The sequence below is a fragment of the Triturus cristatus genome, chromosome 7 (genome assembly GCF_964204655.1).
Source record: "Triturus cristatus chromosome 7, aTriCri1.1, whole genome shotgun sequence".
Classification (NCBI taxonomy): Eukaryota; Metazoa; Chordata; class Amphibia; order Caudata; family Salamandridae; genus Triturus; species Triturus cristatus.
The window spans coordinates 861,817,803-861,889,891 of NC_140590.1; positions in this window are offsets into that span (position 1 = coordinate 861,817,803).

The following is a 72,089-nucleotide window of genomic DNA, read 5'->3' on the forward strand; positions in this document are numbered from 1 at the left end:
CATGATAGGCCTGAACCCTGCAACATCACAGTGTGCTGTCACCTCAGCGTTGGCAGCGAGCCTCGACATGTAGCTACGCACGCATCCTCCTGCATGCACAACCGGTATGTGCTGGTCCGGAGTACACAGGTCAGCGTAGGGGTGTGCCTATCTGGCAAGGGGAACAGGGTGTTTCGGACATGTCCATGTACATGTACAGGAAGTGCGGTATGCGTGTCTCTGTGTCCTGGTGTGGCCTGCCACAAAGGCCGCAGCACTCGATGTTGTAAAGTGGCATGCACCACCTCCAAACGGCACTGTGATGGTGTAGTTTGAATGTAGCAGGACATGCGCAAATAGGCATTACAATGGTGTGCCGTACAAGTGCACGAGATACAACAGCGCACCGTAGAAAAGTGTGGGTGCTCGTGGGAGGGAGGAGCAGCTGTTGGAAACGTAACACACAGTGAACTCGCCCATGTGCCACGTGCTGGGCATCTCATCCATGATAACCACGGACGCAGACATCCCACAAGCCCAACGACCGGCCTTTGTACACATCCTGTATGAATGCAGCGTGGTTTTCACTTCTGTGCTTATTCAGTGGTGTGATGTTGGCAGCTTGTGTGACTTGTGCTCCTTGTTGGTGTGTTTCATTTTGGCCATTGTTTGTCTATACTTGTGCTGTACTTACTTGTGCATGTGTGCCATTCTGGCCATCTCCCCGTCCCCCCACTCCCTGCTTCTTCCTCTTCCTGGTGCTGTTGTGTCTATAATTTTGTTGCTCCACACATAAACACATGTAAAGAACAAATTAGAATAGTTTCTTGATTCTTTAAGGTTTCAAAACTTCTCTCTATTGGTTTCTTTTTAAAAAAAATATTCAACAACACATAGAAGTCAGAAGTGCAACGTATTCTATCAACACACTTTCTAGAACATTCTAAGACACGTGCAGGTTAAAAGTTCATCAATTTTTTGTAAACTTAACGATAGTTCTTTGCAACATTTTCTCGACCATTTAACGCCACATACAGGTTAAAAGTTCACGATTGTTTTAAGTTCGAACAGTGCCTTCCAAATGCAAGTAGCAGCTGTGGTTCAGTTGAGCAAATTTTATCCTATGATATGTACTCCACGTTGAAACTGCTTTTTCTTAACCAATCACAAAGATGCTTTTCCACAAAACGAATGTGCACCCTACTTTTAACAACCATTTGCAGTGCAATAGGTCTCGCTTTTACCCGAGTTTGAGCTAATGCCATTGTAAGTGACAATGCCTGTTTATGTTTCGTTTTTTAAAACATACATAAAAGGCATTGTCATTTACAATGCCAATACCTTAAACTCTCGCAAATGCAAGACCTATTGCATTGCAAATGCTTGATGCCCATTTGCTACCAGTTAAATAAACAAGCTGGTGGTCACAACTGTGCAGGAGAGACTCTCGTCCCCTCCTGCAGTAAGAGAAACTCATTAAAGAATCAAGCCTAATAATGAATCAGAAGACATCATTTACGAAGCACAATGACACAAGCCAATGACAAATATAGCCGGGTCTTCAAGTACATACCACAATACAGCATGGCTCGCAGAACACCGCATGCGCTGCCCAGACTCAACCTAAAAATGAAACCCCTCCCCTTCCCCTCAGTACAATCCCCAGACGACTAGAAGTGCCAAGCAGCAGCAAGCTTAAAGACAGCAAACAGCTTTACAAACACAGTAGCATGTGTGATTTAAAAGGAAAAAAAAAGTTGTGCAGCGTGCAGAGCGCTTTTACTTGCTTTGCTTGTTGTTTAAGTATCCTGCTGAGTAGGAAGCGCTATTGTGCTGACTTCCAAAATAGATGTTCAACCAGAAACTGGGGCAGAATAAAGCAAAACCTCTCCCTTTCCGCTCAAACAGCTCCACTAGAGCTGCTGCAGACCGAAGGGTATGTAACCCCTTCCCTTCAACACAATCCCCAGATGGCTATAAGTGCTGAGAAATAGCAACAAGCTTACAAGAGCATATGTCATGTAACTGGTCCTTTTGTAAAGCGCTGTGACACCTTCGGGAAAAGTTTGCGCTATATAAAATCGCGTTAAAATAAATAAAATAAAATAAAATACAATCCCCAGATGGCTATAAGTGCCGAGAAGCATCAGCAAGCTTACAAGAGCTTTACAAGCAGAGCAGCATGTGTGCTTTAAAAGAATAAAAAGCCGTGCAGCGTGCGGAGCACTTTTATCTGCTTTGCTTGTTGTTTAAGTATGCAGCTTGGGAGGAAGCGCTATAGCGCGGACCTCTAAGATGGATGTTCACCCAGGAAGTGGGGCAGAGTGAAGCAAAACCTCTCCCTTTCCGCTCAAACAGCTCCACTAGAGCTGCGGCAGAAAGAACGGTAGACAAGGAGCAGTAAATATAAAAACTGCTTGTTTTCTCATAATGTCCTCCATACACCCAATTCTACAGGCAGCCAATAACCAAAAAACAGAGTAATATCATTTGTCCTTGCTCTCTAAAGATGCATTTTTCTTTTCCCATCTCGGCTCGTATCTGCACAGTGTTTGCTCCACAGCACACACTGGATTCATTACACATCATTCGCTTGTGGTTTTAAGATCAAAACTGTAGTTCTACACTTTCCTTCTAGTACAACTTTACCCCGCGGCTGCTAATATACTCATTTATCTAAACTTCTTTCATAAGAAAAATGCCACATAAATGCCATTCCATAATGACTGACGATAAAGTAGGTAAAAAAAACTCAGGAATTAATCCAAAATGTGTGTGGAAAGAGTGCTGTACAGCTGGTGTTGTGTAAGCAATGTTTTTGTTACTTTATTGCGCAAAGATGAAAATGCTTCACAGAGATATCAAAGAGCAGAGCAATTTCAGTGATGTTTTCCATCTGTCCCAGCCGGACGAACATAGTGACATCCTTCGCAACACGCAGGGCCATGGTTTTGGATGCTTTTTCTGAACATATTAGGAGCTGGCTCTGCCTTGGCCCCGAGGAAGGAGAGCAGTGCTCTACCGGTCAACGCATGTTTGGGCCGAGGACAGGGTTACCAATCCCAGTATAATATGGAAAGACACCACGCCAGGCCCTGGCGGCTCCCAGAGAGCTCTACAAATACTAGGCTTTAAACAAGCATTTGAGGCGGCTGTCCGGGAATAGCGCGAGGAGTGACAAAGCGTTGGTCCCGGGTAGAGAGCAGTTGAGCAAGGCGTCGGGTGAGGGCAGGAAGCTGGCAGATGTGCCAGCGAGCAGCAAAGAAAACAAGTAGTCCCTAAATTAATAGAATAACAGCTAGCTGCGGAACTAAACTGTAGTTGGTCGGTGCTGCTTCCTGCAAAACTGAGGCAAAACGAAAGTGACATATCGGACCAAAAGCCAACCATAAGCCAGATAAGAAGACCAATGCCAGAATCGACCAATGGCAAGGGACTGGAGAAATTACCTCCACATTTGTGTTTACTATAGGTCTTGCGACAGCGCATGCGCTGTCTACGCGAGACCTGAAAAAGAATGCTGTTCATCTCCCAATCACGTATCGTTTTGTATGGCAAAAAAAGTACTTCCCCATCTTTAAACATATCTCTTATTCTACCAAGGAACTGCATGAGCTACAGACATCTTTTCATACCTTCCAGCCATACCTTCAAAATGCTAGTGTGGATCGTAGGACATAGCTATATTTTCAGGTGCAAGAGGTGTGCAGAACACAGACGTATTGACTTAGACCTAGGTTTACAAAATGTGGACATTAAATGGTTTACACAGAGAAGATTGAAGTGGCACCAATTGCTACCTTTGATTAAAACCTCTTTGCATCTTCCACACACTGACCTCATGATTGTGCATTGTGGTGGAAATGACCTAGGCACATTGACTGGGGTAGGTTTGGAAATGCCTATGAAGGACACCTTTGAACAACTCAGCTCAGCACCATGTGACTCTGGGCAATAGCTCACTTAATAGCACACATAATTTCCACGCCAGCCTTGAGGGCCTTCAGACCCATAGGGGTGATTAGTTTGCGCTTTACAAATACCGTATTGATTTGATATGCACAAATTTACAATCACACTCTCTGTATAACACCCCCTGAGCACCATACACAAGTTACAATGTTCGAAACAAAAGTTCCTCCGAGTAGGTATAACTACATGCTGACACTACTTGACAGATGTGGCACAGCGGCCAAAGCACATGACTTCACAGCATAGGACAAACAGTTTGGACTCACGCGTTCATCCCCGACTCCGGCAGCACCTCATCTTAGCACCATGAGACTCTAGACAATGTCTCACATATTTTCCATACCCAGGACTTTCAAACCAGTAGGAGTCAGTAGTTCGTCCTAGTAGGTATAAACACATGCTGACACTACTTCCACAGGTGTGCTGCAGCGGCCAGGGCACATGACTTCACATGACTGACCGATAGCTTTTTGAATTTGTACGTAGTGCGTAGTGCTTGCATCTGCGCTCCTCGAGCGTTTTGCATGCGGAACTATTGGCCTTAGGCTTTTTAAAACTTCCTTGTTCTTTATTTAATTTCAACATTATTGGTTGGATTTGCCCCTGATTTTAGATTTTAGGCCCCTTACTTGCACTATAAAACTTATTTACTCACCGCTGTTGGGCGGGTCCACCTCCCGGTCTCATTTAGACGTCAGGCCGCCATCTTGGGAGTACTACGGGTCGAGCGTGGAGCTTGGACGCTCTAACTGTCCTAAGGGGGATAGACGCTCAAAAGGGAGGTAAACTGTCCACTTCCCCTTGCTGACCGATAGCTTTTTGAATTTGTACGTAGTGCGTAGTGCTTGCATCTGCGCTCCTCGAGCGTTTTGCATGCGGAACTATTGGCCTTAGGCTTTTTAAAACTTCCTTGTTCTTTATTTAATTTCAACATTATTGGTTGGATTTGCCCCTGATTTTAGATTTTAGGCCCCTTACTTGCACTATAAAACTTATTTACTCACCGCTGTTGGGCGGGTCCACCTCCCGGTCTCATTTAGACGTCAGGCCGCCATCTTGGGAGTACTACGGGTCGAGCGTGGACCTTGGACGCTCTAGCTGTCCTAAGGGGGATAGACGCTCAAAAGGGAGGTAAACTGTCCACTTCCCCTTGCTGACCGATAGCTTTTTGAATTTGTACGTAGTGCGTAGTGCTTGCATCTGCGCTCCTCGAGCGTTTTGCATGCGGAACTATTGGCCTTAGGCTTTTTAAAACTTCCTTGTTCTTTATTTAATTTCAACATTATTGGTTGGATTTGCCCCTGATTTTAGATTTTAGGCCCCTTACTTGCACTATAAAACTTATTTACTCACCGCTGTTGGGCGGGTCCACCTCCCGGTCTCATTTAGATGTCAGGCCGCCATCTTGGGAGTACTACGGGTCGAGCGTGGAGCTTGGACGCTCTAGCTGTCCTAAGGGGGATAGACGCTCAAAAAGTCATGCCGTTGCGCAGCGGTTTCGCGCAGCGGGGTCGCCGGACTTCCGCCGGAGTTACGTCTGAGTTCAGCCCGTCTGCGCCCGTCCGCGCTGAGGACGTGCTGATGGGCGGGCTCGTTGCAGATATCCCTTATGATCCGCAGAGTACAATGATACAATACTCATTAGGTGAGCTGCTTACTTTAAGACCGCCGCCTCTTGCGTGCCACCTCGGTCTCTCTCCTGAGGACCTGAGATGTGTCTCAACATGCCGCTCGTGTGGGGAGGTACTGCTCCCATCTAAAATAGTTGGGAAGTTTCCTCCTAACTTCTCAGCTATACCGATCATTACTCAATCTAGAAGGGGCTTTCTGATTAACGCCAGGTCGCTCATTAAGAACAACATAGCGTTCCATGAGTTTGTGACCGACAGGCAACCTGACTGGGTATTTGTCACGGAAACATGGGCGTCTGACTCCTCCGGACATGACCTAATCTTGGCAATCCCCAAAGGCTTTACGATCCATAGACAGGATAGAGTAGGACGAAGAGGGGGAGGGCTGGCAATTTTGTGCAAAGCCCCACTCTCCTGTGTGACAAAATCGCTCTCAGAGCCCTCAGATTCTTTTGAGGCTATGTATTTTTGTATCTCGTCCTCTCCAACAGCCTCTTTTACTGGCATTCTTGTCTATAGACCGCCTGGTCCCAGAACTAGTTTTTGTTCCGATCTATTTAGAATTTTAGAACCATATTTTGGTAAATCGCAGATTACTATCCTCGGGGACTAAAACTTCCATTTGGACGATCTGGGAGTAAGAGATACATCTCAGCTGATTGAGTCACTAGGAGCGTGTGAGCTTAGCCAATTGGTGAAAAGCTCTACTCATCTGGCTGGCCATATATTAGATGGAGTTTTTACCAAGGATTCTAGACTCTCAGCTGGCACTCCTATTCCCCTGATTTGGTCGGACCATCTGGCAGTGCCCCTGGAATTTACAATTCTGGCGGAAGAGCATCGTAGTTCTGCCACTAGTAATAGAGGTTGGAAAAGAAGTTATAAAAACATCACCACTGAAGCCCTCGCTCCTTTTATGAGAAGCGCTGGGGATCCGCTTACGCGAGATGTCGACGAGGCAGCCCAGGAACTCATTGATTCCATTACTGGAGCGATTGATGCGCTTGCGCCCGCCTCTTTACGATATGTAGCTCGGCGGAAACCCTCTGCACCTTGGTTCACAGAATCTTTAAGACTCCTTAGACAAACTTGTAGAGCCAAGGAAAGGAAATGGCGTAAGTCATGGGATCCCTCTGATAGAGATGATCATAAACGGACGTTACGTACCTACAAAATTACTGTGATTAAAGAGAAACAGGACTATTTCTCCAATTTGACGGTTTCCCTTTCCTCGTCTAAAGAATTGTTCAAAATAGTTGATTCCTTATGCTCCCTTCAGACACCTGACCCAGTGGTGCACTCACAGGAGCTATGTAACAATATTTCTGATTTCTTCTATAAGAAAATCTCGGACATTCATGGGGACCTGGAAGCCCAAAGGAACCTGTTAGATGATGGTTCCCTCTTGGACATTAAGGCCTCAGAATTTTGGCGTAAGGACTCTAATAAGTCACTTGTCCTTTTTCCGCCGCTCTCTCTTGAAGGTCTTAATGTCCTACTTGACAGAACTAAGTCTGCTTCTCCTGTGGACCCCTGTCCCTTAAAAGTCTTAAAGGAGTGTAGCGAGATCCTTTTGCCCCCATTGCTGGAAGTAATGAACGAGGCTTTAATCCAAGGTATTTTTCCCCTGGCTTGGAAAAAGGCTATAGTGAAGCCTCTTCTTAAAAAGCCTTCCCTCGATCCCGGAGTATTGAAGAATTTTAGACCGATTTCTTTGTTACCTGCCCCTGCTAAGTTGCTTGAAGCCCATCTTAACCGTCATCTATCCACCTTCCTTGATTCCTCTGAGTTCCTAGATAGTTCTCAGCATGGATTCCGAAAATCTCATAGCACTGAATCTGCTTTGACTATGGTGATCAATAATATTCGTTGTAGGGTGGACTCTGGCCAGACGACCATTTTGGTCCTACTTGATCTCACTGCAGCGTTTGACACCCTGTCTCCCTCTATCCTAACTTCTAGGTTAAGGGAGGCAGGGGTGGCTGGCTCGGCCTTGGATCTCCTTGACTCTTTCTTACATTCTAGAGAGCAAAGAGTCATGCTGGGAGAGTTCCTCTCCCCTGCCAAATCTTTGCAATGTGGGGTGCCCCAAGGGTCTGCCTTAAGCCCTACTTTATTCAACATCTATGTGGCCCCCCTTGCTAGATTAGTAAGATCTCAGGGGATGGAGGTAGTGTCGTATGCCGACGACACTCAAATCATGGTGTCCCTAGCACACTCTGTTAGCGCTTCCGCTGCTAGTTTTAGGTCATGTATGCAGATGGTGGCAGAGTGGATGGTCCTAAACTCATTAAAGCTTAATGCCGACAAAACAGAGGTCCTAGTTTTTGGTAAGGATCAGGACATCTGGTCTAATGATTGGTGGCCTACATCTCTAGGAACCTGCCCTTCCCCCTCCAAGTCGGCTCGAAATCTTGGTGTCATCTTTGATACTTCGTTGACCATGGATTTGCAGGTCAGCAGGACGGTATCTACCTGTTGGGGAGTCATTATGACCCTAAAAAAAATTCTCCATTACCTTTCGCCATCGGCACGTAAGCAGACTGTGATTGCCCTTGTTGGTTCGAGGCTGGATTACTGTAATTCATTATACTCGGAGATTAATAAACATCTTATCCAGCGCCTCCAGGTTGTGCAAAATGCTGCTGCCAAATTCGTTTTGGCTCTCCCAAAAGATTCCTCCGCTACAGCTGCCAGGAAGTATCTTCACTGGCTCCCTATTCATCACAGGATTTCTTTTAAACTCCTATGCCTCACATACAGAGCCCTTCTCATCGGCCCCTCGGATGCTCTGGGGTCTTTGCTGACCGGTTACATTCCTAGTAGATATCTTCGCTCCTCGGATGCTAATCAACTGGTAGTCCCCCGAACCAAGAAGGTTAGATGGGGTAGCAGAGCTTTTTCTGCCGTTGCCCCGTTCCTTTGGAATTCACTTCCTATGGAGATTAAATCTCAACCCTCTTTGGTTCTTTTTAGGAAATCTCTTAAGACCTGGTACTTTGAGAAGGCCTACCAGTAAGTTCCTTTTATCCTATAGTCAGTATTTTTTGGTAGGCGCCTTGACGCCCATTGGGCTTAGTAGCGCTATATAAGATTTGTTTCATTCATTCATTCATTCATAAGACACACAGTTTAGGCTCACGCTTTCATCCCTGACTCCCGCAGCAGCTCACCTTAGCAGCATCAGACTACGCAATACCTCACTTAATTTCCGTACCCAGCACTTTCAGACCGGTAGGTATGAGTAGTTCGCATTGCACCCCCTCTATAGCACACCCTAAACACCCCACAGAGGTTACAGTGCTCCTACCCTCCTCTTTCCTACTTTTTTCCCCTTACTCGCTTCAACAGAATCACAAAATGGCGGCCAACACGTCCTAGTTGCAACTGCTCGCAGCCAATAAGCAGCAAGCTTGTGCTCGTAACGCCTCAGCCAATCAGATGGCAGAATTCCCAAATATTTATATCTGTAAATTTCGATATTTCTCAAAAACTACTGAACGGATTTACACCAAATAAACAAAAGCGTGCTTTCTAGACCAAGACCCTTCTCCCTGCCAAATGTGGGGTAATTCCGTTCACCCGTTCGACCTGTAGCCTTGTCTAAAGTTTCCTATGGAAATTAACATGGAGAAAACATGTTTTGGGCCCCCCCTTTTTTCTCGGCCCCCCCTTGACGAATCACCCCCAAACTTTCAACATAGGAGCTGATATGAACAAAGAATTTGTTTGGAAGATTTCATGAAGATTCATCAAACAACGCCAAAGTTATAAGCAAAACAAAAAATGCTCTTCCTATGGAAACTTGGTCCTAACTATAACTACCTACTGGTGACCGCCATATAATCTATAATATAATCTATTTCATACCAAAATTGCACAAAAACCAAACAAACCACCAGGGCGCCCCATTATTTCGGCGAGGAATAGTCTAACTGAAAATACGTCTCAATATATTGACTATTTCCTTCAGGAATATGTACAGGCACTTCCCTCATATCTTAGAGACACTGGTGATTTTCTAACCAAAATCTACAATTTTAAGTGGAAAAAAGGATACCTATTAATAACTATGGATATCACAGCTTTGTATACGAGCATCAATCACTTGGACGGTCTCAAAGCAGTCCAATACTACCTTGACAAAAGAGCAACTATCCACCAAGCCCACAGCAAGATGCTTATCGACATGATTGACTTTTGTCTACACAATAACTTATTTCTATTTCAGAACTGTGTCTATCAGCAACTATGAGGTGTGGCGATGGGCGCAAGCTTTTCACCAAGTTACGCCTGCCTCCACATGGGGTGGTGGGAAGAACTGGTCCTACACAGAAATTTTTCAGACATTCTTGACAATAACGTAAAATGTTGGTGGCGCTACATTGATGATTTGTTTTTAATATGGGATGGAACTGAGTTGGAGGCACAAACATTTGTTGATAAGCTCAATACAAATAACATCAATTTGAATTTCACATACGAAATCAGTGCTTCTAAAGTTACTTTTTTAGATGTTGAAATTTATATACATAATGGTAGTATTGAAACCAAAATTCACCGTAAACCCACGGCAGTCAACTCAGTCCTCCACGCAACCAGCTTACATCCCAAACATTTGGTTCAGAGCATTCCTTATGGCGAAATGATTCGGCTAAAGAGAATCTGTAGCACTGAGGAGGAACTACTAAAAGCCCAACACAATAGCCGAATAAGGTTCCTCCAACGAGGCTACTCCAAAAAATGCATTGAAGCAGCCATCTCCAAATGTGCCATGTTCGATAGAGAATCTCTTCTTAAAATACATACTAACGAATCACCAAAGCATACACCGAACACCACATCTAGTCCCAAGAAAGATGAATTCTGGATGATATTTGGTTTCAGTAAACAAAGCCTAGAAATAAACAGAATTGTACAGAGAAGTTGGCCATTAATAAGAAATGACCCCATCTTTGGCCCTACTGTACCTGCAAAATTGTCCATAACCAACAGAAGGGCACCCAACATGCGCGACAAACTAGTGCAGAACAATCCAACTGCAAAACCTAAGGGCAATTGGCTTAGTCTGCATAAGGGCTTTTTTTAAATGCAGCAGTTGCAAAGCCTGCCAATGTGGGATTAACACACTCACATATAAGACTGCATTTAGTGACCGAGATCAAATTATCAATAAAGCCCTTTCCTGTAAAACTGAATATGTAGTTTACATCCTGGAGTGCCCTTGCAAGCTGAGATACGTGGGAAGCACCAAGCTGCAGGGGCACAAAAGGATACTACAACACATTCGAGCAATATCTAACAATGACCCTTCATATTAGGGCTGGGCGGTAAATTCCGTTCCGCTCGTGGAATTTGCGGAATTTGCGTAATTTCGCGTCCCGCGGAGAACGCGAAATTGCCCAAAAGTCTGCTTTCCGCGATTTCGCGAAAGTTTTTGCTTGTTCGCGTTCTCAAAATGCGTGTTCGCGAGATATTTCTCCCCGAGCACGCAAACATTGATTGTGAACAGGAAAAAAGCATCGCGAACAAGCAATTCCGCGTGTTCGCGGAATTTCTGCGTGTTCGCGGAGATTTTTTACCGTTTCGCGGAGATTTGCGTAACGCGATTACGCAAATTCCGCCCACCCCTACTTCATATCCGGTGGCTCGCCACTTTGCTGAACATCACCACTCAAATCCCAAACTTCTCAAATACTATATAATTGACTGTGTGCCATTTAACAAACGAGGTGGCAACAGAGAGAAGATTCTTAGACAAATGGAGACTCGTTTTATTTTAGAACTAGACTCCAAAAGCCCTAATGGCATTAACGCAACGGAAGACATGTACACCTATCTGTAAAAGAGTTACAAATAATTAAAACTATATGTTAGCACCCCAATACCACATGACTTTACCGCCTTTTATGAACCTTTCTAATACAATACATCATTGGCTCACAACAGACACTTCCTGTTGAATTTCAGTCTATCTTAGTCTTGTCATACACAAATTCCATATAGGACGCACTCAATCAAGACAAGGTAGCAATGAGCGGCCTCACTACCCAAAGAAGTCCCCTTCCAATAAGGATACCATACACACATATCCTGTTTTTATCATAAACACACTATTTTTATGGTCTGTTTTTTAAGTGTATTTTAAAATCATCAATTTCTGTAAAAGGCTTTTTTCAATAATTAGGATGATTTACACCTATTTGCACATATCCTTTGCACCACTCTTTATCACTTTTATTGTGCACTAGGGGTTAGATAACATGTCACAAAGTTAAAACACAGAAGCATTACTCGTTATTATGAAATTCACACATACGGGGATAAAAAGACACAGACATGGTATTTAAATCAGAATTGTGTATCCAGCAATATTTGGATTTTAAAACAAACTTGCAAACAATATTAACAAGGTTTTATCCATTCTTTATCCTTTTAATTGTCTCTTTTTTTAAAACCTAAATTATCGGTTTTAAAAATATTTATATGTGTGATAAATGTCATCTATACATATCTATTTATTTATTTATGTATTTGTTATATTTATTAATGAGATGCTTGATAATATATGTAATCAACTGCTGCTTGTACATATACACTGTTGTGTACTCATGATCTCCACTTGTGGACGCGGTATTTTACCGAGATGTCTGACAACCAACCCCTAATGAAATTTGTAAATAGGCACTGAGAGCACTGTCACTTTAACACAGACCAGAAGTAGAAATTATGCAAAAAAAGAAAAAAATTTATTTAAACGATCAGGCATGACGTGCCGTGACATGGCGTGTCATATGATCAAGGCTCCACGGAGTCGAAACGCGTCATGGCTGGCATACCTTGAGTGAATAAAAAACTATTGTATGCACCGAATTGTGGTCCGTGCTCCTTTCTGTGGATTTACAGGTGCTTTCCAAGGCGTAGGCGAAGGAGTGCTTTGGATATATATATATGTATATATATATATATATTATCTACTGGCGGTCGCCAGTAGATAGTTATAGTTAGGACCGTGTTTCCATAGGAAATCTCAAAATTGTATTTTGAATAACTTTGGCGCTGTTTGACGAATCTTCGCGAAATTTTCAAAACTAATGGGGCGCTCCGCTCAGCTCCTACCCTGAAAGTCTCGGGGGGATTTGTCAAGCGGGGGCCGAGAAAAAAGGGGGGTCCCAAAACGCGTTTTCCCCATGCATTTTCCCATAGGACCTTTAGTCGAAGGTACAGCCCGAATGGCTGAACAGAATTACTTGAAATTTGGCAGAGAGGTAGTCCTCAGGTCAGGGATGTGCCTTTTGCATATATGGAGTCAATCTGTTCAGTAGTTCCTGAGAAAATTGCAGTTAAAAGCACATACATATCTATAGCCGCGCACCGTGCGCGCACCCTAACGTGCGCAAGCGTAATTCTGATTGGTTGTTACATGTCAGTCAACGTTCGAATCGGTCGAAATCAGGAAGTGTCGCCGCCATTTTGTTTGTTTTCAGTGTGAGAGTGGAAAAGGAAGGTGGCGAACGTGAAAAGGGGGCAGGGTAGAGAGTTCCTGACCCCCTAGCCTTTGTCAGGGGGTCCCTGAAGGACCCCGAAGGCAGAAAAAAACATTTACATTTTTTTTTTTTTTTAAATCGCGGGGGTGCACGCACCGTGCGCGCACGGTGAAAAACCATTTTAAAAAAAAACTAAATTTTTAATACGTAGTTTATTGAAAAATAAATATATAAAAAAAAATAATACATACATAACTTAGCATTTAAAAAAACGTACAAATTCACTGAAAAAACCATAGGTTTCACACACGTTATAGTTAGGAATTAGCATTTAAAAAACCTTGCAAATTCACTTAAAAAACCATAGGTTTCACACATGTTATAGTTAGGTGGATATTTCACTCGTAAAAAACCAATGAAATTCAACCGTTATAGTTACTTCATATAACTATAACTCGCGTGACCGCCACTCTATCACATGGATGATGTCATCAGTGAAGTCAAGAGTGATGCCACTGACCATGTCATGAGTGATGTAATATGTGACGTGATGAGCAGAGGATTGCGGGCGCGCGAGTTATAGTTATCTGAACTAACTATAACGGTGGAATTTCATTGTTTTTTTACGAGTGAAATATCCACCTAACTATAACATGTGTGAAACCTATGGTTTTTTAAGTGAATATATATATATATATATTACCTACTGGCGGTCACCAGTAGGTAGTTATAGTTAGGATCTATTTTCCATAGGAAATCCGCAACATTCTATTCCCAATAAGTCTGGCGCCGGTTGACGAATCTTCGCAAAATTTTCAAACTTTTGGCCAGCTCCGGTCCGCTCCTATCTTGAAAGTTTCGTGGTGATTCATCAAGCGGGGGCTGAGAAAAAAGGGGGCTCCCAAAACATGTTTTCCCCATGCAATTTCCCATAGGACCTGTTGATGCAGCTACAGCCCGAACTGCTGAACGGAATTACACCAAATTTGGCAAAGAGGTAGTCCTCAGTTCAGACTCGTGCCTTTTGCATAAATAGTATAAATCTGTTCAGTAGTTCCTGAGAAAATTAGACTAAAAAAGATAGATATATCTAAGCCTCGGAGGATCCGCGCACCCTATGCGCACCCTAAGTGCACCCTCCCCGAACCGAGCGCGCACCCTCCCGATCACGCACTGAATGCTAATTGGCTGTCAAGTGTCTGTCTACATTCGAAACCAGGAACTGTTGGCAGCCATTTTGTGCCTCGGTAGAAACGAGGCTGAGGAAGTAAGGGGATTAAGTGTTTAAAACATATAAAGGTGGCAGGGTAGAAATACTCTGACACTCTAGTGTTGCTTAGGGGGTCCCAGAAGGACCCCCTGGGGCCCCCATTTTAAAAAAAAAATCGGCAAAATGCGCGCAGGGTGCGCGGATCCGGACGGAAAAAAAAAAATCCCAAAGCGCGGGCTTCCGCGCTTCGTTAATAACTAGCCCCTGGGTGGGCCAAATCCCGGGGGTAAAATGTTTGGAAATGTATTGAGGGAGGGGGGCTGCGTGGCCCCCCTCCTGGAGCCTTCGAGGGCCCTGGGGACCACCACCCCCCAGGGCCGGCTCCTACAGTGTCCTGGGGTGCCCACCCCCAGGACACTGTTGTTTGCTATGAGAGGGCGGGAGTCTCCCGCCCTCCCATAGCAAACTTCGTTAGGATTTTGAAAGATCTCTCTTTCAAAATCCAAATGATATTGCTTTTCCACACGGGGAGCTGCATGTCAGCAGCTCCCCATGTGGAAAAGCAATGCCGGCTCCCGAAGGACGCGGGGAGCCGGCTGGGACCATGGGGGCGTTGGGGCTTCCCCCACGGTCTCCAACGTTTTTTTATAAGCCCTGGGGGATGGGTTTCCCGGGGATAATAAAAATTAGTGATAGGGGCTATTGTTTTTTTTACGGTAAAATTAGGAGTCGCGCATCCTAACGCGTTGGGTGCACGGTTCCTCTCCCGTTGGGTGAGCAGTTCCTAACACGTTGGGTGCACGGATCCAAGGAAAAAAAACTGAAATTTTTGGGAGATAAACATCTCTAAAAAGAGCCGTTGTGTTCATTTAGAGTTTTTGGTACTTATAAGTAAGTACCTATACAGAGTCTAAAGTTGTTGAGGAAAACTCTGTTTCCTTCATCAGTAAAGTGTACTCCATCTCTCCTATACATCTCTTGCATATGAAAGCGCAGATTGTTATTGTAAATGGACCCCATTCTATAGTCTCGGAGAAAAGCAGAAATAGATTTATTCACATGTTTCCTGGCTTTCTCAATTTGTGGACAAAAATGATTGGGCCAGTTCCATTTCTGCCTTTGGCATATGTTGGAATACACAAAGGCAGTTTTGGGAAAAAGTGAAATCAATTCTGCAAAGGTGTCCTCCATAAGCATTTCCAGACCTACCCCAGTCAAAGTGCCTAGGTCATTGCCACCACACTGCACTATTATGAGGTCAGGTTGTTGGATATGCATAAAGGATTTTACCAATGGCATCAATTGGTGCCACTTTAACCCTCTCTGTCCAATCCATTTAATGTCTACATTTGGCAAACCTAGGTCTTTGTGAATGCCTTTGTTTTCTGCATACCTTTGGCTCCAGAAAATATAGCTTTGTCCCACAATCCACACTCTAAGCATCTTGAAGGGAGGTCTGGATGCACTCAGATGGTCTCTGTAAATGAAATGGCAGTTTGAAAAGTAAGATTCTTTTTAAATGGTGGCTAAGATGCAGTTTTGAAAAAAGACAAGAAATCATTGGTTGTTTGACAACCTTCTACACTGGAAGGTAGGGTGCATGTTTCTGTTTTTTAAACGCATGACTCTTATTGGTTAACAAAAACTGAGTGAAAGGAACATTATATATGATAAGCTGATATGTTGAAAAGTCAAGCACACTTGCTGTTTTGATTAGCAACATTGTGTGCTGAACTTGTGACCTGTGTGCTCAGTTCAGTGTTCCATGACCTGTTTCTATGGTAACAGGCAGAAGGCAAATTGGGGTTAGGGTTCAAATTTATGTCATTTGGAAAGGGTTGAAATGTTTAACCAATAGAAATGTGCGTTTGGTTTTGAATTTATGTGGGAAGGAATGTGATTTGATGTTTACATGTATCTGTGTGGAAAATGAGAGGGAAACTTTGCCATTCTTTGGTTTTGCTGACAGGTGCACAGTGCAGAGATTCTGTATAAGAAAATCTTGTGTGTGACTGATATACTTCTTAATCTACAAAACAACTTGAAAGGTGAGTTATTTAATTGTGAGGGGATGTATGTGCTGTTTTTTTATTTTAATCAGACTAATGTATTTTTCCTGGTAAAGTGAAGGGAGTACTTTTTTGTCTACAATCTTATTGACAGTGTGTGTGCATGTAGAAATCATTCTGTGATAAGCATTTGTGTTTTTCATGTCTTTGCAGAAAGATAACTGTGTTGTTTTGTATATTTTGGCACAATTAGAAATAAGTCATTGTTTATAAATTTGCAAAATGAGTCATGTTTCTACACTAAAATGTAGTATTTGTAGATTAAGAAATGTGTTTTGGTATAGTGCAAGGGATAGTGTTGTATGTCTAGGATCACACAGTGAGTCTGTGTGCATTTAGGAATCATTTTGAGAGAAACATTTTGGTAGTAATCTGTAGTAGTAGATTTTCTGCAATGCGTGCAGTCACCTTAGATCTTGTAGACTAGTAAATGTGTTTTGTACAAGGGATCGTTGTCTGTTTACAATCATACTGTGAGTCTGTGTGTATTTGGGTAAGCATTGTGAGAGAAGCATTTGGTAAAATTATGTATTTGCTGACAGACAATTGTTTTAAAACCTGTCATGTTGTCAAGTTTTAGTAGCATTAGAAGCCAGTCTTTGCTTGTGCATTGATAAAATGAGTCAGGCTTTGACACTAAAGTGCAGTACTAAAATATGTAGATTGTGTGCAGTCCCCTTAACCTTCCAGACTAGTGAATGAGTTTTGGTTAACTCCTAGGATAGTTTTGCTTGTCTAAAATCACACTGTGAGTCTGTGTGCATTTGGGTAAGGATTGTGCGAGAAGCAATTGGTAACATTGTGCATTTGCTGACAGATAACTGTTTTAAAACCTGTCTTGTTGTCAAGTTTTAGTAGCATTAGAAGCCAGTCTTTGCTTGTGCATTGATAAAATGAGTCAGGCTTTGACACTAAAGTGCAGTACTTAAATATGTAGATGGTGTGCCGTTCCCTTATCCCTTCCATAGTAGTGAATGAGTTTTGGTAAACTCCTAGTGATAGTGTTGCTTGTCTAGAATCAGACTGTGAGTGTGTGTGCATTTGGGAACCACTGTGAGAGAAGCATTTGTTAACATCATGTATTTGCTGACAGATAACTGTTTTAAAACCTGCCATGTTGTCAAGTCTTAGTAGCATTAGAAGGCAGTCTTTGCATATGCATTGACAAAATGAGTTAGGCTTTGACACTAAAGCGCAGTACTTAAATATGTAGATTGTGTGCAGTCCCCTTACGCCTTCCATAGTAGTGAATGAGTTTTGGTAAACTCCTAGTGATAGTGTTGCTTGTCTAGAATCACACTGTGAATCTGTGTGCATTTGGGAACCACTGTGAGAGAAGCATTTGGAAACATCATGTATTTGCTGACAGATAACTGTTTTAAAAACTCTCATTTTGACAAGTTTTAGTAGCATTAGAAGCCAGTCTTTGCTTATGGATTGATAAAATGAGTCAGGCTTCACACTAAAGTGCAGCACTTTAATATGTAGATTGTGTAAAGTACCGTTACCCCTTCCAGACTAGTGAATGAGTTTTGGTAAACTCCTAGGATAGTGTTGCTTGTCTACAATCACACTGTGAGTCTGTGTTCCTTCCGGGTAAGGACTGTGAGAGAAGCATTTGGTAACATCATGCATTTGCTGACAGATAACTGTTTTAAAACCTGTCATGTTGTGAAGTTTTAGTAGCTTTAGAAGCCAGTCTTTGCTTATGATAATCACATTTGTAAATCGCGAACAATAACCCGTAAGGGTCTCTAGACGCTGGGGGCCGTCGGGAAGATTAAGCAAGCTATTGCCCAGAGTCACGTGGTGCTGGACTAATCTGCCCCTGGCACCGGGGATCGAACCGTGATCCCCAGATTCTGGAGTCAGTCGCCCTGGCCACGGCGCAACGATGTGTCATGCTTTGACACTAAAGTGCAGTACTGAAATATGTAGATTGTGTGCAGTCCCCTTACCCCTTGCACAGTAGTGAATGAGTTTTGGCAAACTCCTAGGGATAATGTTGCTTGTCTAGAACCACGCTTTGAGTCTGTGTGCATTTGGGAACCACTGTGAGAGAAGCATTTGGTAAAATTATGTATTTGCTGACAGACAATTGTTTTTAAACCTGTCATGTTGTCAAGTTTTAGTAGCATTAGAAGCCAGTCATTGCTTATGCATTGATAAAATAAGTCAGGCTTTGACACTAATGTGCAGTACTTAAATATGTAGATTGTGTGCAGTACCCTTACCCCTTGCACAGTAGTGAATGAGTTTTGGTAAACTCCTAGAGATAGTGTTGCTTGTCTAGAATCACCTGTGAGTCTATGTGCATTTGGGAACCACTGTGAGAGAAGCATTTGGTAACATCGTGTATTTGCTGACAGACAATTGTTTTAAAACCTGTCATGTTGTCAAGTTTTAGTAGCATTAGAAGCCAGTCATTGCTTATGCATTGATAAAATAAGTCAGGCTTTGACACTAACGTGCAGTACTTAAATATGTAGATTGTGTGCAGTACCCTTACCCCTTCCACAGTAGTGAATGAGTTTTGGTAAACTCCTAGGGATAGTGTTGCTTGTCTAGAATCACACTGTGAGTCTGTGTGCATTTGGGAACCACTGTGAGAGAAGCATTTGGGTACTTCTTATGTTTGAATACGCATAACTGCTTAAAAACCTTCATGTTCTCACGTTTTGGTAGAATTAGAAGGCAGTCATTGCTTATGTTTTCACCCAGGAACTGTCCTTGCAATACTGTAAACATTCAGTTAATATTCAAGTAGTAACAGAGTGAGGCAGGCCTTAGCACATGCATTGATTCAAATGCTTATCCACTATGCATGCAGTTCTCTAACCATCTACACAGTTCTCTTTCACACCTTTAATTCCACAGTCAGTATCCATACACTTCAAGCAAACACCCTGTCACTCCCCATGTACTCCTCTAGTGACCCATTCAGCCGCATATACTAAACCATTCACTTTGCCAAAACCCAAACACTTATAAATTCACTCAGGCACTCTCTTTGCAGTGCTCTCATCATTCAGTCAGTAACCAAGTACTCATGCAGCGAGCCAGGCCTTACAACATGGACTGCTTCAAACCCCTATCCAGTATGCATACAGGCCTCTAGTCACCTACACACTTGTCTTTCACTTCTTTAATTAACTAGTCAGTATCTATATACTTCAATAAACATCCTGTCACTCATCTTGCACTCATCCAGTGACTGATCCAGTACCATGTACTAATCTTTTTACTGCGCCAAAAGTGAAAAACTTAAAAGTTTTACCCATGCACCCTCCTAGCAGTAGTCTAATGATTCAGTCAGTTTCCAGGTACTCATGTAGTAAACCATGCATTACCACATAGAGGGCTACAAATGTCTATGCAGTATGCATGCAGTCTTCTAACACACTATACACTTGTCTTTAACACCTTCAATTCCCCAGTCAGTATCCATGTTCTTTCAGTAAACATCCTGTCACTCCCCTTGCAGTGTTCCAGTGACTTATTCAGCACCATGTAGTAATGCATTCACTGCGCCAAAACTGAAACACTTGTAAATTCACCCAGGTACGCTTCTTGCAATAGTCTAATCATTCAGTCAGTACCTAAGCACTAATGGAGTGAGGCAGGTCTCAGCACATGGATTGATTCAAACGTGTTTCCAGTATGCATGGAGACCTGTAACTTCCAACACAATTGCCTTTCAGACCTTCAATTTCTCTGTCAGTATCTATAAACTCCAATAAACACTCTGTCACTTTAATTGCACACCTCCACTGACTCATTTGGCAGTAAGTACTAACCTATTCACTGCACTAGAATCCAAAATCTTAAAAAGATTCACAGAGTCACTCTTTTTGTAGTACTCAGTATGATTCAGTCAGTACTCAGGTAGTTTTGCAGTGATCCAAGTGTTACTCTATGGACTGTTTCAAACGTCTATCCATTATAGATGTAGGTCTCTAGCCACCTACATACTTGTCTTTCACACCTTCAATATCCCAGACAGTATTCATACAGTTCCCGCAAACACTCTGTCACTCTCCTTATACTTCTCCAGTGACCCATTCAGCACCATATACTAATCCATTCACTGCACCGAAAGGCAACCACTTATACATTCACCCAGACACTCTCCTTGCAGTGCTTTAATCATTCAGTCAGTACCCAAGAACTCATGCAGTGAGCCAGGCCTTAGCACATGAATTGCTTCAAACGCCTATCCAGTATGCATGCAGTCCTCTAACCACATACACATTTGTCTTTCACACCTTCAATTCCCCACTCAGTATACATACACTGCAGCAAACACCCTATCACTCCCCTTGCACTCCTCCAGTGACCCATTCAGCACCATGTACTAATCCATTCACTGCGCCGAAAGTCAACCATTTATAAATTCACCCAGGCTCTCTCCTTGCAGTACTCTAATCATTCAGTCAGCACCCAAGTACTCATGCAGTGAGCCAGGCCTTAGCACATGAATTGCTTCAAATGCCTATCCACTATGCATGCAGTCCTCTAACCACCTACACACTTGTCTTTCACACCTTCAATTCCCTAGTCAGTATTCATACACTTCTATCAAACACCCTGTCACTCCCCTTGCAGTCCTCTAATGACCCATTCAGCACCATGGACTAATCCATTCACTGTGCCAAAACCCGAACACTTATAAATTCACCCAGGCACTCTCCTCGCAGTACTCTAATCATTTAATCAGTATCCAAGTACTATTGGAGTGAGACAGGCCTTAACATATGGATGGATTCAAACGTGTCCACTATGCATGTAGGTCTCTAATCACCTACACACTTGTCTTTCACACCATCAATATCCATTTCAGTATTCATACACTTCTAGGAAACACCCTGTCACTCACCCAGTGTGTCTCCTTATAGTATTGTAATCATTCAGTCAGTTAGCATGGTCTTTTAGTGAGGTAGGCGTAAGGGCATGAACTGCTTCAAAGTAGTATGCACTATGCATGTAGTGTTTTAACCATCGTCACACTTGTGCTTCAGGGCTATAGTTTCTTAGTCAGGTTTTATATTAAATGTGTTTCTACAGTAATAGAATAGTATAAATTTGAAAGTTATTAATATACTTTTATTTGTGATTCTTTTTTACAGATACTGTTTTTCAACGTTAAAATAGAGAAATCATGCCAGAAAAAAAAAAGAAAAAGAAAAGAACAGAGACAGGAGAATTACTTGAAGAAACATCAACCACAACTATTGAATGTACAAGATAATGTGTCTAAAAAGAAAAAATCTTCTGGTAAGATCACAAAGCAATTTATTAAAAATGTTTGTAGGAGCAAACAGAATGTACAGAATGTACAGAATGCTGAAACCACTGAGAAAAAAATTCAAAATAAGAGGAAAAGCAAAAAAACAAATCTTCAGTCAAAGGAGACAAAGTATGCTAAAAGAAGGCAAAATCAGTATAAGGAATTACGCAAAAAAATATTTTACAAGAGAGTAGTACATAATTTGCTGAAAGATGTGAAGAAATATAAAAAGAGAGCTCTATTTTATAAAAAGAAGAAGCATATTGAAAACATTGTTGAAAAGGCTTTTGAAGTAAAAAGGAAACTATTCATTTTAGTATTAAACAGAATTCGATCACTAGATAAACCAATCCATTTCTTGCAGGCCAAAAGTAGGAGGGAAAGAGTAATTAATAGAAAAAAAAATGTGATGTTTTTTTGGGAGAATGGAAACACAGTTCCAGTTCAGAGCCTTTCTTTAATGAAGAGAGTTATTTACAGAGCAAAAGATTACTGTTTGCAGTTGACACCAATGGTAGAGGTTATGAAGTTAGAGATGGTTGTCCAATTGAGAAAGAGAAAATGGTTGAAAGAAATGCAGAAGAAGTGATAGCTGATGAAGTTCTAGGGAGACGTCCTAAACACCCTGTGTATACAAGGGATTGCAGTAGTGTTTGTAGTGTACGACAGGAATCTATTGATAAATTATGTCGTTTTTTACGAGCATATAGTAAAAAAAGTGTTAAACAAAAGATTAAGGTGGTGCAAGGACTAGACCCTTGCAGAGTGAGAAAAATACTGGTTTGCAAGGTCATTCTCTTTCTAGGAAAGTTTGTGAAAGTGTTTTTCACCATTTCAGGATGCTGGCAGTACATCATACTCAAATGCGGAAGTTAGTGAGAAGATTGTATTATGCGAAAAGTCCAGCACTAAAGTTAAATGAGTTGAACAGTGCTCTTTTGCGTGGCTCAGTATCAGATGTGAAGACGGTTTGTGAGGATATTGGGTTTTGTTACTTTGGGCCTCAGCAAGAGAGTGAAGAAACTGACACATTAGTAGAACAAAATGTTGAAGACAATGTAGAACCCGTAATTACAAAAAAATTTGAGGATGAAATCACAAACTTTAAGGTAATTTCAGGTGAAAGACCAAATGTTTCTTGTATTTGTTGTCGGCAAACTCACTATAAAAATCAGACTGGGGGTGTCAATCTGTATTTAAAAAGTGAAATAGAAGATAATGATAAGTGGATGGAATTTGCAACTTATTTGTTGGTAGAGGATTGTTTTGATTTGGGATCTGAGCAGCGTATTTGCAAATTTTGTTATTACAAATTAGATGAGAATAAAATGCCTGCTAGAGCTGTTCATAATAATCTAGAGTTGGTTGCTATTCCTCCAGAGCTGATAGATTTAAATACGTATGAGTCTATTCTCATTCAATGTGTTCACCTGTTTCAGGCTATTGTTCGTATGGAGCCTAAAACAGGTAAATTACCTCGATCAGAGTTGCAAAGAGGATTGAAAGGAAGAGTTGTGTATTTACCGTTAGACAATAAGGAAAAATATTGAAACTATTGGTGTAGACCATGCAGAAAATGAGCCACTAGTCATTCTAGTTAATGGTGTTCCTACTAAGAATAAGAAAATCTGGCTACAGTAAGTGGATGTTAGAAAAGTGCAAAAGGCATCATTGTATCTGTTGAAAAATAATGAGTACTATAGAAATGTGTTTGTAGGAGAAGAAGAAATAGATTTAGCAGAAGATACTGAAACATTAAGTGGACAAATTGAAAAAGTAGACATGTCCAGATGTGAATAAATCTATGAACATTACAGTGTACATCCACTTCATTCCAAAGAGGTGATGGGGAATACGATTGAGTTGTTCCAAATTAAAAAATCAACAGGAAGTCCCATGAGTGTATGGGAAGAGAGTTTGGAAGCTCGTTGTTTCCCGCAGTTGTTTCCAACATGAAAAGGTGGACGATATGATGAACGTCCTGTGCAGATTCCTGCATCTGAATATCGGACAACAAGATTATATGCAGAAGATCCAAGATTTCGACAATGTATCCCTTATATGTTTCATCTTCTGTTTGAAAGTGACTTGTCTGGACTTTCATATGCAGGAAATCACATTTTAAAAACTGGAATGCACCTGCAAAATGTAACTGCAAAGGATTTTATGGATAAAGTGCATCAGAGAGATGATCATTTAGAATCTCAGTTGATTAATCTGATAGCATGTCAGCGTGGGACTAATGAATATTGGTACCGTCGTCATGGAAAACTGAAATGTATGCTACATAACTTGGGAACTCCTACATGGTTTGTTACACTAAGCTGTGCTGAGTATGCTTGGGATGATTTACTTGAATTTCTTCGAGAGGCAAATTCCAATATAAAAAATATTGAATACAAGACACCTGGAGAATTGTGCTCATTGGATCCTGTTAATGTATGCAGATATTTAAATCATAGATTTGAAGCTATGATGTCTTTCATCTGCAATAAAAAGAATCCTCCTTTGGAAAAGTTGTGTTTTTCTTTTGGAGAAAGGAGTATCAAGCAAGAGGTGCTCCTCATATACATATGTTGTTATGGATCAAGGACGCCCCCAAATTTGGAACAGATTGAGATGAAACTGTTTTGTCTTTCATTGAAGATTATGCCAAATGTAATGTACCCAATAGCAGAGAACATAAAATCTTAAAACAACAAGTCTTACGATTCCAAAGCCATCGATGTGGAAAATACTGTCGACGAAAGTACAAGTCAAAGGATAAGTTCTATACCAAATGTCGTTTTGGATTTCCACGTCCTGTATTATCCAAAGGAAGAGTGAACAGTTTTATGTCAGCTATGCGACATACCATCACAAGAAAGTCTCTGAAAAATACCTACAACTTAAAAAGAAGTGAAGAATCAAAATACATAAATGACTGCAATCCAGTTATTTTATCCATGTGGAATGCTAACATGGATTTTCAGTATGTTGCGGATAATTCCATTGCTGTTGCACGATATGTAATGTCCTACATTACTAAATCAGAAAAGACGGAATTGAAAGAAATGTGGGAAGAGATTTCTCACGAGAAGACTCTAAGTAAAAAATTATATAGTTTCAGTTTGAAGATGTTATCGCATCGTGAAATTGGAGCATATGAATGCTCAGATCGGTTATCATCTGCAAGTCTATATTCCAAAAGTAGAAGAATCATTTGGGTGCGTCTAGGTCTTGCAGGAATGCTAAATCGGGTACTGAAATCTGTTCAAGAAATTGAATATTTAGCAGAAAAAGAACCTGAAAGTACAGATATTTTGAAAACGAATATGTTGGACACATATTAGCCAAACAGAAGTCATCATCTTGAGAACATGTGTCTCTATGAAGTGCTGCAAAACTACACTTTTAAACAGAATACTACAGAGAACATCAATGATGGAAAATATGCAGTAATTGGTTCTGAAGGATGTCTGGTGAAACAAAGGAAAGGAAATTTAATTAATCACAGGAAACTGAGTTGCGACACTGCTGATAAAAGGGAATTTTACTATTTAGCCCTTTTGCAAATGTTCAAACCATGGTGTTCACAACTGGAATTACTTGGAGATTTTCAGAGCTATGAAGATTCATTTAATGCTTGTAAAGATAGCATACAATGCAGTGCTTTTGCAAATTATGTGAAAATGTTGAATGATGAAATTAATCAAGAAGCTACAATTGCAGCTGAGATTTCTAGAGACAGTTCTCAAGAAAGTCAAAGTTCTGCTGCACTGAGTCAAGATCCACTAGGACAACCAATTGTTGAAAATGAAGCAGCGATTGCCATGAATGAGGTGGAAACAGCAATGTATCAAGCTCAAGAAGATGTAATGCAGTTAGGAAACTTGGAAGAACAACTGAATGTTGAACAGAAACAAATATATCAACAAGTGAAAGAGCAGATTGACCATGGATTACTTCATGAAAAGAAAGGGTGCTTATGTACATCATTTCAACCTATCCGAATGTATGTGAGTGGTCAAGCTGGAACAGGAAAAAGTTTCTTAATTAAAGTAATTACAAGTTATCTGCAGACAACAACTGAGTCACATTTGTCTTGTGTTGTCACTGAGAGCATGAGAACAAATTGGAATACCACAAGCTATCTGGAGAAGCTTGTTGTGAAGTTTCAAGAGTCTTGAAGAAAATGAAACTTCTCATTATTGATGAGGTGAGCATGGTCTCAAACTTGATGCTTGCCTTTGTGCATTTAAGAATGTAGCAAATTCTTAAAACAGAGTATGACGTGTTATTCGGAGGAAAATACGTCATAGTTTTTGGAGATCTATTGCAACTGACTCCGGTAAAAGGACAACCGGTATTTAAAACACTTACACATGAAGATACCAGAAAGTCTCTTGGTAGTGTTGGTAATGTGAACATTTGGACTAATTTTGAATACAAAGAACTGACAACAAATATGCGACAGGCAAATGATGCTGAATATGGAAGTATTCTTCAAGATATAAGAATTGGAATTCTTACAAAACATGGCAAACAAGCTTTGGAAAGTCGATTACTTTGCAATGTCTTTCCAAATGGAAATGTAGTTCCTGCAAAAGTGTACATGAAAATTGCTGAAAATAAATCAGTGATCTGTTTAATGCCAACACTGCGCGAGTGTTCCATATTCAACGAAGAACTATTGAAACTGGAAAATGAAGAAATTATAAAAGTGGAAGCCATCGATAAAATAGAGCATGAAGGAATCACTATTATTTTGACAGGAAAGTTGAAAACAAAACTGGATTCTTTAGAAAAAAAATATCTAAAACAGCTGGTTTAGAAAAGACACTGTATGCGTGTGTAAACTGTCGGGTAATTTTAAGGCGTAATTTGGATGTAGAAAAAGGGTTAGTTAATGGCGCAATGGGTAAAGTGGTAGATTTTGTTAATTATCAGAAGAAAGAAGGAATTGAATTTTTAAAAATTAAATTTGATCAGATTGAAGATGAAATTGGTCGTTGTTCAGTTCGTTTTTTGCTTGTTAAAGATTTATATGTCCGTAGGAAACAATTTCCATTTTCTCTGGCATATGCAGTGACTATTCACAAATCTCAAGGATTAAGTGTAGACAGTGCATTGGTGAACATTGGATCTACTGTATTTAAAGAGGGTATGGCATATGTTGCTTTGTCGCGAGTCAGAACATTATCTGGTTTGTTTTTGATTGATTTTGATGAGACAAAGGTTACTGCAGATGTAAACTGTGTAAAAGAGTATAATAGGTTAAGAAGGGTGTATGCTCCAAATTGAGGTCAATATCCTGTATTTGAAAAGCGTGTGATTGGTCAAAAAAGAAGGTTTGAGAATATCTGTTCAGAAGGTGTCGAGAAGGGAATAGAACAAGATAATGTTGTGATTGCAAGTAAAAATAAATTGGACACTGTTGAAGAGGTTGTTGGTTATCAGTTTGAAAATAGTTCAGGTGTCAACTGCTATGCTAATGTAGTGGTCAATGTTGTTTTTTATCTTGAAGGTTTGCAAGAACAAATTATGCAGAATCGGCAAGAAAGATTTTGTTCTCTGTTGCATTCTGTTTTTGAAAAATTGACAACAGATACAAGTCAAATACAATCTGTTTCAGATGTTCGTAATCTTTTGGATGTGTGTTCTGGTTGTACACAATTTACACAAAATATCCAACAAGATGCTCAGGAATTTTTAATGTATATGCTTCTCATTTTTGAAAATGAAGGTGTAGAAATAGAAAATATTTTTGGCCTTTCTTACAAATGGGAACATCATTGTGAAAATTGCATGTATACATGTTCCACTAATGTAGACACTGAAAGATTTCTGTATTTAACATTACCAGACTGTAAATCAGTGTCTTTCAATAAATTAGTTAAAGGTGCAAATCAAAACATGAAGTGTAGCCAATATAAATCTGAAATGTTATTGTTGTGGTTTTACTTATATAATTCTTTTCCTTTTATATAACTCTGTTCCTGTTTCACTACTTCTTTGCCTGTGCAGCTCGTTGCATTCTATGTTCTATTTGTGACTAGCTTGGCAACAGAATGTGGGCAAGGGAGAGTGGAGGTTGGTGTTGGAGGAGGCGGTTAGCTGTAATAAGGACTGGTGGTTTTATCCTTCTTACTGGAAATAAAGTTACTGAAATCTACTTGAAGTCTACCTGAATTTCATGGATTTTACACTGGCGACGAGTGACCTGCTTGGGGACAGGAATTGATGCCACCAGTTTCCCCATACCGAACCTACTGCCAAGGGATACTTATTTCAATTCAGCTGAATCTGGATTTTGAACGTTGGTGCACAACAAGAATTGATGTCAAGTACTACATAGAGACATCGAAGCTGTACTTGTGTATCGATTTTCGTTTGGTATTCTAAGCGCTGCTCCACAGTACAGCTGTTCACTGTGTCAAGTCAGCACGGAAATCTTTATGGGCGAGAATATTTCTATATTTAGATATTTTGTGGATGTCAACATGAAGGCTTTGCTGATGGATGCCGATGTTGAACTGCCCGTATTCAAGGACATGGAGTAAACCTTAACGGCGTTCGTGTTGCCGTACTATCGTACTGTCGTGTGGGAAGACAGATTTGTTGAACTGCTGTGCTCACGTACTGACTGAAGTGAGGGGAGACTGATCCTTTGAAAGAAAAATTCAATTTTGCGCTAAAATATTGTTTTTCTGATGGCCCCACCAATGTTGAATGATTACATTTGAATGATGACATTTGAATGATTACATTTGAACGATAACGGCTCCGCGAGCTGGACTCACCTGCACGTGCGCTGCTCCCGTTGCTGTCGAGTTGAGTAGCGAGCGGCAGCGTTGCTGCGAACCACCCGGCTCACGTTACTTAGCGTCATGATCAACGACGTTACTGGCGTTTCATCGTGTATCAGTGATACACACACTGGATATCTACGGCATTTGGCTACATTTCGTTTTCTCGAATTGGGAGGAGAGCATGTTGTGTATCAGTGATACACACACTATTCACGCAGAGGATTTATAGAGAAAGGTTTTGGAACAACGTTAACCTTACGTTTTTATGCAAATTTTGGACAAAACTAATCTTTATATTCAATGTATTGAGATTAATGACAACTAGTTTTTTTTTTGTTTTGTTTATTTATTTATTTATCTTTACATGTGCATGAGTGGTTACTCTTTTGGTGCTTATTCATAATGACTGCGTCTAGCATGTCGCAACCTCCTCAATTTTTGAGTGATGTGGGTGACCCCATGTTACTATGGAAAAGATGGAAACCTCTCTTTGATTCGTATTTACTGGCTATTGGGGGAGAAATGTTCTCAGCAGAACGAAAGCAAGCTACACTGTTACACAATTTGGGAACTGAGGGTAGACATGTGTATGATAGTCTAGATGAGATTCCCCTGGGTCGAGGTGAGGGTGAACCTGAGAATATTTATGACATGACTGTACTAATGCTGGAGAATCATTTTGGTTCCAAGATCAATGTAGTTTTAGAACGCCATAAATTTTTCTCCAGAACTCAAGGGAAGCAGGAGAAAATCACTATTTATGTGGCAACTTTGAAGACTTTGGCACGTACCTGTGAGTTTGAACAACTCACGGATTCTCTCATTAGAGATCAAATTGTCAGGTGCACGAATGATCCAAAAGTACAACAAAAGCTTCTGGACAGAAATCCAGATCTTAAGGACACGTTGTCCATTGTAGAGGGTATGGAAAACACTAATATGTGGGTACGAGAGATGAAAGTGGATAAGGGTCCTTGTGTTTCGGCTGATGAGAAGGCTGTTCGTGAAATAAAGAAGGAGGAAGTTGTGAAGGCTGACGTTAAGGGTGTGATTAAGGAGAATTGTGAGAAAGACAAGAAGTTTCAATATTCAGAACAGCCTAATTTCAGAAACAGGTCCACTGAACAATTTGGATTCAAAAGTAACAGAGGAGGTTTTAAATGTTTCAGGTGTGGCAGTGAAAATCATTCACCTAACAGTCCCAATTGTTTTGCGAAGTCTGTGGTGTGCAATAAGTGTGGTAAAAGAGGCCATTATGCACGGGTGTGTCGGAATGGTAGAAGTCAGACAGTGCAGTGTGTTGAGCAGGAGAGGAAGTTTGTTTGCAGCATCAGGCATGATGGTGTTGTTGATGGAGACACTTTAGACATGCCTGAATGTGAAGTGTTGATTGGGGGTGAGCAGTTTTCAGTGTTGGCTGACTCGGGATCACCTTCCACGATGGTTGGTGATGCGAACTGGGATGCTGCTATTGGTCTGGAGAAAACTGAATTGTTTCCCCCGGATATTAGTCCTGTTGGATATGGGGGAGTTAAGATTGATGTTTTGGGTTTTGTTGTAAGGAAGATCCAGTTTAAGGACAGGGAGACTTTTGGTAAAGTGTATGTGGCGAAAAGAGGGGACAACCTATTGGGGTGGAGACACCAAAGAGATATGGAGATCAAATTAGATCCAAATTCCCCAGAGAAAGTTTTACTTGTGTCACCTTCTTCCATGTCAACTGATATATGCTCCCAATTTCCCAGAGTTTTTTGTGATGGGTTGAGGTTGTTGAGAAATTTTGAACATAAGATTATTCTAAAGGACAATGCTCAACCTTTTGTCAGCAAGGTTAGAAGAGTTCCACACATGTTAATGGAACCTTTGGATTTGGAACTTAAAAAGTTGTTGTCGAGTGGCGTAATTGAAGAGATTGAGTGCTCTGAGTGGTTGGCTCCCATTGTTTTGGCACCTAAGGATGGTGGGAAGGGGATCAGGATGTGTGTGGACTTGCGCGGGTTGAACAAGCACATTTGGGTGGACAGACAACCTTTACCCAACATTTCCCAAACACTTGCTTTGATTAAAGACGCTAAATGGTTTAGTGTGATGGATCTTTCTTCTGCTTACCATCAAGTTATTTTGCATCCTGATTCTAGGCATTTGACTTCTTTTGTCACGCCTTTAGGAGCTTTCAGGTTTGTTCGAATGCCCTTTGGGTTGGCCTCTGCTGCGGCTTGTTTTCAGAGGGTGATGAATAAAGTGTTGGTTGGATTGCGGAAGGTTCTTGTTTTTCAGGATGACATATTGATTTATGGTAAAGATGTGCGTGACCATGATGAGGTGCTTTGGAAAGTTTTGGAAAGGTTGCAAGAAGCTGGTTTGGTTATAAAAAAGGAAAAGTGTAAATTCCGTGTGTCGTCTGTGGATTATCTGGGGCACACCATTTCTTCTGATGGTATTAGTCCTAAGCTTAATTTGGTTGAAAGCATAGTTAAGGCCCCTGTTCCAGTCAGCAAGGATCAAGTTCGCTCATTCTTGGGTTTGGCCGAGTTTTGCTCCAAGTTCATACCTAATTTTGCTGGGGTTTCATTTCCTTTAAGAGAGCTTTTGAGGAAGGGTGTACAATTTTCATGGTCGGATGAGTGTTCTTTTGCTTTTGATTCTATCAAAAAGACAATAGGTCATTTTGATACTAGGAAAAAAACGATCTTGTCTACAGATGCAAGCGCGTTTGGTTTGGGGGCGGTACTTTCACAAGTTGTTGAGGGTGAGTTGAAGATTGTTGCTTTTGCGTCTCGTTCTCTTAAGGGTGCTGAGGAACGATATTCAGTAATTGAGCGGGAAGCGTTAGCGGTGTTTTGGGCTGTACACCATTTCAAGTTTTATCTTTGGGGATTACCGGTGACAGTCAGGTCAGATCATCATCCCTTATGTCAAATTTTCGCTTGCAGAGATGTTGAAAATGTTTCTCCTAGGATCAAGCGTTGGGTTGAGGGACTTTCTGATTTTAATTTCATTGTTGAGTGTGTCCCGGGTTCTATGAATGTTGTTGCGGACTGTCTGTCATATGGACAATGCATAATTTCAATGATGCAACGTTGTACAGCTGATGTAAGAAAATTGGATACTTTAACAAAGCAGTTTGTAGCAACACAAGTATCAATATCAGGAAGGACTTTTGTAGCAATTGCAATAATTTTCCATGATGGTCCTTCCACCACATCTGGACATTACACTGCCTATCTAAAATGTGACAAAGGCTGGACAATTTGTAATGATTCCCAGTTGGTTTTCAAACAACGTTTGCCTAGGGAATTACCAAATTCCTACCTAATATTTTTAAAGTCAAAGTTTTAGGAAGATAATTCACTCTCTGAGAAATGTATTATTATAATTTAATAGGACTACCATTGGACAATTTACTTAAAAAGGAGTGCAAAAATACCATTTGGCCTCAAGAAAAGGTATAGGTTTGAATTATGGACTTTTTTGTGCTCATTGACTCGGTGAATATTTTTAAGCGACAACATTTACAGTTTTTATAAGTTAAACTTATTAAATTTTGTTAGCCATAAGCATTTCACATATGTGTGATTTGTATCTTGTGGTATTTTACTGAGAATAGCATGTTGGTTTTCTTTAAACAATCTTTTTGATTGTTTTTTTTTTGCCCGTTCTTAAGTGATGAGTACGATTGAAATCACTATTTCTAGTGAAATTCAATATATTCGGAGAACAGCAAAAAAGGCAAACAAATTACTTTGTTGAAATTATGCCGTGTTGTAAAAAATGTATTATTACATGTTATAACTACTTTTTGTTTACAGATCCTAATTCTAAAATAAGCAGTTTACATCAATTTTGTATTGCAAAAAAAATCTGAAAAAAATGAATACCATTTTTAATTTCTATTACTGTGAAGGTAAGTTTAACTAAGTATAAATATGCAGAATGGGCAGATCTGCAAGAACCTACAAAGATTGAACAACTTTTTAAAAACACTCTGTTTATACCGATGTAGTTTTGAAATCTCTCTGTTACCAGATATTATGTGACCTCCAAAAAACCAGATTTGAGTGGTTCATAATATTTCCTATTGTACCTATTGAAGGACCGCAATCATTTTAATCATTCTTCTTTAAGCATCTTTGCAGACAAAACTCTGTGCTTACCTTAAATTACTCGGAAGCAATTTTAAAACAGAAATATGTCAGTTTTTGTAACATAGTTATTGCGCAAGACACTCTTTCATATTTACAAAGAGAGGAAAAGGCGCTCTGTGTACTTTTTCTACTCCATGTAAATACAACCTCGTCATACGCACCACTTTGCGTTGAAAGGTTGGTCTATAAGTGTTGTTGTGTATGATTGCACTGAATACTCATAGAACAAGACACATCTCCAGATTTATCAGAAATCATAAATTTCGATATGTGTGTGAATGCTGCACCATTCTCTAATTGGTGTACGAAAGCAGAACAAGGAGAATTGTTTTCTTTTCTCCTCATTTTTAAATCTTCAATGCATGCTAAAATGTTCAGCATACATCGATGGAGAAAAATGTGTTTATTGATTGTTTTTGTGCAGGAAGGTGTGTCTTTCTGCACAAAAACAAACAGCACATGACACAGATATCCTTGCACTATGGTGCAAGGGTGCCTGTGTCACCACATGGCTGTAATTTAAGCAGCCGTGCAGAGAGAAGCATAGATTTGCAACATATTTATGTACATATGTTGCATCCCTGTGCTTTGGGAGTACTACAGCACACTGCAATTAAAGAGGTTACTGTGTGATGCTGCAACACTTCCTCGTAGTTCTGCACTTATTCATTCACCATACGCTATTAATGCATACATTCAGTCAATTACGTTCTACACATACATTCATCTAAACTTTCACACACCAACAAACAAGTATATAGCTCTTTTTTTAAACCAGGAAAGTTAGTTCTTAGAAGAACTTTTTTTTCTTCTTTTTTCTTTTATATTTTTGTTTTGTGTTTTTTGAACAATTTTTAATTTTGGGGGATTTTCTTTTTAAAAAAAAGGAAAAAATAGAACTGGAGGGACAAAACAATGAACTTCAGGGAAAAAAAAAAAGAAACTAGCAATGGTGACTTTCTTGCTTGCGGCAGATCAGATCGATAGACTGCTCCCCGTAGCATAAAGTAGCAATGCATTTTATGCAGAGCACTTTCAAAAATTGGAATTGCGGACGGATGTCCAAATTTTGTGCAGGAGGATGCACTCTTCAAGTGCTTGGCTGTGATGAATCCGTAGGAGCAGGAGCGACTCTCATCCTTCGGCATTCCTCCCGAGCAAGATTTACTGGATGAAGGGTCCTCAGGTGCTTCATTATGCTCGCCGTTCCGCATGAATATTTCTTGTTTGGATCCCCATGAGACAGCACTCTCTGGCAGATCTTGCAAGTGACCAAGGTGGCATTGGTCTTTGTTTGCCCCTCTGGATATGTGAAAAATTTCCACACCACAGATGAAAAACGTGGTGTGCGTGGTGGCTCTTCCAAAAATTCATCCTCAGATGAATGAGGAGATCCAGGAGATGCCTGCTGCCCTGAAGCCATTGTTTGGTTAGAAAAAAGTTTGAGCTAAGTTAAAACCTAGTCAAAAAGCTTCTTCTCTGCAAAGAGATGCTCCTCCAAAGAAGGTCAAAGAAGAATGATTGAAATGGGTGGGATCTTTCAATAGTTAGAACAGGAAGTGTAATGAACCAATCAAATCTCTTTTTTTCAGGTCACATGGGATCCGCGCACCATGTACTTACGCAGCACGTACCCAGCGCGCATCCGCGAAATTGAATTTAAAAAGAATATAGGATTAAATGTAAAAATATATTACTTTTATGAGTAGTTTAGAGTTTGTGTTCAATTAATATTCACATAAAATACATATATATGTGTTTTTTTAATGTTAAATATTTTGCGGGATTCGCGCACCCACCGCGTCTTGCACGCACATGATGCATCGCGGAATCGCGCAAGCGTCGCGTAACGTGCATCGTACGTGTCGCGTATAGGCTTGGAGTCGCGTACCAGTCGCATTGTAATCGCGCACCAAACACGTACCCAACACTTACCGTACGCGGATGCTTTCGCATACGGGTCGTGAAGGGTGCGCTTAGGGTGCGCGGATCCCCAAAAAATGGAAAAAATAAAATAAAAAATAAAGTTTTGAAAATATAGTTTGAAAAATATTTTAAAAAAATATAAAGATATATTTTAAAACATTAACATTTTTTTTAAAAAAACCAATAAAATCAAAAAATATTTTTTTAATTTTTAAAAGAATTAATTGAAAAAATACGTTAAAAAAGGGTGATAAAAATGAATTTAAAAAAAACATATTTAACTGTGTTGACAATGGACCAAAATTCCCGGTGGTTTCTAGTTGCGAGGGCAACTGTCAAATTTGTCCATTTATCATGCTCCCACTCAGTCTTTGCACACTCAAGCAGTCGTCTATATTCAACTCTCCTTTCTTTTATTAAGAGTTTGTTGTTGTTCTGCTTGAGTGCCTGTATAAGCTTTGATTTAGACTTTCTGCAGGAGGCGTTGTACCAGGAGGACGGATAAGCCCTCTTACTTACTAAGGCAACATGAAGTGCCTGGAGTTTAAGGTGGTAATCAGTTGGGCAAGGTTGAGCAATTAAAGCGCTTACCTCATCAAATACGGGAACTATCCCAAGATATAGATTGTATAGTTCTTCCGGGTGGGCTACCAAATTGGCCCACCTGACTCTGCGCCTGTTGTTAGAAATGGTCAGCCTAGTGCCTAAGTCCACAGGGCTCGTGCGAGTTTCGTTCTGAAAACCAGCCAAGCTTAACTCCAAAATCAGGGCGTTGTGGTCGCTCTCAATTCTGGGGGAAACAGCAAAGTCGAAGACCCTGGGCCACAGCCTTGTTTCAACCAGGATGTAGTCCAGGCGAGACTCGTGGCCCACTTTGTTAAATGTACACTTTGCTGGCGTGTCCGAAGACGTGCGGCCATTGCAAGCCCTGATTGAGTGATTCAGGGTTAGAGAAGTAATTTGAATGGCTACGTGAGACCATGACCCCGAATCTGGTGCCTGGGGTAACGGAATTGCCCAATGGTCGTCCTCTGCCATTGAGACACCATCCCTTAAACCGGCCAGTGGTTCAAAATGGCAGTTCAAGTCACCCCCAACCACAAGGTGTACATCACTAGGAATAGTGTGTAAAAAAGACGACAATTCCTCAATGGTTGGAGATTCCTTAGCACCACTAACCGGCCGTGCGTATGCATTAACAAAAGCGAGTTTAGATAAGTTAGGCCATTCAAGCACAACACATTGTATATCTTGAGAATGAGTGGTCATTGGTGTAGCCCTACAACCCAAATGTGAACCCATCCAGATGATGAGGCCCCCTAACGGGCGCCCCTTCCCTCCCCAACTTGCCGGCACACTAAAAGAAGCAAAGCCCCTACGTAGCTGGTTATCTCGGGCCCATGTCTCCTGGAAAAGGCATACGTCGCTCTTATCAATAAAGGATCCCCATTCCGGGCATGTTATTTTGTTAGGCAGCCCTGCTACATTCCAAGACAATATTCTGAGTAAAGAGCATGAAGTATCCCGGGGGGAGCTAAGAATCCCTGCCCCTTGCCCAGTGCTCCCTTGGGTCATAGCTTCTCCTGCCGGAACAACACTTGGGTCGGGTGTTTTGTCAACTGGGAATAAATCACTAGAGTCCAGATTAGCAAATAGTGATGGGGTTTCCAGAGGTGTAGAGTTTGTGATCTCTCTACTAGGGCCCATATAGCTACCTGCTCGATTGTATCCTAATGACCCTTTATCTGAAGTTGATAGTTTGTACCCTCCATTATTGCACCCAAGCCCCACACTGACCCCCTGGTTTGCGTACAGTCAGTCCACCAAGTCCAGGCAGCTGTACCGATTGAAATTCGAAATATGGGGAAGTGTATGTGGTTGGGTCAACCCAGCCCTGTTGTTCTTAGCCTTACCTCTATATACCTCTCCCGTCCAATCAGAATCCCACCCGTAGTTGTAACATACGGAATTAGAAGTATAGAAATAGTTCAAGGGAAATGGTTGTATGGTGGTAACAGTATCGCTATGGGCCCAACCACATATGTGGGATACTGTACGGGGGTCCCTAAAATTTTCCAAAACACAGTCACCTTTGATGGTCTTTGGACTGTGACCCACTCAGGAAACCCTGCGGACCATGATTGTCTCGCTACTAGCATAAGGTGGAAGCAGTCTGTTCTTATTTAGCCAGTCCGCAACTTTATTTTTGAGAGAATTAAAAGATTCCCCGTTTGAGTCTGTTAACTCGGGTACCCCAGTGAGAACAACTACATAGGGACTGGATTCCGGAGGAAGATCCATTCTGATCTTATGAATAAGGGCCGAACCCTGAGCAGGATGGAATGGCTCTTGTGATTTATCCTTAATATTCGCAGTCGTAACTGCACCCTTCTAATTTTGATTACGATTGGAGACACAAGTATCCCGACTACCTACCTCTATTGGGAGGGGCGGGGGTGGTGGCACTAGATGGTTTGGTGTTGGTTGCCCTGCCTGGGTATTGCTTGATGTGGCACCCTGATCTACAGGAGTGATCGTTTTTGGGCAGTTTACTTTAACTGAGGTTGCCTTCTCAATATTCCCAGCCTAAGCTCTATCTGGTGAAGTCTCAACTCGAGGGGGTGAATAATGGACCTAAGGAGATCTCCCATTTTTTGGATAAGTAAGTCCTCCCCAGCTGGTGTAGCTACGGGGGAGGTGCCTTCTCTTAGATTAGATGTAAATATGATGTCTGGTACATTGATGTCAGGGGTGGTGGGAGCCTCCATATCCTTATCCAAGACAGAATGGTCAATAGTATTGGAATGTTTAGGAAGCCTGGACAGCCGTCCACCACCCTTTTGAGGACCACGTTTTCTCTTAGAGACGCCCCCTCCCGATTCCCCCGTGCCTGTCGTATGACAGGCCTGGGTGGGATATCCGAAACCATCATGTCCCCATTAACTATAACTGGGCTGGACTCAAGAATAGTTGGTAAAAGTTTTGCACCAGTCACTAATGGTATGACCAAATTCGGCAAGGATTCCGAGCATTGGGAGGTACCCAAGGTGTCAATGATGTCAATAGCCAGCGTATTACATGTACGGTCCGGTGCAGCCCGGTCCGGTGAGAGTACATTTGCAATATGGCCCAGTGAGGTTCTTTTGGCTGCGGCAATGTCCAAAAAAAGCCGGCGCTCCATCAAAGTTATTTCGTGGCCTAGCAAAGAGTTGGCTCTAGTAATAAAATTATCCAAGGTCCCAGTCACATGACCACCTGAAGTAGTAGCCTTGTTCCTTTTTCTTGTGCTGCTGCCATTGGGAAAAAGAAGAGAAAAAAAAAAAGAGAAGGTGCCCGGTCCCGGTCCCGATCCCGGTCCCGGTCCCGGTACCCAATCCAGTCTCCTCTGGTCTAGAACAGGGCTAGAACGGAACCTTGGCAGCGCGTAAGATCAATATGTCTCAATAAGCTACAGCCGGAGAGTGCCGGAGATTGGGAAGAGAAACCAGGCTGATACTCGCAGACCCGGTCTCAATCGGCACAAAAAGAGGAAAGGAAAACAAAACACCAATCATCACCAGGGCAATCCGCAACCAGTTTGGCGCCGCTAGCGGGAGGCAGACACTAGCAGTTAGTACTCTTTAGTTCTCTTTAACAAGGTTTGATGGATTTTAAAAGTGCTTGATGACTCCAGTGATGTAGGTTGCTATTTGGGGGGAAATCGCAAATAGACAGTCACAAGGCAGTCACAAGGCAATTAGTTCTCTTTAACAGGATTTGGCGAGTTTTAGAAATACTTAGTGACTCCAATGGTGATGGTGGCGGCTCCAGTGATGTTAATAACTGTTGGTGGAAGTGACGCCTGATAAAGATGCTGGCTGGAGCGTCTAAACCCCTCTGATAGCTTCCACTGGGCTACCACTGGGCTTTTGTCACGGCCCGGTATATACTGATGAGGGTGTAGGGCAGCAGGTAAATGGCTCCCCCCGGGGGATGTGGAGATGGCAAAAAAAAAAGGGAATCCGGAGCATCGCACACTGGGGCGCCGCAGCCGCACCCAACCTGGTTGGGCCGCTTCCGTGGCGCACCCGGGCATAACACTCTGCGGCCTCCAGTAGTGGAGGTCGCGCTCCACCCCCTGCTCTCTCCCCACCCGGCTCCTAACACAGCCTGCTCGCTCCGTACCGCAGGCTGCCAGGGGCCGATGTTATGACAGAGGCAGCAGTCTGCTGTAGGGCTGTAGGGCTGTAGGGCTTTGTCCGATGGCTTATTGTACAAGCCGAATCTAAACTGGGTCTCGGACCTCGATTCACGGATTAGGGATGGTCCAGAGACCCCAGGGAGCCCCCAGGCATCCTCAGGCAGCGGCAGCGTCAGCGTCGCCCGCCCGCCAGCTCACTCGCTCGCTCCTCGCTCCTCCTCCTGATCCTGCACTGCCACCTTGCGTTTGCTCGTTGTCTGGCAATACATTCACGGTGCGGCCTTCCAATTATGTGTGACTGTACAGGTGAGTGAGTGAAGGTGTGTGTAGACCTAAGAGTCAATGAGTGGGTATGTAGTTATTGGTATTGGAGTATCTATGGTTTTGAGAATGGCCGTCTGAAATTTTAAGTCGGTGTATCAAAGGTTATATTAGGGTGTGAGAAGATGCACTAATTTATCACATGGATGACGTCATCCGTGATGTCATCAGTGATGTCATTTGAGATGTCATCAGTGATGTCATCAGTGATGTCACTGACCATGTCATGAGTGATGTAATATGTGACATCATCAGCAGTGCATTGCGGGGGCGCGAGTTATAGTTAGCTGAACTAACTATAACGGGGGGAATTTCTAGGGTTTTGTATGAGGGAAATGTCCAGCTAACTATAACGCCCCTGAAACCTATGGTTTTTTCAGTGAATTTCTAAGGTTTTTTAAATGCCAATTCCTAACTATAACGTGCATGAAACCTATGTTTTTTTCAGTGAATATATATATATATATATATATATATATATATATATATATATATATATATATATATACCAGGAAAGACCACTTGAGAAAAGTGACCCAAGGACACAGCGGGGATTATTCAAGGAGCCCTTTATTCACAAATGTTGTGTAGCAGCATAATGCATATAATATATATATATTACTGAATGGGGAGCCCTGGAGGACTTCAAGTACCAGCATCCTGTCTGCCTGGTGAGACAAACGCGATACTTTGGTGACATACCCTTGAAAGGAGGGAGGGGCAATTAAACACCTGACTGGAAGTAGTTACTTCTTAAACTCCACTTGGAAAGACCCCTGAGAAGAGTAAGGAGCCCGTGAGACCGGCACTGAAGAAAGCAAACCAAAGCTGAAACGCGTCTGCCATTATCGTTTCATGGACTGCCTGTCACCGCGTGTATGAAAACCATTAAAGTTGCCATTGCCACTCTGGAGCTGTGTCGAGCTTTCCTTCGTGTAAGAGAGAGCATTGGGTCTTATGTGTTGCCAGCAAGCTGCTGCTGGCTTTCGACGAGCCCTTTCGGTCTGGAGTAGCGCGTCAAGACAGCATCTGGACTTTTGTATTATTGCATAATGCGCTACCCCCCCTGCAGTCTGAAGAACTACACGAGGTCAAATTCTGCATTTAAAGGGGAGAGAGGAGGTAAATGTGATTACCTGATAAAGAGTTCCAAAGCAGCTTTAATCCTTACGGGGCACTCGAGCTGGTGTGGGGTTCGACATCCAATCTATGATAGGGACATCACATGTTGTCGGGTTTCCCTTATTACTGAATGGGGAGCCCTGGGGGACTTCAAGTACCAGCATCCTGTCTGCCTGGTGAGACAAACGCGATACTTTTGTGACATACCCTTGAAAGGAGGGAGGGGCAAGTAAACACCTGACTGGAAGTAGTTACTTCTTAAACTCCACTTGGAAAGACCCCTGAGAAGAGTAAGGAGCCTGTCAGACCGGCACTGAAGAAAGCAAACCAAAGCTGAAACGCGTCTGCCATTATCGTTTCATGGACTGCCTGTCACCGCATGTATGAAAACTATTAAAGTTGCCATTGCCACTCTGGAGCTGTTTCGAGCTTTCCTTCGTGTAAGAGAGAGCATTGGGTCTTATATATATATATATATATATATATATATATATATATATATATATATATATATATATATATATATATATATATATATATTCACTGAAAAAACCATAGGTTTCACACACGTTATAGTTAGGAATTACCATTTAAAAAACCTTGCAAATTCACTTAAAAAACCATAGGTTTCACACATGTTATAGTTAGCTGGGCATTTCACTCGTGAAAAACCATTGAAATTCCCCCGTTATAGTTAGTGCAGGCAACTATAACTCACGCAACCGCAATCCTCTGCTGATGACATCAGATATTACATCACTGTATTTACACACTTATTTACCCATGTCTTCTTCCATTAATTTTTAGCTATACATATATTACAAATATTTTTTTTTCAGAAAGACACATATGTCATCAGTGATGTAATATCTGACGTCATCAGCAGAGGATTGCGGTCGCGTGAGTTATAGTTGCCTGCACTAACTATAACGGGGGAATTTCAATGGTTTTTCACGAGTGAAGTGTCCAGCTAACTATAACATGTGTGAAACCTATGGTTTTTTAAGTGAATTTGCAAGGTTTTTTAAATGCTAATTCCGAACTATAACGTGTGTGAAACCTATGGTTTTTTCATTGAATTTGTACGGTTTTTTAAATGCTAACTTATGGATTTATTTAAGGTTTTTCACCGTGCGCGCGCTGTGGGCGCGCAGTGCGCTTCGCGCACCGCACGCCCACGTTACGCAGTTCGCGGAATTTTCCCGTTTCTACCGTACGCGCACGCTACGCGCACTCCGCGATTTTTCAAAACAAAATTAAAAGAAATTTTGGCCCTTGGGGGTCCTTCTGGGACCCCCTGACAAAGGCTAGGGGGTCAGGAATTGTCCACCCTGCCCCCTTTTCACGTTCTCAACCTTTGTTTTTCACCCCCTCAGACTGCGAGAGACAAAATGGCGGCTGACACTTCCTGGTTTCGACCGATTCGAATGTTTACTAAGATCCAACAACCAATCAGAATCGCGCTACCGCAAGGCAGCGTGCGCGTACGGTAAGTTTTACCGTACGCGCTCGGAGCACGCCTATAGATATATATATGCTTTTAAATGATATTTTCTCAGGAAATACTGAACAGATTTACACCAGACCTGCAAAAGGCACATCCCTGACCTGAGGACTACCTCTCTGCCAAATTTCAAGTAATTCTGTTCAGCCGTTCGGGCTGTAGCTTGGACTAAAGGTCCTATGGAAAAATGCATGGGGAAAACACGTTTTGGGACCCCCCCTTTTTCTCAGCCCCCGCTTGACGAATCCCCCCGAGACTTTCAGGGAAGGAGCGGAACGGAGCGCCCCACCTATTTTGAAAAATTTCGCGAGGATTCGTCAATCGGCGCCAAAGTTATTCCAAATAGAATGTTGCGGATTTCCTATGGAAACACGATCCTAACTATAACCATCTACTGGCGACCGCCAGTAGATAACATATATATATATATATATATATATATATATATATATATATATATATATATATATATATATATATGAGGTACGCATCGCGGATACCCCCCACCCCCCCAGCAGCGGCACTTGTGTGGGTACACTGGGGAAAGAGCAGCAGATTGTCTGCTGAAAGGACGATTGGAGGAAACCCAAATCACCGTCTTCTTGCTGCAGTGGGAGAATGTAGCCTGACAGCTGACGGAGTCAGAGCATTATCGTATGCAGGGTACGTAGTCACTGAACTGTGTCCCCGGATTCGGACTGTATTTTCCTCACTAGCATCATGATTTGGCCAACATCCTGCTGCATACAGGGATTTTAATATATCGTGAGTCAAAGGGGATAAAGTCCAACAGGCGGAGTGAGTACTATCCTGAACCCGCAGTCCTCTTTCTATGACCACGAGTATCCTCCAATGGGAGTTGATGTGTGAACTTTTAAAATCCCTGTTCGCGTTTCTCTGTCACACAAAGCTGGCATTGAGGAAGGCAACCAAGCCGAAACGCGTCTGCCAGGTGTTACAGCAGTGGCGAACTTTCAACAAAGCACGATGTGCCCAGATGGTGAAAATAAAGCTTTTCTGAATCGTACCTGAGCATGTGTCAGCCCGTTTTTCGTAGAAGCGGGATTGGTGGAGTATGTGTCAAGCGGTCGGCGCTTGAAACTGGCATGCCTCTTGGTCTGGTGCTCCGCGACTTGCCGACAAATCTTTGGTTTGAGCGTATGAGGTACGCATCGCGGCGCCCCCCCAGCAGCGGCACTTGTGTTGGTACACTGGGGAAAGAGCAGCAGATTGTCTGCTGAAAGGACGAGCATTATCGTATGCAGGGTACGTAGTCACTGAACTGTGTCCCCGGATTCGGACTGTATTTTCCTCACTAGCAGCATGATTTGGCCAACATCCTGCTGCATACAGGGATTTTAATATATCGTGAGTCAAAGGGGACAAAGTACAACAGGCGGAGTGAGTACTATCCTGAACCCGCAGTCCTCTTTCTATGACCACGAGTATCCTCCAATGGGAGTTGATGTGTGAACTTTTAAAATCCCTGTTCGCGTTTCTCTGTCACACAAAGCTGGCATTGAGGAAGGCAACCAAGCCGAAACGCGTCTGCCAGGTGTTACAGCAGTGGCGAACTTTCAACAAAGCACGATGTGCCCAGATGGTGAAAATAAAGCTTTTCTGAATCGTACCTGAGCATGTGTCAGCCCGTTTTTCGTAGAAGCGGGATTGGTGGAGTATGTGTCAAGCGGTCGGCGCTTGAAACTGGCATGCCTCTTGGTCTGGTGCTCCGCGACTTGCCGACAAATCTTTGGTTTGAGCGTATGAGGTACGCATCGCGGCGCCCCCCCAGCAGCGGCACTTGTGTTGGTACACTGGGGAAAGAGCAGCAGATTGTCTGCTGAAAGGACGAGCATTATCGTATGCAGGGTACGTAGTCACTGAACTGTGTCCCCGGATTCGGACTGTATTTTCCTCACTAGCAGCATGATTTGGCCAACATCCTGCTGCATACAGGGATTTTAATATATCGTGAGTCAAAGGGGACAAAGTACAACAGGCGGAGTGAGTACTATCCTGAACCCGCAGTCCTCTTTCTATGACCAGGAGTATCCTCCAATGGGAGTTGATGTGTGAACTTTTTAAATCCCTGTTCGCGTTTCTCTGTCACACAAAGCTGGCATTGAGGAAGGCAACCAAGCCGAAACTCGTCTTCCAGGTGTTACAGCAGTGGCGAACTTTCAACAAAGCACGATGTGCCCAGATGGTGAAAATAAAGCTTTTCTGAATCGTACCTGAGCATGTGTCAGCCCGTTTTTCGTAGAAGCGGGATTGGTGGAATATATATATATATATATATATATATATATATATATATTCACTGAAAAAACCATAGGTTTCACACATGTTATAGTTAGTGGAAATTTTACTGATAAAAAACCAATGAAATTGCCCCGTTATAGTTAGCGCAGGCAACTATAACTCACGCGACCACAATCCTCTGCTGATGCTAATACTATATTTAGACACTTATTTGCCCATGTCTTCTTCCATACATTTTTAGCTATACATATATTACAAATATTTTTTTTTCATAAAGACACATATGTCATCAGCAGAGGATTGCGGTCGCGTGAGTTATAGTTGCCTGCGCTAACTATAACGGGGCAATTTCATTGGTTTTTTATCAGTAAAATTTCCACTAACTATAACATGTGTGAAACCTATGGTTTTTTCAGTGAATTTGCAAGGTTTTTTAAATGCTAATTCCTAACTATAACGTGTGTGAAACCTATGGTTTTTTCAGTGAATTAGTACGGTTTTTTAAATGCTAAGTTTTTTTCCCTTATAATAAGCCCTGTACATTTGGTGGCCTACGGCCACCAAAAGCACAGGGGGTGGGGTAAGTGTGGATAGTGTTTTTTTCCATTGTAATAAGCCCAGCACATTTGGTGGCCTTCGGCCACCAAAAGCACAGGGGGTGGGGTAAGTGTGGATAGTGTTTTTTTTATTTTTATTTTTTTACCGTACGCTTACCGTAAGCGTACGGTAAGCGTACCCCGCGAAATTGCCGAAAAAAAAATAAAAACGTTTTTGCACTTGGGGGATGTTTGGGGACTCCCTCCACATGACTATGTGGGAGGGAGTTGTCAAAACAGCCCCTTTACATGTTTTTGGGCTTCCGATTTTAAAAATCTCTCTCAGTGCGAGAGACAAAATGGCGGCCGCCGCTTCCTGGTTTCGGCCGATTCGAATGTTTACTAAGATCTAAGAGCCAATCAGAATCGCGCTCGCGCACGCCACCGTACGCTTACCGTAAGCGTACGGTAAGCGTACCGTAAGCTGGCTCAGATATATATATTGATTTAAAGGCTATTTTCTCAGAATCTACTGAACAGATTTACACCAAACCTACAAAAGGCACTTCCTTGACCTAGGGACTACCTCTCTGCCAAATTTTGAGTAATTCTGTTCAGCCATTCGGGCTGTAGCTCGTTCTAAAGGTCCTATGGAAAAATGCATGGGAAAAACGCGTTTTGGGACCCCCCTTTTATCTCAGCCCCCGCTTGACGAATCCCCCCGAGACTTTCAGGGTAGGAGCGGAGCGTAGCGCCCCACCTATTTTGAGAAATTCGCGAGGATTCGTCGACCGGCGCCAAAGTTATTCAAAATAGAATGTTGAGGTTTTCCTATGGAAACGTGGTCCTAACTATAACTACCTACTGGCTATCGCCAGTAGGTAATATATATATATATATATATATATATATATATATATATATATATATATATATATATATATATATATATATATATATATATATTACCTAGTAGGTAGATATAGTTAGGACCTATTTTCCATAGGAAATCTGCAACATTCTATTTGGAATAACGTTAGTGCCGATTGACGAATCTTCGTGAATTTTTCCAAACTTTTGGCCAGCCTCGGTCCGCTCCTATCCTGAAAATTTCACGGTGATTCGTCAAGCGGGGGCTGAGAAAAAAGGGGGTCCCAAAATGCATTTTCCCCATGCATTTTCCCCATGCATTTTCCCATAGGTCCTGTTGACGCAGCTACAGCCCGAACTGCTGAACGACATTACACCAAATTTGGCAAAGAGGTAGTCCTCAGTTCAGACTCGTGCCTTTTGCTTAAATGATGTAAATCCGATCAGTAGTTCCTGAGAAAATTAGAGTTAAGAAGATAGATATATCTATGGCCTCGGAGGATCCGCGCACCCTCCCCGCACCCAGCACGCACCCTGCCGTGCACAAGCTGTATTCTAATTGGCTGTCAACACTCCAGATCAGGAAGTGTTGGCAGCCATCTTGTGCCTCGGTGGAACTGAGGCACAAGAAACCTAAAAAACAAACGCGAAAAACGCAAAAAGGGGGCAGGGTAGATACACCCTGACCCCCTAGGCCTGGTCAGGGGGTCCCACAACGACTCCCAGGGCCAAAAAAAGAATGTCTTTTTTAAAAAAAATCGGCGACATTCGCGCACCCAGCTCAAATTTTGGCCAAAAAAAAAAAAAATTCAGCACGGGCTCCCACGCTGAATATGCTTATTTGCCCCCGGGGGCCAAATCCCGGGGGCATAATTAAACAAAGAGTGTGGGGGGTCCCAATCCCCCCCACACTGCCCCGGGGACCGCCACCCCCCGGGGCTCGAAGATTGAATATGCAGGGGGGCTCATGCCCCCCTGCAGCCCCGGGGACTGCCACCCGCCGGGGCTTCGTTAACATGGGTTCCTCCAGTAAGCGCCACGGAGCTGCGTTGCAGACTGTTGTAAAAAGGGGCATGGCCTCTGAACACCTCTCTACAACGCAGCTAACTGGCGCATACTGGAGGTACCTGGTGGGCTAGTTGGCCGCCAGGGGACCTCAGGATTCAAGGGGACTTAATCCCCCAACTTACAACATGCCACAGGGCACGTTTGCACAGTGGTGAAGGTAGGGGGTGGGGCCTGAGGTGATATGTATGGAAACACGCCCTGTGGAGCATTTTAAGTTGGGGAATTGATTACTCTTCAATCCGGAGGTCCCCTAGGGGGCAACTAGCCCACCAGGTACCTCCAGTAAGCGCCACGGAGCTGCGTTGCAGAGTGTTGTAAAAAGGGGCATGGCCTCTGAACACCTCTCTTCAACGCAACTCCCTGGCGCATACTGGAGGAACCTGGTGGGCTAGTTGGCCGCCAGGGGACCACAGGATTGAAGAGGAATTAATTCCCCAACTTAAAACGCGCCACAGGCCGTGTTTGCACACGTCACCTCAGGGCCCGCCCCCTTCCTTCACCATTGTACAAATATTCCTCTAAAATCAGCCGAACTACGAATTCCGATTTACTCACCTGTTATCAGGAAAGAACCCAGTGCTGCATCTTTCAGCCCGGCACTGACCCTGAAAAGTCATTCTAAGCGCACTTACCAGTAACTTGTATTTCCTTCCATAGGAATCCATTGTGTGGTTTTCACCAGAAAAGTTTCTAAGTGTCCAATTTTGAAACTTACAAATATTCCTCTAAAATCAGCCGAAGTACGAATTCTGATTTATTCACCTGTTATCAGGAGAGAACCCAGTGCTGCATCTTTTAGTCCAGCACTGACCCTGAAAAGTAATTCTAAGCGTACTTACCAGTAACTTGTATTTCATTCCATAGGAATCCATTGTGTGGTTTTGAGCAGAAAAGTTTTTGTGTCTATTTTCACAAACTAAAAATATTCCTAAAAAATCGTCTGTATGACTTAAACAAATTCTTTCAACTGTTTACAGGAGATTGGCCAGTGCTGGATCCAGGATCCACCACTGAGTAAGAAAAAGTAACACTACTTACCTGCTAAGTGAATTTTCTGCCATAGGATAACATTGGTGATTCTATGTCAACTTTTAAAATACAATAATAATCCCTAAAAATCACTACTGTAACCAAAACGCTTTTACTCAACTGTTTACAGGAGATGTCCAAGGACTGAATCTAGGATCCAGTCCTGTGGTTAGAAAAGTAATCCATAAAGTAACTAATTGCATTTAACTAGAAATTCACTTTGAGCTCAATGTTGCTTTGTGTTTGAAATTGTGTTGCCCATTGCAACAACTGTAACTACTGTACTTAAAAGTCTATTGCCTATTTGCAAAGTATTTAAACTAAAGTAATTCATTCTGAGAAAGTATATTTTGTATTGTAATGTATAATGTAATTAAAAAAATAAAATATCTAAAAACAACTGTTTAAACAATGTAGTACATTAAAAATTGTCATTTACAAAACCTTTGAAATTCACTGAAAAAACCATAGGTTTCAGGCCTGATATAGTTAGGAATTAGCATTTAAAAAGCCTTTGAAATGCACTGAAAAAACGATACTTTCAGGCCTGATATAGTTAGGAATTAGCATTTAAAAAACCTTAGAAATTCACTGAAAAAACAATAGGTTTTAGGGGTGTTATAGTTAGCTGGACATTTCACTCGAACAAAACCATTGAAATTCTTCCGATATAATTAGTTGTACTAACTACATTTCGCGTGCCCGCAATCCACTATGATGTCACATATTACATCATTCATGACATGGTCAGTGACATCACTGATGACATCTCAAATGACATCACTGATTACATCATCCACATGACAATCAGATACACCTCATCATACACTAGTATAACCTTTCATCACTCACTGTAAAATACAGAGTGCCAGATTTAAAACCATTGACACACCAATACAAGTTTCTAAACACCCACTCAGTGATTCCTAGATCTATACACACATCTAACCACTTACCTATAGATTCACTCATACATGCTGTCAATGATCAATAGAACACTATCAAATATACTTATACACCTATATCGACATTACACACCAGCACACATCCTAATCACTTATGAATTCATCCTACTCACTTATGCAAACAATGGATCATACTTACTTTTACTTAGCTATACACTTATAAAAACACCACTTCATCTATTCATATAGATAATAGCTCATACTTAGTGTGTTATAAAATCACTATTACAACTATACAGTTATCCATTCAGTCACTCATACAATCACTGAGTCTTATGTATACATATTTATATACAACAACTGACACATACACTGGCTTTTATTTTCTAGTTTGTTGGACATGTATCATTGAGACATATATTTGCTCATCGCCACACCCATAAAGATATTCACTCACCCAAACAACTGTTATAACATATAGTTTTAACATCATATACCTACAGAATCAACTATTCACACATCTTTGGGCAGTCACACACTCCCCACCGAACCACAGACACATTCACTCTCCCATACAAATACTCAGTTAACTAATCAATAAATAATATAGACTTTCACGTAGCTAGTAACCAACTAGTGCAGCAGTTTACACAACAACTGGCAAAGTGATACAGATATTCACACAGTTTAGTCACTATCCAATATATTTAGTGAGACACTATAAATTAGTCAAGTAAACAGTCAATCACACTGCTACTAAATCCTCCATCCAGATATTTATATTTATATATCCACTCATTCTTCAATGCAAATTGATATATATATCATACATATTTAAATAAGGAACCAAACCACATTCACTGGATGATGTCATCAGTGATGTCATTTGAGATGTCATCAGTGATGTTACTGACCATGTCATGAATTATGTAATATGTGACATAATCAGCAGTGGATTGCGGGCGCGCGAGATGTAGTTAGTACAACTAACTATATCAGAAGAATTTCAATGGTTTTGTTCGAGTGAAATGTCCAGCTAACTATAACACCTCTAAAACCTATTGTTTTTTCAGTGAATTTCTAAGGTTTTTTAAATGCTAATTACTAACTATATCAGGCCTGAAACCTATGTTTTTTTTCAGTGAAAATATATATATATATATATTCACTGAAAAAACCATAGGTTTCAGGGGCGTTATAGTTAGCTGGACTTTTCACTCGTACAAAACCATTGAAATTCCCCCGTTATAGTTCGTTCAGCTAACTATACCTCGCGCGCCCGCAATGCACTGCTGATGACATCACATATTACATCACTCATGACATGGTCAGTGACATCACTCATGACATCACTCATGACATCTCAAATGACATCACTGATGACATCATCTTTGTGATAGAGTGGCAGACCTCCTCTCCCCCTAATATAACCTTTGATACACACATTCAAAAATAGAAACTAAAATTTTCAAAACAATGGACATACCAATATCAGTTACAACAACCTATTCAGTAATTCTAAGATCCACATACACATCCACTCATTCACCAACAGTCCTATACAGTCACTCATACATGTACTCACTCATCATATGTACTCATACACCTATACATCCTGTTACACAACGCCACTCATCCATAGAGTTACTCACACACATAGTCACTCATGCTAATAAAGAATCAAACATCCATTTACTTGCATATACAGTTATACACACACCACCACACTTACTTCTACAGAAACTTACACATACTTAGTCTTTTAAACAATCACTTATATAAACACATACTTATTCATACAGGAACTCTTTCAATCTCTCACTCTCACATATACTCACTTATATACACCAATAGTCACATATACTAGTTTAAAACATATGTAGTTACTCATAGAGACACTATTGAGACAGTCATTTACTCACTAACACACCCATGCACACACTCATCCACCAATACAGTCCTGCACACATGCTGTCTTCAACACATACAAACAGTGAGTCACTCATTCATGCACTTATGGACTACGTAATACCCCCACCGAACCATACAGACACTCAGACACTCATTCTGATACTCAAAAAACCAACTAATAACCTACATAGACACTCATGTAGCTACTCACCAACCCATGCAGCCACTTATACACAAAGTGAGAGACTGATACAGATATTTACATATTTAAACATTACTCACTAAGCCATGTATTCACTAAGATACACTTAATCAGTCAGTTATACAATCTATTTTTCAAAAACAAATCATCCATTTAGACACTTATATACCCATTTATTCTTCCATCGACCTTGAGATATACATATATAAAACATATGTAATTTTCAGAAAAACACACATTCACTGGATGATGTCATCAGTGAGGTCATCAGTGATGTCATTTGAGATGTCATCAGTGATGTCATGAGTGATGTCACTGACCATGTCATGAGTGATGTAATATGTGACGTCATCAGCAGTGTATTGCGGGCGCGCGAGTTATAGTTAGCTGAACTAACTATAACGGGGAAATTTCAATGGTTTTGTACGAGTGAAAAGTCCAGCTAACTATAACGCCCCTGAAACCTATGGTTTTTTCAGTGAATTTCTAAGGTTTTTTAAATGCTAATTCCTAACTATAACGTGCCTGAAACCTATGGTTTTTTCAGTGAATTTCAAAGGTTTTTTAAATGCAAATTTCTAACTCTGGCTACAGAGATAGGACATGTGAAGAAAGAAGAAAAAACGCACAGAAAGAAAAAAAAGTAATGCAGAAAGAAGCAACAGAAGTCCTCAAAGACGAAGAAAAGTGCAGGAAGAAGGATAACGTGCAGAAAGAACAAACAGAAGAACAGAAAGAAGCCTTGTTGCAAAATCATCCTGTACCCTCAACTTTTTCAGACGGATACTGGTGTTAACTGAGTCTGACTAACCAGTCCTAGAGCCAGTGCTATGTTAAAAGACACTCAGAATACAGTGAAAACACCTACATACACTAGGTAACACTATGCGTTGGGGTCCCCCTGTGATCAGCATGACCTCCTCTGTAAGCCCCTAATATATAATAGGGCAGGTGATTAAAACTACCTCTTAAAACGCGCCACAGGGCGTGTTTGCACACGTCATCTCAGGCCCCGTCCCCTCACTTCCCCACTGTGTAAACACGTCCTGTGGCCGTTTTAAGTTGGGAGATTAAGTCCCCTTGAATCCTGAGGGTCCCTAGGGTCCAACTAGACCACTAGGTACCTCCAGTAAGCACCACAGAGCTGCGTTGCACAGAGATGGAAAAAGGGGCACGGCCTAGACCACCTCTCTGTAACGCAGCGCAGTGGCGCTTACTGGAAGCTCCTGGTGGGCTAGTTGGCCCCCAGGGGCACTCAGGATTGAAGGGGAATTATTTCCCCAACTTAAAACGCGCCACAGGGCATATTTGCACACGTTAACTCAGGCCCCGTCCCCTCCCTTCACCACTGTGTAAACGCGCCCTGTGGCCGTTTTTAGTTGGGAGATTAAGTTCATTTGAATCCTAAGGGTCCCTAGGGTCAAACTAGCCCACTAAGTACCTCCAGTAAGCGCCACAGAGCTGCGTTGCATAGAGGTGTAAAGAGGGGCGTGGCCTCAGAACACCTGTCTGCCACGCAGCTCCCTGGCGCATACTGGAGATACCTGTTGGGCTAGTTGGCCCTCAGGGACCCTCAGTATTGAAGGGGAATTAATTCCCCAACTTACAACTGGCCAGGGGGTGCATTTGCAGAGTGCTGCTAGGAGGGGGCGTGGCCTCCGGCACGATGCCGGTCTTTTATTTATTTTTTAAGAAGGAGGGCTGTGTGGCCCCCCTTCTTTTTCTAATTTACTGGCCCTGGGGACCCCATCCCCCAGGGCCTGCACCCTAATTTTTTTGTTTAAAAAAAAAAATTTGGCCCTCCCAAGGCCTTAATCGGCCCCGGGGACCCCAACCCCCGGGTCAAGGCCTTTTTTCTTTTTTATTCTTTAGGAGGGGGCTGCGTTGCCTCCCTCCTCAGGCCACTTATGGCCCCGGGGACCCCATCCCCCAGGGCCGGCCTTTGTTTTTTATTATTTTAAAAAAATATATATTTATAGAAACACTTAGGACATGCTGGAAAAACCGTATGTACCTATCACCATGACGATTTGCGTGATAATCATTAAAAGGCAACTATGCATAGAATGAATCCACATGGAATGTATTTACACCGCTAGTGAAGCTCTGACATGTCTGACGCCCTACCGTGCCTAATCCCGGCGCCCCCGCCGGTGGGTACTCTCCAAGTAGACACCCTTGTCGTTTATTTATACAAACATGGGTAGCTATTGACGGGCACATTTAATATACACGCACACCAAGCCATTCAATCGGGGTTCCACAAAAATTTGACCAAACTATGCAAGAAACCCCCCTCACGGTTAATAAAACACACATCCACCGCCGGATGTGTAATACTTTTTATTTTACTCTCTGGAAAGGAGACGAACCTCACTTGAGAGTCACAGTGTGCTCCTGGCTGAGCCCAATGCTGTGTTACACCCACCAGTGCCCGCCGAGTGCCTCACACCTCTGTGTTGTATTCCACCAGCTAGTGCGTATGCTATGACACTCTCTAGCCCATGTGCACTGTAACACCACCCTGTGAATATGTCGTGCCACACTTGCCTTCGCACGGGTTATATTGCCCCATCTAACGTGCCTTCCTCGATGCCTATGTTATAACGCACAGCGCTATGCCATACATATTACAATCTGGGATCCATATCTTTGTCACACTGCATATGCAACGTTACACTCCCCAGCACATATTTTATATTACAACTTTAGAGACTAGTTAGGTTACACAACACTGCCCTGTGCATATTACACTCCAAGGCGCATATCGCATAGCACGAGCTAGTGCCTGTGCTATCTCGCGCTCTCCAATGAATCTGTCATTGCGCACAATGTATTGCATATTATATTTCACACCCCGGTTCATCTTATATCACACTTTTTGGTGCATAGTTTATACCATATACTATATCTAGTTTTCATTTTCAATCGTGCTCTCAGGACTATGTTCTATATACCACTGCGTCCACCTACCCTTTTCACGGACATTACATTTTGCGATGGGGGGTGGAGGGTCAGGGGGTGTTTCTGCAAAGTGAGCCCGGAGTCACAGTCACAAACGTCCTCTTCTTCCTGAATAAAAGTGAGATTATGCTGCATACTTGTTCATATTTTAAGTAGTTCGCACAGACACACATTTTAAAAACAATAAAGTTCCTAATACCCACCTTCTCTGAACAGTTAGCTTGCTGCCCCATCCACCTCCTCCCTATCCTCTGCTGTCTGAATCCATGGACTAGCCTCCTCCCTCCTGCCATGCATGGTCTGATGTGCTGCCACTGCCCTCCATTTAGCATGATGTACCAGTCCACTCCTCCTGCCCTCCATTGCCCAATTCTATGGCCCATCATTGACCTCCTGCTTAGCCTCTGTGCTTAGCTTGCTGCCCCTATTCTCCTTCCGCCTGCCATCCGATGTCTTTGTGCATGCCCCTGCTCCATCCCATGGACCTGCCACTCCTATCTACTCTGCGTGTTCTGTTGAGCTGCCACTTCCCTCCCACCTGCCTAGCATTGTCAGATGACTGTAACCTGTCCCTGCCACCTCCACCCTGCCTGTCCACATGCCATGCCCCTATCCCCTTCCTCCTGTCCTCCATGGTCCATTTTACTGCCACACCCTTCTGCCCTCCCTGGTCTGTTGTGCTGCAACTGCTCCTCCTGCCTGCCCCGTGCAGTCTGTTGTGAGGCCCCTTCCCCTGAAATCTCTTGTCTGTGCCCAGGTCCTGACCCTCCCTTCTATCCTCCATGGTCCTTTGTGCATGCCCCTGCACCCTCCTTCTTGCCCATCATAGCCATTGTGCTGCCACTAACCCTCCTGCTTGCCATGCATGATCTTCTGTGCTGCCATGGCCCCTCCCACCTTCCCTGTGTGGTCAGCTAGCTGCCCCTGCCCCCTCCCACCTTCCCTCCATGGTCTGTGTGTACGACATCATAGTCTCATTGTTGCTCTCAATGGTGTGTCTTGTTTCTAGTGCCCATACTGCCTGACCTCCATGGTCATCTTACTGCTCCTGCCCTGCCCCCTTGCCCCAGCCCTCTTTTTCCATGTGCAGACCCCTATTCCCTCCCTCCTTGCTTGCCTGTTCCATTGTAATGCCCCTGATCCGTCCCTCCTGCCCTTTATGGTCTGTTATGCTGCAGCTTTCTTTCCTGTCTGTCCATTATGGTCAGCTAGCTACCATTGCCTCTTTCCCCTCTGTTCTCTGTTGTCCATGTGCATGGTCCTGTCCCTCCCTATTGCTTTCCATGGATTGTTGTGCTGCACTCCCTGATGCCTGCCCTGTAGGGTCAGTTTGGTGCACCTCTCCATGTCCCTCCTGTCCTCTGTTATCCGAGTCCATGTCCCTACCCCAATTCCTCCTGCCTACCATGATCCAATGTACCATACTTGCAAACATTTTGAACTTGGTAAGAGGGAGATTTGGAAAAAAAATTGGGGTATTGATTTTCCCCTTTGAGTTACATTAAAAAAGAGGAGATTGTAGACAGGAGACAGATCAAGTAAAGCCCATTTGAGCTTAAAAACATTGGACGTTTCCTGGCTGAAACGGGTCTGTTGGCATGTATGGTTGTACTACCACTGCCTCTTCCTTCTGCCCACAATGGTCTATTATATTGCCACAGCCTCTCTTGCCAGTCCTGTATTGTTGGTTTGTTGCCCCTGCCCCCCTTTCCACTGCCCTCCATAGTCTGTTGTGCTGCCACTGCCCTTCCTGCCTGCCCAGTGTGGTCAAATTGTTGCCTCTGCACTCTCCTACCTGCCTTCAATTTTCAGAGTCCGTGCCCCTGGCCTCTGCCTCTCAACAGTATCCCAATGAACAACTAGATTGCTAACATTCTATATTTATTACAAAAGTGTGGAACGCCTGACGTCATCTTGATGTAATCAAAACTGTAATACCTAGAGTATTTCCTTTAGAAATTACATATATGAGAGGGTATTATTTCCATCAAAATTATGGTTAGTGCTCTAAAAAACTAAAATGAGGACATATTTTCTGAGTTTTCAAATAGCGACAAAGAACTTTTAAATTATTTGTAATCTTTATGTTTTTTTATCCAGTTGACCACTTGATTAAATGTTGCACCTAGGGGAGAGGATGTGGTGTTACTTCCAGAGCTGCAGACTTTGCAACTGGGGAACCAGGTTGGAGTTTCTGCTTCAGCTCAACATTCTGTGATTCTGGTCAAATCACTTAATCTCCCCATGTCTACAACCAGAATGAATTTGATCTTGTGTGATGTAACCAATGCTCATGTAAAGCACTCCAATACCTGACAAGTCTGCACTATATAAAACTGCAAATACACAAAAAAATAAGTGTTTTGCACACTTCTGTCATTGGGCTACATGTGGGCTACATCTGGGTGATATTTGTGCTGCATTTGGGCTCTTTTGTCTCTGGTGGCCATCTTGGGAGATTTATTTGTTATGAAGTTTCCTAATTTCCTCATTTACTGCAGTCTCCTCAGTAGGAAATGCTTTCAGTTTTTTACTTTGATTCCATCAAGAAGGTATTCAGATATGTCACACATTTGCCATAAACTCTGAATGTTAGCACTCCAGTTGCTCATTAGATCACTGTAGTAAAGCTAATGCTCACCACTGAAGTCTGCTGCTGGTATTAAAAGTGTATGTTTCAGTCTGCATGTCAGAATATTTTTATGAAATAGAAGAGAATTTGAGAAGTCAAAATGTGCCCTAATTTTTCTTTCTGCAGAACTATTCATAATTTCTATGGGAAAATGAACCCCCTCATTTTGTTCCATTGTAAATTAAATGTTTTAAGTGTTACCACTTTATTCCAATCAAGATGGCTTTAGGTGTGCCATACTTTTGTCATAAGTAAGACTGTTGGCGCTCTAGTTGTTCGTTAGAACACTCTGGGACATTCTGTCATTGGGCTATACTTGGGCTACATCTCGGTGATATTTGGGCTACATTTGGGCTCTTTTGTCTCTGGTGGCCATCTTGGGGGATTTATTTGTTATGAAGTTTACAAATTTCCTCATTTACTGCAGTCTCCTCAGTAGGAAATACTTTCAGTTTTTTAGTTTGGTTCCATCAAGAAGGCATTCAGATATGTCACACATTTGCCATAAATTCTGAATGTTAGCACTCTAGTTGCTCATTAGATCACTGTAGTAAAGCTACTGCTCACCAGGGAAGTCTGCTGCTGGTATTCAAAGTGCATGTTTCAATCTGCATGTCAGAAGTTTTTTATGAAATAGAAGAGGATTTGAGAAGTCAAAATGTGCCCTAATTTTTCTTTCTGCACCACTAATCATAATTGCTGTGGCAAAATGAACCCCCTCAGTTTGTTCCTTTGTAAATTAAATGTTTTAACTGTTACCACTTTATTCCAATCAAGATGGCTTCAGGTGTGCCATACTTTTGTCATAAGTAAGACTGTTAGCGCTCTAGTTGTTCGTTAGAACACTCTGGGACATTCTGTCATTGGGCTATACTTGGGCTACATCTCGGTGATATTTGCGCTACATTTGGGCTCTTTTGTCTCTGGTGGCCATCTTGGGAGATTTATTTGTTATGAAGTTTACAAATTTCCTCATTTACTGCAGTCTCCTCAGTAGGAAATACTTTCAGTTTTTTAGTTTGGTTCCATCAAGAAGGCATTCAGATGTGTCACACATTTGCCATAAATTCTGAATGTTAGCACTCTAGTTGCTTATTAGATCACTGTAGTAAAGCTACTGCTCACCAGGGAAGTCTGCTGCTGGTATTGAAAGTGCATGTTTCAGTCTGCATGTCAGAATGTTTTAATGAAATAGAAGAGGATTTGAGAAGTCACTCAAAATGTGCCCTAACTTTTCTTTCTGCAGCACTAATCATACTTTCTATGGCAAAATGAACCCCCTCATTTTGTTCCTTTTTAAATTAAGTGTTTTAAGAGTTACCACTTTATTCCAACCAAGATGGCTTCAGGTGTGCCATACTTTTGTCATAAGTAGGACTGTTAGCGCTCTAGTTGTTCTTTAGAACACTCTGGGAAGCTGCAGTAGAACACAAAGGAATCAACTGACAGTCTCTGCCCTTGTTGGATGTACATGTTTTACTGAGAATGTCAGACTTCATTCTCCCATGACTGAGAAAGATAATGTGAATTTACAGAAAATATGCTCTCTGTTTAGCTTATTGATCACCTTCCAAACCTCTGTGGGAAAAGCATGAGAAAATAGTTTTCTCTCAAACATGATTCATGATATCACAGCAGAAGGCTTTTTCACATGGTAAAATCACCTTAGAACACACCACAATTCCTAAAATGAGTATGGTACCATCAACAAATGATTTATAATGTAACTTAAAGTCTTAAAATCTTCTATTAACTGCAAGGCTTTTTAATGAGGTGCTATCATGTATATTGGTCCCAAGATGGCTGCCAACACTTCTTGGATGAAGTGCTGACAGCCAATCAGATCTCACGATGAGATGTGTGGTTAGGCTCCGCCCAGATATATATATGATTTTACTTTTGATTTTCTCAGGAACTACTGAACGGATTGACACCAGATATGCAAAAGGCACATCCCTGACCTGAGGACTACCTCTTTGCCAAATTTAAAGTAATTCTGTTCAGCCGTTTGGGCTGTACCTTGGACTAAAGGTCCCTATGGAAAATTGCATGGGAAAAACGTGTTTTGGGACCCCCCTTTTTTCTCAGCCCCCGCTTGACGAATCCCCCCGAGACTTTCAGGGTACAAGCGGAGCGGAGCGCCCCACTTATTTTGAAAATTTCGCGAGGATTCATCAATCGGCGCCAAAGTTATTCCAAATAGAATGTTGCGGATTTCCTATGGAAACACGGTCCTAACTATAACTATCTACTGGCGACTGCCAGTAGATAATATATATATAGCTTAGCAGTTGAACTGGTTCCCACCATTGATGAGGTGGTTACTTGAAGGCAGCTACGTCAGCATGCCTCCAGGAGTCTGTCTCAGGTGCTCAGGTCCAAGCTAGAGGAGTAATGAATTGGCCCATGGGATGAGAGCGAGAGAAGCGAGCTATCTGGAAGAGTTTGTGGGCGCCTGGGGTTGATTTCTGAGCAGAACCAGTTGTGTTCGCTCATTGTGAAGGGCGAAAACGGAGCCCTTAGTAACGATCAAGCAGCATAAATAAATAAACACATAAACGCCGCATTTATCTAACAATGAAATAACCAGAAAGAGGTAGAGAGCACAGAGGGCTCGCGGGACGGGAAGCGCGCGGCGGATTGACGTGACCTTTCATAACGTGAACTATTGAGATGAAGATGCAGCCGCCCTCCACCCACACGTGTAACACAATCCCCAGCAGGCCGCGTGGGGCTGAACACAGTTTTGTCAGAGAACAACAGAGATAGGCTTCTTTACACAAGGAAAGGGCAGGCGTTTTCTAGAATGGAGCCTGACTACGTGTCTCTGTCTCCAAAACAGGCCCAGGATGCAGAAAGAACGTGTTTGCTCATCACCGGATGTTCCTGTCAACGCTCCTTCCCAGCCTGATGGGCTAAACCAATTGGGAGCTGGGGCAGCTGGACGAGGACCTCAATCTCAGGGTTCATTAGCTGGGGGCAGGCACCACGAGCTCAAGGAAGTGGAATTCAGAAGAGGTGCCGTGTGCGGACTGCTGATAACCCGAAAGCATCACAGCACGCGCCCTTCTTGACAATATCTCTTACAGATCCTCTAACAGGAGGGGTGTTCACGAGCATGGCGCCAAGGGATGCTTCAGCAGTCAGTGGCAGACAGTCTAAAGTCTTCCGACTCTGCCCGTGAGCAAGCAGCGATGCATGTTCATACGTACATGGTAGTTGGTATGCACATATGCATGAAGGGTGTGTGTGCACACTCTCCCAAAATAAAAAGTTCATGTGCTAAGAATCCCAAAGGAGAACTGCCATCCTTATTGATAGTTTCCGTCGTGATGTATTCGGTAACTGTAGCTGGGTGCAGGACCCTGCGTGTTTTATCACTTGTACAAAGACACAGCAACATACAGAAAGATGTTCCAGCAGGTCGGTGCCTGGTAGGTCGCTCCCCTTCACCCTCGCCCCATTTCTCCTGGACCTGTATTATACAGACTGCACTTGTAGTACGAATTTTTGCACCTGTCCTGCTTCAATTTGGCCCCATAATTTTCACAAACTTTCTTGCGCAAAAATTACAATAGCATCGAGTGACTGATGAAAATAAATTACACTGGATGGTCTTTGGAAATGTTGCACTGTCAGTCGATGGAAATAAGATTGCAAAATTGCAACGTAACTGGAGTAAAATTACTCTTTTTGGGGGCGATTTATGGCACTGATTGCAAACTAGGGACAAAGGGGCAGATTTATGTTGCACTTGCGCCACTTTTGCGCCGCCGTTGCGTCACTTTTGTGACGCAGCAGCGGCGCAAATCCTGCGCCATGGAGCGGGGTATTTACAACGTGACGCATCTGGGAGATGCGTCACGTTGTAAAGCCCTGCGCCACATGTAGGCGTTCCAGGGCAGGTGGGGGCGTTCCGGCGCAGGAACGCCTCCTAAAAGTGGCTGAGTGAAATCTACAAGATTTCACTCAGTCACTTTTAGGCCCATGCTGCGTCAAAACCCTGCGCCTGCTTGAAGCAGGCGTAAGGATTGACGCAGAATTGTACAGATAGGGCCCCCCAGAGCATTGCTGGAGCTGCGTCGCGCTTGCGACGCAACTCCAGCAATGCGCCACTTTTACGGCACAGATGCGTCACGCATCTGTGCCGTTTTTGCCCCATGGTGCGCCGCATTATAAATGCGGCGCATCCATGGTGGCGCAACTGTGGCGCATAATAACTGGCGCATCCCTGCTGATATGCAGGGATGCGAGAGTTATCATAAATCTGCCCCTAAATTCCTACCCCTGTGTCATCAGGAGTTTGCAAGAGATTGGATTTTTAATCTGTATGATAATTAACACACCACAATGTTTTACCTAACAGACTGATCTGACACAATTTATCAGGAAAAATGTAGAGGAAATGGGAAAACACAAATTTCAGTGATATAAAATATGATTTTACCAGATTCAAAAGTGGAAAACTTGGAATAACTCAGAAAAAGAACTTCTGGAGGTAATGGATGGACATGCGAGCCAAACTTCACTGCCATTGGACACAACTGGAAGTCGGGTGATGATGTTGCATATGTTATCTAAGTGAGGCATTATGTTTCTGTTTCCCACATAAAATGATAATCCATTAAGCAATAGAGCAGAGTAGCACATAGGCACCTTATGCTTTCAGTTCACCAAAAAGAGTTGTTGCAAGTCATAAAAATTATTATTATAAAACACTGATTGGCGTAATTCCACAGTGGTAGCTCAAAATCCACTAGCATAGGAGGCACAAATCTATTAGTATAAAGTTAAAATAATATTTTGCTTAATGTAGCCTGTTTTCAAAGTGGTAACAAAATAATGGTACAGCCGGCTGAATTGTTTTCTAGTTGTAATATAATGGGACTTCACATCAACACAATTTTATCTTTTAAGAAGTCCAAAGCCATTCTGAAATATAATGTAGATGAATTTGATTTTAGTTTGCCCATCAATATTTTTTTGCTCATACGTTTTGTATAAAGCTTCTTAAATATGTATTGCTTTAGAAATTCTTGGTGGAAGTGGGGGAGTGGACTTCCTAAAACGCATAATAGAATGTAATATTATTTTCACATATGTCTTTCAGCCTTCATAAATATTTCTTTTCAGTTCAGCATTAGACAGGATTGCTTCCAATAGATAATCTCATGACAACTAGAAAATTGATAAGAGGCACATCTTTATTGTAAAGACAATCCTCATCAAAACTCATTGATATTGCCAGCAATCATCATAAACAAGTTTTTGAAGATGTGAAATTGGGCAGTATTTTTCAAAATATCTTTATTTCGGTTTAAACAAACCATAAAAATACATATAAAATAACAGATAAACACACTATCAATTCACCACAGAGTCTCCATGGAGTTAAAACCATAACTTCTTAAAATTATTAAAATCCATAAAATACTTAGGGATCCAACAGTGACCGCCTTTTGATGGCCCCACTTAAAAAATAGAAGCAACAACTTTTAAACCGGGACAGAGGGTGCCATTTGCAATTACAACAGAGCTGGTCTTGATTGTTTGAAATGCATATCTTTTATCAATTGTATGATGAACTTAGATCATAAAGCAGCATACAATCTACAGAACAAATTATAATGTAACATGTTTTGAGAAGAAGATGAGTCATACCCATGTGGGCCTAAATTTTAAATCAAAAACAGTCAGAAGACAATAAATAAGATTTATTCTAAACCTGGTTAACAGAAATCAATGATTTCGATTCTGAACCAAAAATAAATAAGGTTCCATGGCGATGGTAGTAGCATGAGTCCTAACTGATGGTTTAATGAGTTCTGCAGATTCTCGCTTATCTCAACAATACATAAGAACATTCTTTGTGACCCACTTCCTATCAGTTTTCACACTAGAATCAAACTTATCATACAGTTCCAGGCGACCCTAGGCATTAAAGGCAAATTCGAAGTCGTTCAGCAATCGTATTTTATAAGCCCCATCAAGATTAAGACAGTCCTTCAATATGACTTGATTAAACTTTAGTTCATTATTAGTCCAAACCTCAAGCCATCAGAGCAAGGGGCGTAATGCAAGGGTATCAAATGTATAATCCAAACCTAGTTGCTCATGGGGCACATAAACTGAGATACACTGAGGCAGGGACAATAAACGCCTGGCAAAACTGTTCTCAAAATATTGTGAAGAAGAAAAATCCACAATGCCCTAGATATCACTGCCATAAGAAACATCTGAAATACATTTAGCCTGATGGATTTTAAGCATAGCTTCAAACAATATATTGTCCAAACTTGAGGTGAAATGAAAAATTAAAGAGACAGATGTCTTGTAGAGAGGTTTCTTAGAGACCAAAAATAGAGACCAGATTCCTTTGTCATCAAAATGGATTTCCAGATAGGGAAACATGGAAACCCTACTAAATTCATGACCTTGTGCATAATAACGCCTTGATTTCGTTGATTTAGGGCCAACAACCATCTATGGGATTTTTAAAAGTTGGTAGAAAGGTCCAATTAATACATGTCCAAGGAATCCATGTGTGCGACAAATGAATCTATAAGATACTTAAGCCCAAGCAAAGTATGGGTCAATAGAACGGCATTATTGGCGTAAAGCAATCCTGGGATAAACCTATCGCCTAGTTGTGGAAGGTCTTACACACCTCTGAAGAGGGCTGCTTCAAGCTAGTTACTGCATTATGCAAATAAGAAAGGTGCTAAAAGGAACCCTTGTCTCACCCCCCTCTTAATCATATCCTTGATCAGATCCCCTAGGAAAATAACAATATCAGGACCAACACCCATGGAAGGCATTAAGTGCCATAGTTTGTCTCTGTTGACCCTATCAAAGGCAGATGATAAGTCCAAGAAAGTCAAGTGAAGACTTCCTTGTTTTTGCACAATATATTGGTTAATAGGAAGATGTAAGTTCAAATATTGGTCTATCGTACTGCGACCAGCACTAAAACGATATTGTACATCAGTTATGGCATGGTTATCTTCCGCCTGATCTAAAAACCTTAATGAGACCAGTTGGCCCACTACTCTTACGATAGAATCAATTAACAAGATGGGTCTGTAGCTGAAGAGGTCATTTTTAGCACCTTTATTAAACACTGGAATAATGAATAATTGTGTCCCAGAGGGAGGGATACCATCTACTATTGCATTAAGAACCCATGTTAACAGTGGAGCCCATAAGTCTGGGTCCACTTTATATAAATCAGCTGGCACCCCTTCTGGTCCAGAGGCTTTGTTACTAGCAGACAGGATAATTTTCTCTAATTTCCTCCAAACCAAAAGAAATTTTCGCTGGACTCTGAGGAATACTTATCTCAGACTCAACGGGGGGAATGTCATTCCCTCTTTAGACAGCTACAAAGTGCTTAAACCATCTATCTGACGTAATGTGAGTGCATATAATATTCCCTTCAGACTGAGTGAGAAATGAACAATTCACTAATTCCCCAAAAATCGAACTCTGACCATACTCACTGGCCTGAATAAGCTGTTCCCAGGCTTCCTCCCTTAAGGTTTCTTTCCTATTTTTAATGGCTTCCTTGTACTCCTGCCGGCATTCCCGGACTGCATCTCTGTCCCTAGGCATCTTACTCAATACATTACTGTTAGACTTGGCACCATTGGCGTGAGTCTCCCTTCCACTTTTTGCTGTTGCCTCATCTGTTTTTGTTGGTCTAGATGCTTTGGGCACTTTGCCACTGTTGTTCAGTGCCAAAGTGTAAGTGCTCCCCATTGTAAAATAATGTAATGGATTAGTGATTCCATGATTGGTTATTTGATTTACTTGTCAGACCCTAGTACAGTCACCATGTGTGCCCAGGGCCTGTAAATCAAATGCTGTTGGTGGGCTTGCAGCACTGATTGTGCCACCCACAGAAGCAGCTTGTAAAATGTGGCTCAGATCTGTGTGCAGTCTGGGACTGCCATGTTGACTTGGTAAATGCACCCACTTACCAATCCCTAAACTTTCCCTTTTCTACATGTTAGCCACCCCTAAGGTAGACCCTAGGGCAGAGTGCATTGTATGTGAAAGGTAGGACATGCCCTGATGTGTGTGGCATGTCCTGATAGTAAATTACAGCCAATTTAGTTTTTCACTATTGCAAGGCTACCTGTTCCCATAGGCCAGAATGGGCAGTTTGATTATAACATCTTATAATCCTAATTGACTCAGGGAACTAGGTAAAATTCGAGTTTAGTATGCCTGAACTCAGAATGATAAAATACATCTTTTAGTGAAGTTGGTTTTAACATTCTGTGTTTGAAAAAAACACTTTTAGAAAGTAGGTATTTTCTTGCCTAACCATCCAGCCTGCCTCTTCTAGGTTGTGTATTACATGCCTGGTTTATGAGTGACAGGGGCTGGGGTGGCTCCAGTAGACAGGGTGTCAGCACTAGGCTGAATAGACCTATCTGCATTGGGAGTGGTGGGAGGAGTAGCACCTGGGCCTGAATATGGCTGTGCCTGCTTTCCACAATGCTGGCTCCACCTCCTGTGGTGCGTCTGATGACCCTGGCCCACACTGACAAAGGAAGAAGCTGTGCACTGGCAGAATGCACCATGAACTGGTTTGGACTAGGTACAGACACTCTCTGCCTTCAGAGACAAAGGATTTGTGTGTATAAAAAGGGGGACCCAGACCCCAGAACTTTAGAACACTTCTGGGAAATCAAGAGGAACCTTTGCCAAGGAGAAGAAACCGGAGAAGCTGAAGGAGGATTACTGCCCCTGTGCTGTTTGCTGTCTGGAGTTGGCCTGCAGTGGTTACTTGTTGCCAAGAAAAGGAGAAAAAGACTTTGCTGTTTGCTTTGTCATCTTGAGGAAGATCTCCAGAGGCTTGAACTGAGCTTGCCTCCTGTCTGGAGTCTCAGGGACACAAAGACTTCACCACCAGCTCCCCCTGAATTTCCTTGCTGGGAATTCTAACCTACAGGGAGGTGACTGCAGCTGTTCTGGACCTCTGGAGACTTTGCCTCTGGGAGCTGGAAGCACGACGCAACGAGGGGAAGCGTGTCGCTGCCACAGCAGTTGCTGTCGCATCGCTGAAGCATGCCACCGCCGCAGCTGTTCACCATCGCATCGCAGACGAAGCGTGTCGCATCACCGGAAAAGCGTGTTGAGGAAATTCGATTTTCAATCTCGATCGTATTGACCCGCCATTTTGTAAACCGCCGCCATTTTGTGTTGCCCTCACTCAGGGAGCACGACGGACGAAGTCTTTTCTGCTTTTCCTGCAATATTGTGTCAGAATAGCCTTGTGCCTCTGTTTACGAAGCTGGTGTTAGAGACTGGCCGAGTACTCTAATCCCTGTCTGGTACTTCTAATCCCTGTTTTAACTATCTGTTGGTTCACACTATTCTCTTCTGACTTTATCTTATCTTCTGGCCTTCGCTGTCCTCCTCTCATATTCTCTCGTTTCACAACTGTCCTCCAAAACACACGAACGTATCTCGCCACCTGCAAGTCAGCTACAGACACGTTAATACCTTAACCTGTGGGAGGGGTGGCAGACACCGTTGGAGGAGAGGCTTCTTCGAGTTACTCGATATCTTTGTTTTTCAATCCTTTCTATTGGACATGTTCTGTTTTTAAGCTTTCCTTATTGGCTCTCGATGTGTGTAAGAGGTGTGTTTTCTGGTTAATGTATATGTCTTCTATACCAATATAAGATTGTGTGCCACGGAGTGAAGTGGCAGTCTCCTGAGAACATACCGTGTGTACTTCTAGGACAACTGTACTAGCTGCAGCTAATAAACTCTGATATTTTACGCCGACAGAGTGTCCCCGTGTCTCTGTCAGCTGAAGCAGGAGAACCCAGGAGATTAAGGCGTACCCTGCGCCGCCGGACCCAAAAGGTTCTGGTTCTTCAGTGTCGCCGCCGCAAAGGTCGCCAGCGCATCACCGAAGAAGCGTGTTGCAGGGCCTGTCGCGGCTCAAAATATCAATTTCGCCGCACGGCTGTCGGGCGTGCACACATCGCATCCAAGTTGTCGCATCGCATTCAAGATGCCATTTTGTCGGTTCGCACCAGATCGTCGCATCGAGGCGCCATCTTGTCGCATTGCACCGGATAACAGTAAGAAACTGACACATCACCTCCTCTCCAGTAAGGAACCGACTCATCACCTCCTCTCCGGTAAGGAACCGACGCATCATCTCCCCTGCACTGCAGTAAGGAACTGACGCATCACCTCCCCCGAAGCAAGGAACCGACGCATCACCTTCTCTGTGACCCTTTTGTTTGTTTTGTTTGTTTTGCGTGACGCATCCAAGGTACTTTGAAGGTAAAGTTTCTCTATGTATAATGCTAATATTTACTTGTAAGTGTAGTTTTTTGTTATATTTGGCTGCTCAATTTGCTAAAACATGACAGGCATCAAAGTATGAGTGCATGTTTATCAGTTAAATAAATGTGGAAGTATACCATTTTATGACCCAATTTATTCCCAAAACATAAAATAAATATGGATAAATTGCAATAAAATGACCCAAAAAGAAATATGGATAAATATAGATGGAAATGTTAAAAAACATAAATAACATAAAACCGGGAGCCCTAATTATAATGAACGCCTGCTTGGTGATCACTTATAAATTCAGCGGGCAGTCCCTCCACCATTGGGACGGAGTTACGTACTCCGTCTCCATGGCAGAACAATGGGCTGTCCGTCAAAATATAAATCAGGCCCTAAATGCTGAAAATTAGAGCAGTTCCAAAATCAACTCAACTCTCACTACCAAAACTTCCTAATTCTTGGAACAACCTAACCCGTAATTGCATATGCAGGGTTAAATGGCTTCACTTTAAAATCACTTAAAACAGAAAGTTTCTAGAAATAATGGCATATCGTCAGACCGTTTCACTATCCCAGTCCTGACAAATATCAATAAAGAGCTGGCTTAGCAGCTCACACCTTACTGTACATGCTTAGATAACTTATCTCTTGCAGAAGGATTGTTATTGAATTGCTTTAAGGCCAGATTTAAAGTCAGCATGCTCACTTCTGAGTAGGGTGGACCGTCATTTTTCCAACAGTGGTGCCCCCGTTGGCTTCACCATCAGAAAACTTACTCTTATAGCTCATCGGGGGGTCATTGGACTAAAGCCATTTTTTTGCAGTAATATATAATGTGAACTTGACCCAAAGGTATTGGAACGCTTTGTTTGAGCACCAGTTACATTACACAAGGACACATTCATTTTTGGAGATTAAGGGATTTGCCCAGAATCACAGAATGTTTAGCTAATGCCAAGACTTGAACCTGGTTTTGTAGCTCCAAAGTCAGCAGTTCTGACGGTTAGGCCACATCGTGACCACCTACCATAATGGCATTTTTTTCTGTCCGTCTCCGGTCAGAAAATTAAAATAATGACCATCCACGCCCAGGTAAAAAACTCCTTGGGACTGGAGGTCTTTATTTATTTGTTTTTCAAAACAAAACTCCAACTTGGGAGATTGCTTTTCAAAAACAAAAAGTTTGGTGAACAGCTATCACAACAAATGGTGGTCATCCACCAAACCTTTCTGATCTTCATAGGAACCGCAATGACAGTAGTTTCTCTCAAGGTACAGACATAAGCAATAGGCTGTTGTTAATCTTTACATTTGGTGGTTGGTATTCTTTCAGTGTGACAGATATAATGCCCTCCGCCACCCTGATTGATGGATTACCGCCCACCAATCTCTAAATCCGGCCCTTAATCTGGCCAAGTCTCTCCTCTCCTGAAGACAATCTTACAGGATGCTAACGATCTACAGAGCTTCTGTCCTGTGTCAGGTTGTCCCGTCTTATAATAAAGTTATTTAAAGGTGTGCATCTTGTCAAGTTAATCAAGATATCTCTGACAATGAACTCAGACAGACAGAGGAGACAGACAGAGAGACTGACTTGCTCAAGATTACTGGTGAGACACTTCAGGTCTTGACACTGGATATTCTTGCATGCTCAATCTTTTTGATTTATTTGCCGCCTTCACCACAGGTAATCATTCTACCCATATCAACATGCTCATAGATTGTTGGGGTATGACTGCCCTAAACTGGTTTTTGTGATATTTGATTTATCAATGTGAAAGTTGCAGAATTTAGCACTACTTTCTAAGACCTGTCAACCTGTAGCAAAGAGTATCACAAGTGTTTATTTTGTCTCCAACTCTTTTTCCTTACCTAGAGCCTCTTGGTGTCATTCTTAAGAATTCAGTCATCCTTTACCATCAATTTGCTAACTGTTGACAGCTCTAACTCAGTCTCTTCACATAGTGATATTTTGCACCCTGCACAAATCCTTCAGATTGAGCAAGAAATTGCGCATGAGTAGATGAGAACTCACCACTTTAAACTGAGGGGCATATGTAATAGCCCCTATCGCCACCATAACGTCACTTTTAACGACGTTGTGGTGGCGATTGTGGTGGTGATAGGGGCTTAGCCTTATTTACAAGGATGCGTTTACGCCACTTAACGTAGCTTAACGCTGCCTAATAAATAAGGCCCCTTTCACGCTATGCTTAGCGTGAAAGGGGTGTGCAGTGGGTGTTGCGGTGGGATTTTGACGCTGCCTCCTATGTACAAGGGCAGCATACATAGGATGCAGTGTCAAAATCAAGACCAAGTAAAACCTACTCTTAAGTTGTCGAAATGAGGATAAATGCATTATTTCTCCTCATTTTTGCCTTGTGCAGCACACATGGAAAAAGCTAAATGCCTAGGATTGTTTATGTACAGGAAGGTCCCCCTTCCTGTACATAAACAATATTTAACAAAAATGCCATTTTGTGACTACCATGTGTGCTGCGTTAAGCAGCACACATGGAAGTCACAAAATGGCATTGAAAGATTGTTTATGTACAGGAAGGGCCACCTTCCTATACATAAACAATCTTTTTCCTGCAGGCAGATACCCTTGCACTATGGTACAAGGGTCCCTGCATTGGCTCTACACTTCTAAGTGTAGCGCCATCGCAGGGGGGAACGCAAGGCTGCACCATATCCTTGTAAATATGGTGCAGCCTTGCGTTTCTGAAGTGGCGGAGTAAGCCGTTAAGCCATGAGGGCTAATGCCTCACTCCGCCACTTCCTCGTACATATGCCTCTGAGTTCCTCCTAATGTATCCTATGAACCCTAACATATGTGTGGAATCCTAGATCAGAACTTGCAATATTGTTGATTACAATCACCCTATTATTAAAAGAGCAAAATCTTTTGCATTTGTTCTTGACACAGTTTGGCAGAGCTCATGGCCCACAACAACTACCCCAGCTCATTTGCCTCATTTAGAGGCGGTTGAGAACAGGGTTTCCACCAGTGGAGCCTCTGCTGGCTCTGCCAATGGAAACCTTTGACCAGGAAGTTGGACCACCACAGGACTGCCAGGTCATAATTATGGTCACCCCAACCATTTAGGGCAAGGCAACCAACACTATAGTTCCCCGCCTAGAAACTCCATGGAAGACATGACGGTCCGACGAAGGGAAATCAAATAAAGATTTGGAAGCACAGAGATGAAGCTCTCAGTGAATCACAGACACTGCTTTTTTTTCAAACACAAACTTCTGCTTTGGAAGTTTGAAAACCAAAATGTTTGCCAAACACGGCAAACAAACATAGAGTCTACTTGTAGAATGTGTCTGCCTTCAGAGCAACCAAGGTACCTACAGCTGCTCTGAAGTCAGTCAGATCCTTTCCAGACAGGAATTTCACAATGTAGTGGGTGGTCTTCCTCCAAGAGAACAGCCATGATGGCATCCGCTGAACTGGCAGGCTTTGGACTGCTGACCTGTTTCTTAATACACCATAGCTAAGAGTGCACTGTTTTAATTAAGAATATGATGGTGGATTAGACCTTTCAGACTTGAACAAGTTCTTAGGAATATAGTATATATTTCCTTGTTACTTATCATGGCAAATATTACTTAAGTGGCTTACCAAAAGTGCACCTTGCACCTCTGAGGACAGTCTTGCATGCAATGAATTGCTATGTTACCACAATCAAACAATCTGACATATTTGGGTTGTTTTCATGTTGTACTGTTTTCTAAACTTCTAAGCTCAAATAAAAAAAATAAAAAACATACATTTTTGATCTAATAACAATCTAACTTTAATCCAAGTGGAGTTACCTTTCAGAGTTTGGGACTCAATAAATTATACTAAATAGTGTCCCTATATAGCAGATTAAAATTCACATTGAGGTCCTGAAGAATTGCCACAGACACTTTTTTGGGCAATAATAAGGCATGAAACATGTTTACCACATCGTGAACTCATGGACTACTTAAGTCCTCCTCTCATTTTAAACTTGCAAAGGATAATGCTCAGTATTAAAAACTATAATTTTGGTTATCCATAGGCAATTTTAATATCACTTAAACACAACCCCTCTCCCCTGCCCACCACCTTTTTGGCCCAGGGCATGCATCGAAGGCCCATGTGAGCCTCAAAACACTAGAGAAAAGATCTCAATTAAAGATCCCTATCAAGGGGCCCATTGGGTATTGCATCACCCACCCAATGTGTAGCACGACCCAATGTTAAAGCATGCCATCTAGGTGGCTGAGAGTCTGTGCATTCAGAAGAGGAAAAATGAATGGGCCTAGATACAAGAATCAACATGAGCAATCTCTCAATGTTGACTTTGCTTTTCACATAGTACTACACGGAACACCACGTCTTTCGGTTTATATATTATTAAAGGGAGGACATGAGATGAACCAACCAATTTCTCTCAAGCCTTCTTTGGTTGGCAGGCTTATTATTGCACCTCAATCATGGTCCTGAACACTCTGGCACTGAATAGAATTCTCAGGGCTGTTTGCATGAAGACATGCCGGGAAGGAACTGTCACAAATAAAGCTATAGAAGATACCGCACACCTCCTTTCTCAAGAAAGAAAAAGCAAAAATAATATACACAAATTGTTAATCAAGAAACAACCCACATTTAAACAACCTAAAAAGAAATTGAAAGTGATCTAATAAAAGAAGATGCATATTTGAATAGCATGAAACGATCTGTAGCTAAGCTGTTGTGTTATTCACTAAATCCTTTTCCCCAGCCCCTGGGAAGATGGTTCAGAATCACATAAACATGTGCTCTCACTAACTCCAGACCAACTTTCTCTTATGCAGACACCACTCACTGCATTCCCTTTGATCTTCTGTTTCCCCACAGCACATAGTATCTCCACTCAGAATCCACATACTATCATCTTCTGTCTTCACAGAATTCATGAAAATCCTTTCTACTTTCACTGGTCTTGTGAACTTACACCACTTCTCAGTTCTAAACTGCACTCTTACTTTCACCCAATCCCCTACTCACACCACTACTTTTTGGTAACTTTCTTTATTAGCATACTTTCCTTTCTACTTCCAACCTAATTCCTTTCGTTCTCCATTTGCCATCCATCGACACCGTAGTCTAGCCTCTTGCTCCACTTCACCCATTCAGAAGCTAGCTTGTCAGGACTTCTTTACTAAAACCACTCAAAAGTTGTCATACCAGGAGCTTGATGTGGTGATATTCTCTGTGTTACTAATCTGTTTTGCAATTCTACCCTGGCACTTGCCCTTACCAGCTGGATGCCTTTTTTAATAGTCTTGTTAAATCCAGGCACCACACCACTGGTGTCCGGATCCATCAAGGCACACTTGTAAAAAAAAAACTCTTGAACTGAATTGCATGCTATTGTCATTGAGAATCAAGCTGGGAAACCCTCCATGCAAGAGATTTCTGAAATGTTGTCACTCACCCACTGAACTTCTGCCCACTGCTATAACAGATCTTTTAACACAAGCAAATATAATGTGACCTATTCTTCCCTTGGCGGTCCCACTCCATCTACGGCCACTTCAACCCCAGGCCACTGCATAGCCTACAGTGATGCATGGGAGGAGAGTGCATTTTCAGAATCTTGTCACTTTTACCGCATTCACAAGATTTCCTGATAACGCTTTCCACTTCAAGATCTAGGCCTGGCCAACAAAAACCCCATCAATTTCTATCCTTGGTTTTAAACAACCAGAGATGTCCCTCAAAGGCTAAATCAATCAATCTTT